Here is a 72,089-nt window from a genome sequence, read left to right as displayed (position 1 = left end):
ACCAAAAACACTACGCTTGCACGATACCCAGGCGCCGCGTCGCACCCACGCGCCGCACGTGCCGGCGTCTGCAGCAGTAACCATTCTAAAGCAAAGCTCTGAAACAAGTGGCATATTGCACGAGCGTTCGTAAACGATTTATTTTTGTTATTTACTTAGAATCCTTTATACGGGGAAGGCGTGCGCGTGCGGCGCGTGGAGCACAGTTCCCTGCATTCTCCTTGAAGCGTGGATGATTTACATCGTTGCTAATTTAGCGATTTCTGTGTCCGTGACCAAAAACACTACGCTTGCACGATACCCAGGCGCCGCGTCGCACCCACGCGCCGCACGTGCCGGCGTCTGCAGCAGTAACCATTCTAAAGCAAAGGTCTGAAACAAGTGGCATATTGCACGAGCGTTCGTAAACGATTTATTTTTGTTATTTACTTAGAATCCTTTATACGGGGAAGGCGTGCGCGTGTGGCGCGTGGAGCACAGTTCCCTGCATTCTCCTTGAAGCGTGGATGATTTACATCGTTGGTAATTTAGCGATTTCTGTGTGCGTGACCAAAAACACTACGCTTGCACGATACCCAGGCGCCGCGTCGCACCCACGCGCCGCACGTGCCGGCGTCTGCAGCAGTAACCATTCTAAAGCAAAGGTCTGAAACAAGTGGCATATTGCACGAGCGTTCGTAAACGATTTATTTTTGTTATTTACTTAGAATCCTTTATACGGGGAAGGCGTGCGCGTGCGGCGCGTGGAGCACAGTTCCCTGCATTCTCCTTGAAGCGTGGATGATTTACATCGTTGCTAATTTAGCGATTTCTGTGTGCGTGACCAAAAACACTACGCTTGACGATACCCAGGCGCCGCGTCGCACCCACGCGCCGCACGTGCCGGCGTCTGCAGCAGTAACCTTTCTAAAGCAGAGGTCTAAAACAAGTGGCATATTGCACGAGCGTTCGTAAACGATTCATTTTTGTTATTTACTTAGAATCCTTTATACGGGGAAGGCGTGCGCGTGCGGCGCGTGGAGCACAGTTCCCTGCATTCTCCTTGAAGCGTGGATGATTTACATCGTTGCTAATTTAGCGATTTCTGTGTGCGTGACCAAAAACACTACGCTTGCACGATACCCAGGCGCCGCGTCGCACCCACGCGCCGCACGTGCCGGCGTCTGCAGCAGTAACCATTCTAAAGCAAAGGTCTGAAACAAGTGGCATATTGCACGAGCGTTCGTAAACGATTTATTTTTGTTATTTACTTAGAATCCTTTATACGGGGAAGGCGTGCGCGTGCGGCGCGTGGAACACAGTTCCCTGCGTTCTCCTTGAAGCGTGGGTAATGTAGCAATTTCAGTGTGCGTGACCGAAAACACTACGCTCGCACCGCTTTCGCTTTGTGGTCGTTCCAAGCGCTTGCGTGCTTAGTTTTCTTTCGTTCCACTCTCCGGGGTGGCGATCCCGTCGCGCGTGTCTAGTTTCCTCTGGCTCCTCGTGGCGGCGGTAGTCGTAAATATATATAGTAACCCAGAAAGACAAGTTGCCGTTCTCCATTTTCAATTCCACTTCTCTCGTCGTACCTGGTTTAGTTCGGGCTCCCGATGAGCAAAGGCCCACGAAGAGCAACGGCGGGAACGGCAAGGAGAAGGTCAGTGGTTGCGGCGGGTGGCACGTGGGTGTGCGTAGCTTTTGTCGTAATGACCACCGATCAAGACAGTAAATGGGTTCGTACCTTTGTTCAAAATTGAGTGTCACGTATGTGTCGTGCACTAAGCAGCTGCGCTGGTCATCCACCTTCATAGAGTGGAATGCCTACAAATTTTTCTTTCATTTTTTTGCGATTTTATTGGGTATGGCGGAAAACAAACGCGTGTATCATATGTCATTAACATAAGGAATTCGTTGTAAGCGGTATTTGCGCAAGATACAAAATTTGTGTCATCGCGCTTTTAAGTGTCTCATACAAGACCTCGGTCGCTTTGAAGCACGAAGGACCAAATAAATAAATAAATGATACCTTTCTGGCGGTCTGGATACCAGCTCAGAGCCAAGCATATGACCCTCCCGGCAAACTGATATTTTAAGAAGTCCATACAGGAGATGAAACAGGATGACTGGACCAGTACACTTCTTACATATGTGCCTTCGTAGTCCTGTTTTTGTTCGGGCTCTCTTCGCTTAGCCTAGGCAACCCCGAAAAGCGTGCCCCAGCATTTTATTTGTATTTTTCGGCAACACCTATATTCTAACGTAAATTTAAGGAATGTCGTATATTCGAACATCTACGCACTGTATTTGATTGTAACGGGATGTCGTGAAGTGATGGTGGCGAATTGAACCCGAAACTGTATGTGTGAGTGCATGCTGTTTTTTTTTTGTTGTTTTTTTTTTGGAGGGGGGGGGGGGGAGGTGGCCCCAAGATGCTTTTCACTGCAGTACGGCGCTAACATCGCCTTGATCTTGCAAACGGTTTATTTAACACGACCGCCATGATACTAATTGCTAGTGTTGCCGTCGAAATCGAGCGGGTATATTCGATTTCGCCGTGGAGCCAAGAAAGAAATCTTTGACACAAAATAAATAAAAATAACCCACGCTGGGAAAAGAAAAACAAAACAACAAAGAACAATTGTGTCTAGACATACAGCAGCTCTGTGAAATTCGCTAAACTGAGAAAAAGCGCGAGAGAATGCAACGGAAAAGCAGAAGAAAAAAAAATACAGACGCTCCGTTAGAATCGCCTCCCTTTGCCGCAACGGTAGCGAAGAGTTGACATAACAGTGTGTTGAGGTACGATCGTGTGCTCTGCGACGAGCTGGCACAAGAGCTCTGAACGGCACTGCCGCGTTAGAATTGCTCTGTTTTTCGCGCTCTATGTTTACTGCGTCTCACACACCACGAGGCTTGGTACCCAGCTATCATTTAGGCCATCCAGTCCTCAAGTATGTGTGCAGTTTCTTGAGGCTATAACATCACATTCTGTGTTACTTCAAATACAGTGCTTGCATGTTCGAATTTATGACATTCCTTAAATTTACATTAAAATTTAGGTTTTGCCGAAAAATACGAATAAAATTAATTTCCAACTCTACTATGAAAAAGGAGTGACTTCTTATACTTCGTTCATCAACTAATTCAACGTGTAAACTTTGCTTCTGAGCGCGACATTGGAGCGAAAGCAAGAATACAGGCCTTAATTTTACTTTGGAAGGGGGGAGGGGGAGGGGCAAGATTTAAAAAAAAGGAAAGATTTAACGTTAAGTCTATTATTTTTTTTACTTCTGGGCTGTGTTAGAGATATGAGGGTCACTACAAAAAAGGCGAAATTTGTTTATTCCCTTATTAAAAAAAAGTTTTATTTACTTTTTCATCTTCATATTGCAGCTGGATGACAGACACTTGACCTTATCATAGTGTAGCCGTGGTGCACAATGTTCATAAAAGTAATCGTGCTGAGCGTTATGGGGCAAAAAAGGTTCCTTTTAATGTACCTTATTTCATACCAAAACTAGCGCGGTGAAGATTGCCCGTTACGATAATTTCTCAATTCTGCGCTTGAGCAGCACTCATCAATGTCACCTGCGATGTTGGCATGTGGGTTCCAGAGCTTGCAAAGTACGAAGCAGTCATCTACATGTTCATGCAAACAAGAAAGCTAGCAAATACCGCTACTCCCTATTCGCTCTAAAGTAACTAATAACTTAATTGATTACTGGGTTAAATATAAAACTGGTCATTACTTTGCATTAAAAGGAACGCATTATTAATTTTTTGTTACTCTATATCTCTTGTCTTTCTGAAATTGTATTTACCTTCAGTTTTTTTTTTCGTTGATAATTCCTCGTTTTAGACCCACTCATAGACATGTTGAATTCCCACATCAGGGTTCTGTTGATTAAAAGAATTATCTGTTTATTAGTGTTGCCGAGATTTCAAGAATATATCACACATGTGCGCAGGAACATAAACCTAACAAACAACGTGTGTATTCTCTTTCACACAGTACAGGGTGTCTCAAATAGCGGTCAGGCTCCTTAAATCTACGGCAAAAATCGTTTATTTTAACCTATCGCGCTACAATTTTGTGCAGCGTTGCCCGCAGGTGCTGCATCTACTTTGAAAAGCGACCTTACCCGAGCAAAAAGTAAAAAAAAAAATAAAAAATGCAGCAAATCCACCGGTCTTAAAACAATAAGGCGTCGTTTGGCACGGGAGACAAGAGATGGCGCTAAGGGTCGCGACGCCAACTGTCGATAAAGAACGAGCATACGCCGCCGAGAGCCGCCGTCATTACCACACGATCTTTTCGACTCAAAAGCGGCGCGCCTTCCTCAAGCAGCGACAGTCGCAGAACCAAAAAACAGGCGCGGTAACAAGGAACTGCTATAAATTGTAAAGCAGACGACATAGGTATCGCGAAAAGAAGTCAAAATAATCCTACAAACCGTTTTTTAAAACGATTGTATATCCATTCAATGTTTTTTTTTTTATTAGCAAGGATGATAAAATCATGCATTGGCAACCGACCTCGAAAAACCCCGCGCCACTTTTGAGTAAAAAATATCTTCTACTATTTGACGCCGGTTCTCGGCGCCGTATGCTCGATCGTTCGCGGCAGTTGGCGCCGCGAGCGCTTATGCCATCACTTTTCTCCCATGCCAAACGGCGCCCTATTGTGTGAAGACCGGTGTCTTCGCTGCGTTTCTATAGAAGCTAAGCCTTTTTATTTTATTACTTTTTTCTCAGGTAAGTTCGCTCTTTGCAAATTTTAAAGACAAGATGCACCACCTGTGGGCAACGCCGCACAAGATCGTAGCACGATAGGATAAGAAACCCATTTTCGCGGTCGATCTAAAGAGCTTGCACGCTATTTGAGACACCCTGTAGGTGGTTGTTTTTGTAGTTTTTGGTTCCGTATTGAAACTTCCTTAGATCTAACGTTGCGACTTACTCAGATATCGCGGGTACAGCTAAAGCAACAGAGACTTAAGGTAGGTATCACTTGTGTGCTAAACCATATCTCACCGTGCTCTCTAAGCTTTTTTATTTTCTGCTTTTATAATTAAGAAGAGGAGGTTCTTTCTTGGTGAGATCGTATTCAATGCAAATTCTTCAAGCTTTTTTGGGAGAGCTTGACTTTCAGGCCCTTCACCCGTTTACATATGACATCATAGCAATTAACGAAACGTGGTTGATGGTAGAGGAGCGTTGATATCCTGGGGTGTATAATGGAGTATCTTCAAAGAACCGGTATGTATAAAGGGAACGTTGTAGCATTTTTTGCTAGAGAAGGATTAAACTTTTGAGAGATCGCTCGGTTTTCTCGGTCTGTTGAATGCGTCGAAGCTTTATTTCTGAAACTGAATCGTTGTAAAGTGGTTGGTACAGCGTACAGTCCACCATACATGTTCTGTCAATATGATGTAAGTATATCCATAACAGTATATACTTACATCAACGACCATCAAAAATAACAATCTATTATATAAAGATATTTGAATATGAATCGGAACATATATGCGCATAAAATATATTCAAGTGGTAAACTCGTTAAACTTTACAAATATTATTAGTGAATCAACTAGAGTAACATCGGTTTCATAAATCATAATTCATCCCATTTTGTCTAATATTAAAACACATATTCCTGGAGTCTGCAAATTCAATATCGCAGATTACTTTTCGATATTTACACTAGTCACATTGATAAATGCCGCTTGTGATAAACGCCTTCGTCAGTTAAAACGGCAAATTAATTATAAAATGTTGCGTGACATATAAGCATTGAATTTTAAAACTTTATATAATCCTTACGAGAATCAACAATTTATCAGTTTGGTGAGGTGCTAACAAATAACCGGCACCTGTATGACACCTTGCATTATTTGCTCTCTGAAGGATAAAACAACTTGCCATTATCAGTTGAAAGAGCATAAACACAGGAAATTTGATTATCTCCAATATAAACGGTATCGTAAGCTGTCTGTACAATTTATAAGGAAATTTAAAAAAAGAAATATCATTCTAATCGTATCACTAGTAAGTGCAAGACTTCAAACATGGGGATTGTCATGAAAACCGGCATTCATTCAGAACGGAAGAAACAAATCCCGACAAACTTTATCATATCACTGTTGAAACATTGAAGCGGTTTTTACTTACATTGGCCCACAGCTTGCGAGTTAGAATATCTTAAGTAATACCCGTGACACACGGGCGACTCGAATGCCATTTACAACGAACGACATTTGAACGATCGGCCAATCAGCGTGCGACACTTCGAGCGTGGGGCGTTCCACGTGCGGAAGATCGCGAGCCGATTCGTCGATCACACGAATGTTATTCGTTGTAAATGGCATTTGAGTTGCCCGTGTGCACAGGTATTACTCGCCGATGCTTTCCCAGTTCGAGTTTGGCCCACAAACATGCGTTTTCGTTAGATATTAACAAACACTTACATAAAAGGAATACACAATATCTTCAATGCCTACTAGTAAATCAGCAGGGTCTGCTGGAATCCTTAAAAAATTACAAAACTTATATATGGGTCTACTGAGCGTTCTATTGCAGAATATGCTTAATATACTGCAAATAAATCATTGTTAGTAGGTATTAAGTAAACTTGGACATGTCGGGAATATTCTGATAAACACGGTACAGTTCATAAGCTTGGAGTGTGTGCAGTGCTTCTGAAACCAGCAAATCATTTCATAACCAAGCCTAAGAAATCACAGCTCACGCATAATGCGTACGCGACACACGTGCCCCCAGGGCTTATCATAATCATGAAAACAAGTTTAATTATTTTTATATTAATAAATTTGACTTACGATTATCTCCACCGCTCAGGCTAGAACAGGAGGCCAACACTGTGAGAAGCACTAGCCTACACTCGGCATCCATGACTTGAACCCCGAGAGGGCTGGATTATTTTACTTTACTTTGTTTTGCGGAAAGTTCCGACTGAGGGGCAGAGATAAAGGCTTGGTGCCTGACAGGGCCTCTGCCCCCCCCCCCCCCCCGTACAGTTCAGCAGTGCAGTACAAAAACACAGTGGAAAATACATCAGAGAACAAAATGCGCCATTTACCAAACCGATCTGTTAGTAGAAAATAGACCGAAACATTTGTGAAACATTCTAAGAACATATAATCAAAATTAGACTTTTATATACCATGAAAAATAAAAATAAAATAAAAATAAATTATAAAGACACTGATCACTGAAAACGACCAGGAACAGAGACATGCTTCCGTTGTGGACTGCAAGAATTACAAGCATACAATACATCACATTAAAATCAGCCACAACACAGTGGTATTAATAAAAAAACTAAAAAAGGTTTTTCTCTCGCAGCTAAACATCAAGAAACAAGGAATAGAAACATGCACAAAAATCAGACATATTATACCACTCATGAAGTTTACGGCACAAACAATGATGAAAAAGCAATTTCACTTGTCACGAGCATCCTTCTACAAGCACATTTAAAGCTATTAAACGGTTGATGGAAATCTACGGACATATTTTTCCTATTCATAATTTTATTTATCTGGAAATTTAGCCTTTTTTGGCCTTAGTTAGTTCTTATTGCCGGCATCTTCCTTATTGGGTTCCGAATATATCACGTGCTAAGATTGTATGTTGGTGTGCGTGGAGCTTGTTTCTGTGTATCAATTGTAATAATTTGAAATAAAATACTTGATCTGCTTTATCATATTATATTTATTAAAAAGTGGCATCGTGCTTAAATTTATTCTGTCTCCCCTATACTTTTCATATATATGCAAGATTGTTTTCTGCAAGATAATTAGTTTATTGTAATTAGTCACGCGGACACCATAAATTTAACAGTTGTGACGTCTGTTTGTCCACTCAAGGTAATACAGCTCCGACTTCAACTGCTGAACTTTTCTCACCATTTCTGCGCCTTCGATTGCCTGAAACCGCCGCTTAAGGTCCTTGTAGTCGTTATTCTGACCTTCAAGACGCACTATAACGCTGTCGCGTTGTTCAGAGAGCATCAGTATTGTGTGTTTAATGTTTTCTACCGTTTCGTCCAGTGACTGCAAGATGTCAAACTTTTTGTTTGTTTCTATGAACAATGCTGACATATCCTGATTTGCTTCTTTTATTTCCACCCTCACTTCATGTCCTTTCCTTAGTTGTCTCGCAGTTTAAGCATTTCCAGTTATTTTTCACTCGCCCCATTTTTTCTTAAGCGCCGATGCCGTGATTCCTGAGCACTCATCAAAGTGAGAGAAAAGAATGCCTACATTCTTTTTTCTCAAGCAACAAGCGATTCTTCAAAGAAGTCAGGAATTCTTGCGGTTTGGCTGGGTTCGGCAAATGACGGGATACGGTCCATTCGTCACATGCGCACTCGTCACAGGACGATTGGTCAGAGGACGATTCGTCACACAGGAACATTCGTCATAGGATGACTCGTCACGCGGCCAACCGGTCCTACAATAGTTCGTCCACCCTCCCCGAAAATGGTTCCCGGACATTTCATCGAACGCCGTTTCGTCGAACGCCGTTTCACAAAAAAAATGGACGTTTCATCGAACGCTGTTTCATCGAACGCCGTTTCATCGAACGCCGTTTCATCGAACGCCGTTTCATCGAACGCCGTTTCATCGAATCGCTAACGGCCGTTTCATCGAATGTCGTTTAAATAAAAAGTGTGAAAGATGTTCTTTTATACACGGATCGAGCGCATTTTCGTGTCATTCACCCATTTCATTTTCAGGTTTTTTAATGTCCAAACTTGTAGCTTTTACAATTTATTTTGATGCAAGTAACCCAAGAGGATATCTGAACCGATCGTTATGCTTGTTTCGCACATTGTGCTTATCCGTTCACCCCCCTGTACTACCTGATGGGCCTTGAGGGTATTGTAACAAATAAATAAAAAGTCGCACTCCCGGTAAGAGCGCACTCCAACTCATGGAGGCCAGAAGGCGACTTAGGTTTTGCGGAGGCGCAACAACTTTAGCCATATGAGCCTCCTAGCCTCTCATGTCTTTCTATTGACACTTTTTTACTGCCCGAAGCTTGCAGTAGCTAAAGGTGACGTGCTATTTATGAAACTACAACGAAACATTTTTTTTTTTAGTTTTAAGACTCAATGAAGTCAAAAGTAAGTACTTCACTTCAAATTTTATTTGAAAACTTTCGGGGGTTCATGTGTTCGTGTGACAGCCATTCACCGTTTCAAATGATGAGCAAATGCTCTCAAAAAGTACCCCACAGCCATGGTCCGTCGGTTCTCATAAAAAAGGCGGACCTTCTCATTCCTTGCCGCTATGGCCATCTTCTGGCGAGGAGGCTCTTGGGAACTCAGCATCGCCTCCAGCTTGTCTTCCGTCAGCTGATGTTCTGTGGCGATGCAAGTAAAAAACTTCCAGAACTTGGGATGCGCACCTCCGACCAGCTTCAGGAAGCGGGAATGCCACCCTGGCGTTCGATAAGACGGCGTTCGATGAAACGGCTTCGATGAAACGGTGTTCGATAAAACGGCGTTCGATGAAACGGCGTTCGATGAAACGGCATTCGATGAAACGGCTTCGATGAAACGGCTTCGATGAAACGGTGTTCGACGAAACGGCGTTCGATGAAATGTCCGGTCCCACCCGAAAATGTATTGTTCAATTTGGTTCGGGCGGACAAAGTTTGTCACCTCATATCTTAGTATGTCTTTGGCTTCTGAAAGGCGAAGAATTTGTAACAAACGTTTTAGCCTCTGGTTCGGTTCCGAAAATTGAATGTTGGTTCGGCCTGACAAAGTGGGTCACCTCTTCTCTTAGCATGTCTTTCGCTTCTCAAGGTCGAAAAATTAGTTACAGACGTTTTAGCTTCTGGGTCCGTTTCGAACGGTGAATGCGGAGGCCATATAAAAGCTACTAATTTTGAACTCGGACTACATTCAAAAGGACGGAGGTGATCGCAACAGAGAGAGGTGGAGCCATGCAGCTGCACGAGCGGTACTCGTACACATGCAGCAGAAAGAATTCCGATACTTATTGGTTTTCTCGAAGAGGTGTATGCAAGGCAAAACTAAAAACTGATTTGGCTGCCAGTCGGATTATTGCTCGTTCAAGCCAGCAACTGAGATCAACCTGCTGAGGAGTCGTAATGTGATGAAAGGAAAAGCGGATGAGTATTGCAAGATTAGTTTTTCTAACCATTGGTTTATGTCACAGTGGGAAGTCGTGAAACTCCTCATCAGGGAATGTGGGCAGTTGTTGAAATTTACAATTTACTATCGTTCCCTGCCCGATCGATGTGACCAGTTTCCCGCATGACGAGTCATCCTGTGACGAATGTTCCTATGTGACGAATCGTCCTGTGACCAATTGTTCTGTGACGAGTGCGCGTGTGACGAATCGTCCTCATCCCACGAAAGACAACACTTTTCAGCACCGTTTTATGAATGTCGGTTGGCCAGAGAAACAAATGGAGATGCAAGATGACAGCGGAATACATTATAAACATGCTTTATGCGAGGATGGCGACATAGGTGCAACACAGCACAAACAAGCCAGAGCTGTTTTTTCCTGTTTGTATCTAAAGTTGTGAGGTTGTCATTAAAACGACTATAGTATGGCGGAGAATGATCATTCAGGCTATCAATTGAAGCGGTAAATGTTTTATGCTTGCCAGTACCCTGTTAGAGCAAAATGTGAGTTAGCACAGATGTCCTGCATGCACCAACCGTGTAGAACTGCAGAAGTGGTAGAACATAAATTTTAGACAGGAGTATAGGATGTCGAACGCTATGCAGAATACTGATAAAATGAGAGATTGTTTCTGTTATCTACAGTCTGAAGACATGTTATATTTTTTATGGAAATGAGCTTGCAGTCAGTGAGTTTAGTAAAACAAGCTAAAAGATGGGGATCGGTGCCCGAGTGGACTAGTGCACACCAGCTCGGAGCACGTGTAGCGAAACCTCGCGTTGCAGAACCCAGGGATCCTGGGCTCAATCGCCACCCCTGCTCGTTTCGATCTGGATGAGCATTGCACCGGTGTGCGGTCGTATGAGAGCACTGCACGGGTCCGGGCCAGCCCAAAGGCCCAGGCCCGGACCGGCCCGCGGGCCGAGCACGGGGCGGGTAGCACGCATTTTTTCGGGCCCGGGCCGGGTTTGGGCTTGAACAAAATATGTTTCGGGCCGTTCTGGCCCGGGCCGGCATTCCTTCAGGATGGTGAAAACTTTAGCCGGACTCACCTTAAAGCGTCTGTGTTTTTTTCAAAAGCCTTTGAACTACTTTCTTCGTTATATATTGCTCTGATTTTCTCAGGTTGTACTACTCCGTGGGTTAATAAATTTCTTCGACTACTCCTCTTTTCCAGATTATAATTTATAAACTTTCGTTTCAAGCTTGACCACTGTGAATTTTAAATGCGATAATTTACGTTGTGCATCGATGATTGTTGCAGTGAGGTCATTATTTTAGAAGGGGATGCTTCAATAGCACCCAATCTTTTATTAAAGCATTCGTTAGCTTCAGATATATGTGACATGTCAGCAGCCACTGTTTCTGGAATTCAAATATATCGTATAATTTGGTCGGATCTGAATTTCTTTTCACTTCCCAGCCCCTTATCAATACACGTAAATATCAACGGCAACAGCTCTAGCAACAATTGTTTGAGAGGTAAATATAATCATCCAAAGTTTCACATGCCTGCCTCTAAGCAAAGAGAGATATCTTAAACACGCCTTCTTCGCTCTCGCATTGCATCCTGACTGGTGATCCGCGCATTTGCTATTTTAAAAACCTGAAGGTTGACCTTGATGTGCCGTCAGGACTGCTGATTGGGCGATGAAACAAGTGGTTTAAGTTCTTGTCACTGGACACTTGCGGCAGCTGAGTTCTTGTTATCTAGATGACAAGCACTTTGTTTACAGCGTGTTTTTTAGGGTTGTTCGTTGCAGCGTCACAGCCCTGTGCGTTCTTTTCAGCAATAAGCTTTTGTGCGACAGCAGCAGCAGCAGTGAAAAGTGCATGTAAGGAAAGAGCAGTTTGTAAACCATGTCTCCTGGGCTGTGTCTTTGCTCACTCATAGGTAGATGTTGGTTCACGTTTAGAATATAATCTCTTACTCCACACCTTGAAGAATATTACCTAGACTATATTTTGGGCCAACACAAATATTAAAATAGATTAAATTGCATGTGTTATAATTAGGACATTGCTTTATTATCAGTGGCACTACACTGTAAACGAAAAGTAGCCCGGATGGGGGTTTTAAAGAATAAGATACCGATTAAACTCCCAAGCCTAAAGCATTCACTCCCGCACATGGGAGAATAAAAACTAGAAACCACCACTTTACTCTGGCCGCTAAGAGACGAGGTATAAAAGCGACAACACCTGATTTTACTCCCATTTTAAACTGGAGTTCTTGTATGACAACCCTCCGCAAGACGAAATGGGAGGTGAAAATACTCCCATCCGTCCACCCGTCTGCGGGAGATCGGCCGCCATTGACGCAGCCGTCGTTTCCCCCGTTCCGCTCAGTCCCGGCTCCGGCACCAACGGGTTTCCCGTCGTGGAAGAGTACGTTATAATGGGTCCAAGACGTCTTGGGGCTGGTTTTTGTCCAAAATCCCGACGCTCTCGAACAACAAATATTACACTAGTGAAAAACCAATCACAAAATACGAACTTTTCGCTCAATCTGGCGAATACTCAAAAGTTGAGGGTAGTATGGGGAAGCAGAAGGCAATCCAGCTCTTTTCGGGCAGACTCAAGTATAGTGCAACCATTGTGTGTTGTTTAAAGGCCCTTTCACACGATGCATTTTTCTGGCGCATCTTGACTCGCGAAACGAGTTTCGTGAAATGAATGCGCCGTCTGAAGTAGGACCGAAAAATGTGCGTCTGCATCTCCCTGGGTTTTCACGAAAAACACAGCCAACGGCCTCTGGAGAAAGCTTTCACGCGATCTCAAAAGGATAAGCGAGCCGTTAGCGGGGCCCAGTGGCGGATTAAGAGGGAGGGGGGGCGGTTTGTCCAGATGTTCTGACTTCCTCTTGATTTGTGCATATGTAAACATTTAGGGCGGGAAAGGGAAAGGGTGGGGGGGGGGGAGGGAGTTTCAAAAGACATCTGATACGCTACCCTCTCTCTCTGGAAATACCTGCGTCGGTACCTGGCGGGGCCAGATTTCTTCCCGATTCCAAGCCACAGCAGAAAAAAAGTAAATAAACACGGCGCGATCCACGGATGGATACGTAGGTTGCGTTTTCTTGGTCCACACGAGTTCGGGTGCGCACAGGTCGGTGGCGCGTGGCAGCTTTCTGGATTTTTGTGCACTCGTAGCGACGAGCGCGAACGTTGCACGCCGCCGCCAAGAATGCTCTATTCACGTCGTCAACGAGCCCGGAGAGCGCTGCCCGACGGCGGTGACTACCCAGAAGCCCACGCGCGAGCGCCCCATTCGGGAATTCGGGGCAGCTGGGGCCAGTGTGGTGCTCGAGGCGCTCACTTCTGCGATCTGAATCTGCCGTTCTTGCCGCGTGTCGTCTGCTGTACACGTTTTTCCGTGCTGGTGTGCATTTCTAACGTTCGTGCGCTCGACTGGGCGATTGTGCGCGTGGACGTGGACTGCTCCGAGGATGTGCTACCGCCGTTAGGCCTATCTGTCCAACGAGCCCGGGCCCATAGGCCTAACAGCCGGTGGTGGTGGTGGTGTGCCGGCGAAAGCGGAAAGCTCCATGACGCGTCAAAGGTAGAGTTAATTAGAATTAACGATGACCTCATGTGTGAGCTATATTTTATCATGTGCTAGTCGTACGTTAAGGCAGCCGTTCCCGGTCGAAACAAGCGCCATCGAATGTACGGGAACGGAATTCGGGGCAGCTGGGCCCAGTGTGGTGCTCGAGGCGCTCATTTCTGCGAACTGAACCTGCCGTTCTTGCCGCGTGTCGTCTTCTGTCCACGTTTTCCCGTGCTGGTGTGCATATTTAACGTTCGTGCGCTTACTGGGCGATTGTGGACGTGAACTGCTCCGAGGATGTGCTACCGCCATTAGGCCTATCTGTCTAGCGAGCTCGGGCCCATAGGCCTAACAGCCGGTGGTGGTGGTGGTGGGGTGCCGGCACAAGCGGGAATCTCCATGACGCGCCAAAGGTAGAGTTAATTAGAATTAAGGATGACCTCATGTGTGTGTGCTATATTTTATCATGTGCTAGTCGTACGTAATGGCAGCCGTTCCCGGTCGAAACAAGCGCCATCGAATGTACGGGAACGGTGGACCCAATGAAACATTTTAACCAAGCCGGCCAGAAATTTTCATCTGGAGTGTCTCGGCTAGGTAAACGATAGCAGCGGTCCGCGATGAAAGTGGGACTGAATTTTTGCATTGTTTGCAAAGGTTCTGTGAAATGCGCTACAATTTCAAACGCGTACGTTGTGTAATTAGGCTTCGTCCGCTTTCTTCGGTGTCAGTTTCATGACTCGGCGAACAGATTGGCCATCTGTCAGAAAGAGGTCGGTGTGGAATATCGATTTTATTGAAGTATTCCGGCGGAATCACCAAAGTCGCTTGACACCACTCCGGAAAATCCGCCAAGCAGCTAGTTTCGACAAACCCGATAGTGTGATTTGTGTTTTGTCACATTTGTGTGAGATTTTGGAGAAAATAAATGCTGGTCTGCATTCGTTATCCCCCAAGATTTGTTTGTTTTCGATCTGCTAACCACTACCCCGAATCGTTGTTTTGAAGCGGGTCCAAACCACGGGAACGAAAAGGTACCGACTGGGAATCGGACATACGGTACGTGTAAATACGACGCGGTTGCCGCGAAGACACGCATGCTCAAGGTGGCAGCTCGTCGGGATGCGCTGGCTGGCCGCGCTGATAAACCAGACATTGGCGTAGCCAGGTCGTGTTCAAGGGTCGAAGCACCTTCGAAACTGCATGGTTTTCCTCTTTCCCTTTTTCATTGTCAGCTTTTTTTTCTTTTTTTTTTTTTGTTTTTGTTTTGTGAAGGCATTAAAAGTCCTATGTGCTTCTCTTTCTGTTCGACAACCCACTACGGCGAGGGGCCGGAACATTCCAAAGCAAAACGAAGATGACAACACTGTCCGTGGACTGCGTGAGCGTGAGAAATAGAAGTCCGGCTCCGGCTTTCCGAAGAGCTCTCGCCAAACTCGACAGTGTTATTAGCAACCTAAGCCTTTCTTCGGGCTCGCAGGTGCGGATGACTCCGCTCCTGACGTCACATAAGCCGCGAAATCCTAACCTCGAAAGACGCTGGCCTCGCCTCGGAGAATGCAGGCGGCTTGAATAAAGTTCCCCTACTCTTTGAGCCTCAAGGACTCCACGCCACTATCAGGGCAGCGAAACAAAATTTCAAAATAGCAATACTTTGACTTTGCAAACCCTACAAACAGGACGACAAAATGACAAACAGCTTAGCTTTCTTTTTTTCTTTTCGTGCCGTCTTTTATTTGTTTTGGGGGCATACCAAAATGTAAAAAAGAAAAAAAAAAAGGAAAAAGCGGGAGAGAAATGCGGCAGCATATGCACCGTAGAAGCACTTTGGAATGCTCATAATTCATTTGGTTTCAAAGCGTACCGAGATTACTTCTTTAATCACTGCAGTGGGTAATGTTTATAATCTTGCGTTCAACACGTGAGTCGTGAAAGTTCCTTTACGTATATAGACTCTCAAAAATTAATTCAATAGCCAAAGCTGTCGCTTGACGCGTTTTTAAATAATGATTATTGACCTACAACTTCAAGCGTGCCATCAACGTCTCCAACAGAGTCGGCACATTCACGTCAGGCAGCATCGTCCGCCCTAGGCGAGAGCAATGTCATGGCCAACGACGTCGGTATCAATGTCGCAATCCTCGGGTTTGGCCAATCACCAGCCTGTGCGGAGCATTCGTTTCATTAAACAAACTGTCTGAGGAAGTTCTGGTTTGGACACAGATGTGAAGGGACCGCACCGCTTAGCGCGTGTCACCGGTAGAGACAATTTGCCTTGGTCCCCAGGTCTTGTATTCTAATGTCAACCGCCTGCTGCAAATCCTGGCCACCATGCCCGTTAGCGCCGCTGACGCGGAACGTTCGGTCTCGGGACTCCGAAGACGGGAGCCATACCTGAGAGCATCAACGTCCCCGGAGCGCTTGCTACTCCGTTCTTAGCTCGGACCAGAAGCTCCGCCTTCAGCGCGAGCTCGCTGGCTTCCGCTGTGCTTTGTTTGCGCGCGCCTGCGCGTTCAGACTTGTGCCAGAGAGGGCAGAAAGCTCGCGCTGAAGGCGGAGATTTTGAACATTCACGGGAACATCCAAGACAGCTCCGAAAGGGTCCTCTCGCTTCTTTCGATCGACCGACCCCGGCTTCCACTAAATGTTTAGACCCCACAAAACGATAGAAACTGGTACTTTTCTCTGCCACTTTCTCGGAAAACCACAACGAAGAACGGAAAAAACCAGAAACATGACCCCAACACAATCATTTCTGAAAAATGTGCGCAGGAACAATGAGCGTGACGTTTCACTTGCTCGTTGCCCCGGTCAGTGCGCATTGGAGTTTTTATGTGTAATCGTATTCTAAACTTCGCTATTCTTTGGCACTCTTACGTAGTTTTCATTCATTGGATACCCCAGTGTTCCACAGAGAAGGGAACGCACCGGAATATTTTGTGAGCCTGTCTAGACTTTTTTGTTCAAAGCGCATTATTATATTTTATGGTTGCGTGTTTTCGTTGTTCCACAGTAAAGTTCCCCTCTTTAAAGATCGGAGGGACAAAATAAAAAAGGTTGAATTCTTGTCTTCTGAGAAACAGAAAAATAGCAACTAAAATTGTGTTTCCGGGATTTCTTTTCCTCTTTCTTGATTTTTTTTTTTTTTCTACTTTTGAATGGTCTGGGCAAAGGAAAGCATCCCCTGAAAACATTTCCTGGCTACGGCACTGGCGGACTGCTTTCTAACTGTTCGCGTACCGGATCGCCGTGCAATGCTCGAAAAGGACAACGAGCTGGCGTGTTATCTCCGATGGGTGGAAAACGCACCAATCGACTGAAACGTCAAAGGTTTGACGAACTTCGAGCTTTTAGGGTAAAAGTTCGAAGTTCGTCGAACTTCAAAAAACCGGCGGGCGGTTTCATTTAGATTCAAGCAGTGAGGTACATTCGCAATTTTACATGCGTTGCCACATTCCTTGCGAAAGACAATGCCGTTTATTTCAATCATCTGGCATGCTTGGTTTTAAAGAAATAGATTCCCGAAGGAGCGAGGAAGGACGACGGGTTTTTGACAATTGTCGTTCGTGCCGTATTTGAAGCGCGGTATAGCCGAAGAGAGATGTTAAACTTTTTTTAAGAATGATCTATGTATAGCTTAGGTAAGTGTCGTCTTAAGATATGATTATTGTTGTTCAAGACGAGTTTCGAAGAAATATCAAAACATATACCTACGGGCAATTATGCCCTAAACTTGGTAATTTTTTTCGCCTACATTCTTTAGGTATCGCAGTTAAATTAACACCAGAGACAGTACATATCATTACCATCTACAGAATACAAAATGATGTATTTCTTTTTTTCCCCCCGTTGAGGAACAAATTAACTCATGGGGGAAGCTTTCTAATAGTGCTCAAGTTCAGCACGTCATAAAAAAAAAAAAACATTTTTTTTTCTCAATTTACGTTTTTGGGACGTGTTTCTTTTGGCCTGTACACATTTTGGTGGGAGAAACTTGTTTCATAGTTCTGGGCCTCTGAATATGCAAGAATACAACACTTCCGGCTGGTTCTTGATAGTTCTTTTTTCTCCCCAGCTTTTTATTTTTGCATTTATTGTTATGTTTATTAATTGATTATTTTTTACCAATGGCACAGTTATTTAGGGCGAAAAGACATAGCTTTGAACTTCCGAGCCACCGAGCATGTGACGAGTAGTGCCTTCTGACAACGAGTTTCTAACAATGACCATCTACGCGATCTTTTATGCAGTGAAGAGCGACAGTAGCTATACATATGCATAAATAATTTCAGATTAAAAGAAGCTAGACCATGCCCTCTTTCCCTGTCTTGTTTTCTTTAACAGTCCGAAATATCTGGGAGGGGGAGGGGGGGGGAGGGCGGGACTGGACTCGAGCCCCCCCCCCCCCCCCCCCCTCCGTTTTTCCGCTTCCGACGCCACTGGTATTGTAGAACGCTCCTCGACCTCAAGTTGCATCAACTTCTGTGCTTTTTGCTCGGCGTTTCTTCCGCCCCGGAAAATAAACCTCCAAAGCAATTACAATAAAAAAAAAATGTCAAGATGCAGGCAAGCTGGTGTATGTTGATCGTGATACAAAATACCCCGAGACTGGGAATGAAATTCGCAAGAAATAGTGTAAAAAGAAAGAAAAAAAGGAACAGGACAACGTCTCAAACTCAGCTGTGTTGAGTTTGAGACGTTTTCCTGAGCTGAGTTTGAGACGTTGTCCTGTCCCCTTTTTTTCTGTCTTCTTACAATTTTTCTTTAAAATTTCATTCCCAGAGCTGAGTTTGAGGCGTTGTCCTGTCCCTTTCTTTCTGCCTTCTTACACTTTTTCTTCAAAATTTCATTCCCAGTCTCAGGATTTTGCATCATGTACAAACTAAACTTACTATATGCCAGCGTCACTCCGGCGGCGTTTGATCGGATTACTACCAGCGTGCAAGGGGGTAGGGGGGCAGTTTGCCAGATCACTTCAAGGTTTCTCTGAGCCTCAACCACCTGCCTGCCCCCGGCCGTTTTGAACTGGATGAGTATCGTTAAACAGTGCGTTCGTAGAATCACTACTTCGTGATGCACGTTAATGACCACCCCGGGCTGGCGGTCACAATTACTGATCTATTGTCACAGGTCACTCTGCACTGGCAAATATTCCAGCACATCCCGGACACTCGTCGTCTGATTTAATTGCCTGACCAACTTCGCGCAGTCTAAATATCACACCCGAACTTTTCTAAACCTGATTTCGTGAAAACCAGTGTGGCGTGAAAACGTTATTTGAAACTGAAATTGGTGGCGGAACATGAAAACCCGACTTCGAACTTTGCGCACTTGGACATCAAAAAAATTTAAAACCTTAAAAGTTTTTTTTTTCTTTTTTTTTTTAATTTTGTTTTGAAAGAGAATCGAAACCTTCGACCTTTTCGAACTTTATGTAAAAAGAAAATCGAAATCTTGGAATTTATCGACCTTTGTCTTAAAAATTCGAAACGCTCGAATTTTAGATCTAAAGCAATTCGAAACGTTCAAATCTCTCGAATTTCAAATTAGGGAAGTTCGAAATCTTCAAATTTATCGAACCTCAAGTAAACAAAAATTCGAAATAATCGACCCCAACTTTTAGAAACCGTGAAAGCTTCGAACTTTTCGATTTCGAAACCCCGCGATTTAGGAAAGCTGCGAATTTTTCGATTTCAAACCTCCGTATGGTCGAAAATATAGAAGCCTTTCGAATTCGAGCATCAGTTCGGGTCGAAAATATCGAAACCTTTCGAAATCGACCCTAGGGTGGTTCGCGGCATCCCTAATCACGTGCAAAAATAAATATGTTCAAAAATTCATTTGTAACAACAACAAAAATAAATAAAGATTTTGTATCAAAGCGATAGGCAGCATTATCTTCAATCTACCTTTCAAATTCAGGTTCCGATAATTTTAGTGGTTTTAAGTACTATTTGTATCCGATAAAGCGATTTTATCTTTTTCGGTTTTGAAACCGAAACCGAAACAGGGTGCCTATGGCAGGTGGCGCTAGCTATCGCCCAAAATCTCCCCGCTCATATCTTGTTTTGAGTGGGCGTCCAAAACTTTGCTCTCAGAGGCAGCGTTGCCAATTTAGCGGTTTTCCCGCTAAACTTAGCGGTTTTTGGTTCTGTTTAGCGGGATAAATCATTGTTTTGCGGGCGGCGGGATTTTTAGCCGGTTTTATGAAACCTTGGCGGTTTTTTAGCGATATACAAGTTTTATCGATTTACTGTCAACTATGCGCCTTTCATATCCATAAAGACAAGGATAATAAGCCACAGTCGTCTTCGGTTACTCTCAGTAATGTTCTGGTTTGTGAGAGTAACGCCTGTGACGTCATCAAAACATTAAGGCGACGAATGTCGGAACATGCCTCCCTGTTTTGTGCGCGCACGTTTGAACAGCATGAATGTTCCAATTTTCCTTTGACGTTTTTGTCACTGTTTCGTGAAATGGGCGCGGTGAACTACACTCAAAAGTTTAGAAAAGACTGGCTATAAGACCCTAAACTTGAAGACTGGCTGCTGGAGGTTCCTGGTGATAGCAGACGAGCCAGGTGCCGCTATTTCAAAACAGAACTATCTGCGAAGAATGTGTATTTGGTCGCGCACGCTGCAACGAAGAATCATGTTTCGACCGCTGCACCTTTCTCCTCTGGTAGCAGACGACCCTACGAGTTGAACGGATCTGACTAGGGAGCCTCTAGATCTGAATAGTCACGCACTGCTGAAAGGTCCCTTGCCATGTTCGTATGCGCTCACTCTGCAATTTCGACTTCGGATCACCCGGGTGAACTGTGGCGTGGCGTGACAGATTTCTAGTCAAAACAAAAGGAAAGCTTCCTTTCAGATGGCATTGATATGATCTATACTGTTCTTATACCTTTGTCAAGAATTAAAGCCAAAAAAAAAGTGTCTAAAAAGTCGTTTTGTGCTGTGTTTTGGATTCAGCGGTTGTTTAGCGGTTTTCGGGATTCCGACTGCGGGTTTTTAATTTTTGAGTTGGCAACACTGCTCAGAGGCGAGTCGTCGGGTGTCGTCGTCTTGTGCCGGCGTTCGTCGCTTATTTTTTACTTTTAAGAACCTTAATAATGGGCGTTTCTTATTAGTACCTTGTTCAAGAGTGTCAAACGGTATCTCGGAGACGCCGCGTCTAGTCATAGACCGTTGGCTGGCAGCGAGAGGCTACGAAAACTTCAAACGGCCGGTGAGCGCAACTCTTTTCTTTGTTCAGAACGAAGTGTTACTTTTGCCGTAAGCTTGCTAAGCTACGCTCTAACCTTTAGCCCCTTTCCCTGGCAAATCGCGAGCGCTTGTTTCGCACTTGGACTCGTCTTCGTGGTTGTGCGACGGCACCGCGTTGTATCGGATCGCCTACTTCTGATGCTCGTAACTGGGCTTGTAACAGTACCGCATCCCTCAGATGTCCACGCAACTTTCTATTGCGAAGTGGCACTGGCACAATCAGTTTCGTGAGTGCCACAACATCGCCAACAGAAATATTGAAGCTGAAATGTTGCGAGTGATTTCCGAATAAACTGCTCCGAAAAAGGCAGAGAACTTCTGTGGCTCGCTCGACCCGCTCCGCCCCTTTCCCACGGATCGGTTGGAGCGAGACTTTTAGTAGATCGTTTTCAGAGGCTCTGTACTGCTACGGGCGCGCGCTTCAGAGCATGCATCGCGAAGTGGCAGCGCGAGCTCCCGCTACGAATAGCGTGGTCTGAAAACACGGCCGCTCGCCGAGCGCTCTACCGGCTCCAGATTTACCAGCGGCACAAGAATCCGCCCGGCGAGCGCGTGCTATTTGCCAAGGGAAGGGCTACTAGTATGCTTGTGACCTGGGCCGGTTTGCTGGATAGCGACGTTGTGTCTGTCCTTTACCTGTCTCGGCTTTCAGTATGTCGAATGCGCCAAGCGACTGAGAGAGAGGAAGAGACGAGTGCGCGAGGACGTCAGAACGCTGAGCTCTGGTCGGATTGATTAGTGGGTAGACCTAAAGCCAGGTACCTTGGTCTGCACTGCATGTGCCGAACACATTCTGATGCAAGAGCATAACGCCAGACGCATTCTAGCTCGTTCGACAAGTGCAATGAAGACAAAGGCAGCTAAATTTAGATCTACCCACTAATCATTCAAACGAAAGCTCGGCATTCTGATGTCCCCACGCTGTCTCATTTCCCCTTCTCTCTTAGTCTCCTGCCCAGTATTGTTACCTTCAATAACCGTTTATGTCGTCCAAGTTTACCACGTTTACATAAATCCGACTTGAGTGTGTAGACTTTAATTATTCTCAGAATTAAGCCGATACGCCAGCATTCACCTTAAAGGGGCCATGCAATCATATTTAAGCGTCAACCTTTTTTGCGGTTTCCACTTCTCTTCTGGTTCGGGCAGGCCAGCGGGTACGGAGAGAGTAACTAAATATCAGTGCGTCATATTTTAACCGGACGACGCGGAAATCTCCTCCACCTACGGGGGCGCCCCGCGGTACCGAAAGTGCACGAAATGTGACGTCTTTGGTCCTGGGCTTCCTACTGGTCAGAGCCGCTAAAAGCTTCTTTTAGTCGAAATACAAAATATAAGTGGCGAGAACCGTCTCAATTATTTATGCAAGTAGTTTTTGTTCAGTATTTTAGATCAGAAAAGAAACAAATGCAGTTTATAAAGTCCGGAAACCAGAAATGACCCGTCGACATACCCGCCACCAAGCGGTAAAAAAGGCGGCGCATATTAGAGTCGAATAGTATGATCAGGCTCCAACGAGTGGCGAGCGTAGAAAGGTCCCGGATGTATGCGGTGGCACTGCGGTCATTTACGGACTCGAGGATTTGACCGGTTCCGAGCGTTCGGCACAGGTTTGGCTTGCAGTTTGGCCGTTTCGCGGTATGACAGCGCGAAGTGGCTCCTGTTCTGAACTGATCTTTACCCCGTGTTTGCTGTCGTTTGTGGCCAATGAAGTGTCATGCCGAATTAGTGTTTAATCGTGCAGCAAATGCAATGCGAGCCGCCCTGGCTGCCTGCTCCTACAGCCTATCCAGAACATGCTTTTGTGGCATCCTCTCGAGCTGTCGACGCAGAGTGCGGGAGCCATGAGCGCTCGCTGCGCTCACTACCCCTCCTCTAGTTCACGGCCACTGAAGTGGCCAAAGACGTCACGAAGGAAGTTATTTTTTGCTTGTTTTTGTAATATTAATTTGCCTGTAACTTTTAAGATAAAGCGAAATTCGAGGGGAAAAAAAAGTTTCATTAAGTTACTATGTTTAGTGCGCTTAAGTTCGGTGCAAATTAAAAACCAGTAAAAAAGTCATTGCAAGGCCCCTTTAATGCTCAAGTCCTATGCTAAGATGGCACCATGTTGTGTCACATCTCAAAGTTAAACCAGCATTTCCAACTCAAGCCAAACATTGTAGTCACATTTTCTGTCTGGTGTTCCGCATGCGGTGGCCTTTCTGATAGCATAAAGATCTTAACCACTATCTTTGATGCTCTGCAAGAAGTTACAGGATGCAAGAAAGCGCTGATAGTTCTGGGCCTTGCCACTCTAGAACCGAGGGAACAATACTGCACACGACATGGCGAGCAAGATCGTTTCCAACGGCTTTCAAGACACTACAGCTACTTCGATCATGGTTGGACCACAAGGACGAGAGGTTCCAGTGCAAGCAGGAGCAGCACTGAGGTAGGAACTACTTTTTCTGCAGTACCAGCACTTTGAGCTCGCGACGCCATTCCTGCTTACAACTTACTCTAGGGGCTCCCTCCGATGCGCAAGGCCAGAGTGGGTGGCGCCCTCGCCGAGCAGCTCAGCTATTTGCGACTCCAGCGAACTATAGGGGCGCGCCGGTCAGGCAGTATGGCGGGCGAAAGGAGGTTGCTTTCGTCGTTCAGCACGCTGACCACCATAAATTCTTTCACTGCAGCGTAAGATCGGTGTTACATGTGAAAGCAAAGCGATTTTTCGACGGTAGAAACCTTCTAGTCAGTGCGTAGGAATGAAACGGCGGAAGCATAACAATAATTACTGGAAGCAATGTTTGTTTCTATGCTGCCTACGTGAACCAAGCAGCGATAACAGACGACAGAGTGGAAACGACCTCTTCTCCTGAGCTTCTCGGTGTTGCCGCTACGCAGCGTTGATTTCGCTGGAGTCTCCAATATTCAGCTCATTTACAATGGCAAGAAAGGTTTTCGTTTCTTCTCGAGAGAAACTTACGGAGGGACACCCACGATTGTGCCCACTTTTTTTCTGCTGCCAACAAGACAAGACTCACCGCCTCCATGTTCTCAGCTAGGCACATAGCCAGGATTTTGATTCGGGGGGGGGAGGGAGGGAGGGAGGGAGGGAGGGAGGGAGGGAGGGAGGGAGGGAGGGAGGAGATGTGCCCGGTTTTTGCTACCAAGTCTGCCAATACTGAGTTGGCGGCAAAAGGAAAAGGAATGCTATACTCTAGCTCTGCAATGCCTATACAGTTACTCTATATCTGGACTAAGCGCAGCGCTCGCGTTAAACCACAAAACTAAAAAAAAAAAGATCGCAAGAGTGCGAAGACAGGAAAGGACCTTGAGACAAGTTGAAAAATGTGTCATCTCGGGATCATCCTTTTGTTAATTTCATTTCTTACGTTTTGTAACAAGTCGTCGCAGATTGTCACCGCGAAGCGGCTTGAATGGGTGGACCAGGTAGGTTAAAGGGATACTGAACCGAAATTTGGATTTCCCAAAGTAAGGCTGCAGAAGTGTTGAACCAGATGCTACGAACTCCAAAACATCCCTCGTATATCGATATCTCCAACGGATGGCCATACTTTTGCAAAAAGAAGGGCGCGATCAAGCGAGTTCTTTGACGTAACTGTCCTCCGGGAGAATTTGAGAATGAGGAGAAGCGGCCTCGCTTCTCTCCTCCTAGCTTCGGTTCACCAGCTTGGCGGGACGTAGCGAGGAGAGAGAATGGGAATCGTGACGTGCCTTATCTCGTCGGCCGGGTTCAATTGCGCACTTCTTTCCCAAAAAAAATACGGCGATCCGTTAGATATATCGCCGTATGTGTGGTATTTTTTGGTTTTGCAACTTCCCACCTATCCGCCCGGCCTTGTTTAGTTAGCTCGAAATCTCGGTTCAGTATCCCTTTAACACGCGCCTTAGTGTTACGTGTGCGACATAGTGGTCGTCCCCCACTGCAGTGCCGTGGACAGGGAGGAGGCTCATGGGGCTTCAGCCCTCCCTCCCCTGGTGATAAAGATCCCAGCCTCCTCAGCCAGCCCCCCCCCCCCCCCCTCCCTCCTAAAAAAATCTACGCATGGCACCGTGAAAGTGGCAAGTTATTTTCTTCGACAAGGAAGGGCACATGGGGGTAAATTACCTTGCTGCAATTTTAGGGATTTCTATGGTGCAGTATTTGCTTTAAAATGTCAGGGAAAAAAGTATATTTTGGCTTTTAAAAAGCTGCATCCAGTTAACATCTGCAACGATTTTTCGTGCAGCGAATTGCCCTATGACGAATCGGCCTATTCGACGAATGAACCGCCGACGAGTTGACCGTCGACAATTTGTCCTAGACCCTCACCACATCATCTCAGCTGCGATCTACAACGCAGGACGACATTGCATAACTATAGGACAGGGGTCTCAAGCACGAGGCCTGCGACTCGCTGGGACGCGGCCCGCAGGCAACCGGCTACGCGTTCCGGTTCCTGTGCGCTGGAAATGGCATGCGCCATAGTGATCTCATCACGCCGATTCATTTCCGCTCGAAAAGTAGCTCTGCTATTTTAACGTATTCACATAGTTTATACTTATCTGTGCTCATTTGCCCTTTGTTTCGCTTTATTTTTTTGCTTCCCGGCTTTTTGTAATGTACAACAATTACACTACTGCTGCAAGCGCAAACTATTCGTTTCAGGATACACCTCGGCTGCGCGAACTCTCTATCAGCAGGAGTAGCTGCCAAAGATAAAGCTACGAGGTCGGGAGTAGATCCATCACAGTATTTTCTCAGTGTGTTGTAATAAAAATCGTCAGGAAAGCAAGGACTGTCAGATTAACTGATTGATTTTTTAGAGACAAGTTGGGCTTGGTGAATTGCCGAGCAAATTAAGCAACGAAAACGACAGTGCAATTTCTCTCTTGTTCCATTAAAAATGCTAGCATGCTGGCGGGGCGGTGTCATTTTAATTATTGATATCACATGACGTGAGGCCCCAAAGTAGTCATATAAACCAATCAAATCTACACATGTCACTGGCAAAACTGTGAGTTACAAAGAGCATAGAGGACGAGGTCTTTTCATTTTTAAAATCGTCTAACTCCCCCTCCCATTGCTTTGGCCCTCGACCTTTCCGGTATGGGATATCTGGCCCTCAGACTCAAATGAGTTTGAGACCACTGCTATAGGAGGTGCGCGTCAGAAACGTTTAATAGGACCCAACAAGGTGGGCAACAATTGCCGGCAACTTGCGACGCGCAAACGTTTCTCGGTGAAGTTATGGAGTGCGAAGGTCAGTACACGAGACCTCTCTTGCTTAGGCGACGCAGGTGGACATTACCAGTCGACTGCTTCTGTTGCATTCTCATATTTAAACAAATCTAAAATTATTACTGTGAACCAAGAAACTTTTTTTCTTCTCAAGTTACAGTATTTTGTGTGCAAAATAAAAAGTGTTACTGTATCTTTGTGGCGTTGCAAGCACGAGGTGCTTAGGCCTTTCTGTTGCGGTGTAGAAACGTTATTCTAAAACACCCTGGCAGAGCGCGCGCTAACGCATGCGCTAAATTTAGTGCTAGCATGCGCTCGGTCGCTCCGGCGAAAAGTAAATCCGGTAGAATAAACACAAATTCGGGACACAAACAGACGCATGCAACTCTTTCAACTCTCAACGAGATTTATTTCGTCTCCGTTCAAACGACGGCCATCGAGCAGGTTCAGGGGAGGGAGCAGAGAAGGAAAAAAAACGGGGGGGTGGGTTGAAAGAAGAAGAGGGGGAAAAACAGGTTATTCGCGGCCTTCCCTCAAGGCCCCTGGTCCCTTCCGCCCAGTTCAGGATGGAGGAATTTCATCTCCCTGTCTGAAAGGGCTAGAGAAGCCGAAGCAACGTTAGTGACCGAGCTGTTAATGGCGTACGATTCGGTGACTTCCCTGCCAAATCTCTGCCGGTGTCCTCCCAATACGTGCGTACCTTCGTATCTGGGCGAACAACCGTCGCACTTCATACGGTGTACGACTATTGGATACATGGAGTCGTCGGGGGGTTTTCTCACCTCTCGCGAGTGTTCCCTCAGGCGCTCATTTAGGCGCCTGCCGGTCTGCCCTATATACCCCCCCACACACACACGAAAAAAGGATGGTATAAACCACCTCCTTCCTGCACTTAACAAACTGCTGTCCGTGCTTTTGGTTGCATTGGGTCACGGAGGGTGGGGTATTCACCATTCTGCACATTTGTTGAAGCTTTTGCTTGCAGCTAAACACTACCCCTATCTCGAAGTGATAGGCAAGTCCCTTAAGGCGATGTGCGGTGTTGTGCGAGTAGGGGATAACTGCGAAATGTTTTTTTACGAGGAACAGGAGCGGCTGGCGGTGCCCGGGAGGCAGTGATCAGCCTCTTTAGTGTCTTTGCCACTAAGTCTTCAGGTTACCCTGCCCTCTTTAGCGTCTCTGTCTGTAGAAGCACGCTGTGCGTGGTGAGATGGGGGCACGACCTGGTTCCAGAGGATTTTAGGAGTGAGTTCACGAGACCCCGTTTTACTGCTTTGGAGTGGGCACTCGTGAAGGGCGGACCGGCTTTTGTGTGCGCTATCTGAACTCCCAGCATATCCCATCGGGGTGCATCTTCAGGTGCAGGTCCAAGTATTGAAGACAGTCTTCAGACGGGTCTTTTCTCTTGAAGGAGAGTCCGGTGGGTCTCGAAGCGAAGGCCTGAATGACAGACTCGGGAGGGGTCTGCTTTGGGTGCACGATCAGATAATCGTCTACATACTGGAACACCCGGCTCTCCGGTGCGGTCTCCTCCATTCAGCTCCTATGCACAGCATGCACAGCGTGCTTCTACAAACAGAGAGGCTAAAGAGGGCAGGGTATCCTGAAGACTTAGTGGCAAATACACTAAAGAGGCTGATCACCGCCTCCTGGGCACCGCCAGCCGCTCCTGTTCCTCGCAAAAAGCGTTTTACAGTTATCCCCTACTTGCACAACACCGCACATGGCCTTAAGGGACTCGCCTATCACAGCGAACCCCCGACGACTCCAGCGACGGTTGTTCGCCCAGTTGCGAAGGTATGCGCGTATTTGGAGGACACCAGCAGAGATTTGGCAGGGAAGTCGCCGAATCGTACGCCATTAAGAGCTTGGTCACTGACGTCGCTTCGGCTTCTCTATCTAGCCCTTTCCGACAGGTAGGTGAAATTCCTCCGTCCTGAACTGGGCGGAAGGGACCAGAGGCCTTGAGGGAAGGCCGCGAATAACCCGTTTTTCCCCCTCCTTCTCTTTCAACCCCCCCTCCTTTTTCCTTCTCTACTCCCTCCCCTGAACCTGCTCGATGGCCGTCGTTTGAACGGAGACGAAATAAATGTTGGTGAGAGTTGAAAGAGATGTAAGCGTCTGCTTTCCTCCCAAATTTTGTTTATTCTTTCAGATTGTTTAAGTATAATTACCAACACGCTCGTTCTTAATGTTAAATCCGGTCGCTGTAGCTATTTTACTATACGAAGTTGGTACTGGTGTGGGCCTTTAGCGACAATGAGTGGAAGTCTGGAATAATAAATAAAAACATGCTCTCCTGGCGCAATAGACGCAGTGGTTGAGTTGCCAGCTGACTCCACTGCTATTGAAGTAATAGGGCAAAGATACGCTAGTTGATCATTTACTGAGATAAAAGAACAGAGCGCTAAAGGCTGATTTTGGAGTAGCCATAAATATTCTAAGAATGCGAACCACTTCATAACGGCAGCCACGAGCAAGAGTTCGATGTTTGGTACAGCCCGTCGGTACAGCCCAGAGATGGAGAACGGCAACCTCCCTGTTTGCCGTCTGCTAGCAGAGTCGGGCGCGTGCCCTCTCTCGTTTTACCTCGCCGACCCTGCTGAACTTTCCGGATGTGTGGAGTGGGTGCTGTGGTCTAACAAAATGGCGCCGCCCTGAGAGAACTAAATGGAATGGTCTATAAGCTCCCTACGGAAGCCAGAGTTGCGCATCTGTTTTCCACGTGCCGCCGCGCCGCTATTCGCCGAGATCCGATCACGTGAGGAGCAGACTCAAATGCCGTGCAGGAAAGTAGACATTGCGTGCGCCCCGGCGTACGTTCCCCTGCTTCAGTCAGATCCTCATCTGAATTCAATCAGATGAGGAGCAGGATCAACGTGCCGTGCAGGAAGGACGGCGCTACGGGGATAAACACGCAACTCTGGCTCCCATAGGGAGCCTATACAGGAACTCTGCAAGCACTGGTACCACAGATCGAGCAGCACCTACCTCTCCATGCTTATGCCGCAAACTCTCAGCCTTGGGGTTCGGCCGTGGTTAGCGCCAGGCATGTTGCAAGTGAAGGGGCCCATGGGGCTTGCCCCCCCGCCCCCTTCCCCCCGAAATCTTCCATTTTGCTGGGACCTCCTGTCCCCCCTCCCCCTCATACAGCATTTTGTCATAGGCGGCCCCAACCCCCCCCCCCCCCCCCCTTGCCCGAAACAAAATCCTGGCTACGTGCCTGGTTGGCGCGGTCTCGCGCGGCGAGATGCAGCAGTGTCCTGTGAGCAGTTAGAAACAATCTCGCTCACCAGGGCATGCACAACTACATCCTCTCTTTTCCAGAGTGAGGGTAAAAACCGGATTTTAAGCCTTTTTCAACTTCTTACTAACTGTGCAGCGATATTACCAATTTACGAATGTTCTCAAATCCCCCCAGCTCGTGGGGAGCCGAGGGGAATTTGTGACCGCCCGACAGAATATCTGTTGTTTCGTCAGAGCGACCAGGCCTCCCCTTTGTCCCCCTGCTTTTAGGAAGGTACAGCAGTTAACAACATTTAGGTGGGCGCCTTTTTTAAAAAAAAAAAATTAATATGCTTTTTGCTTGACGAGTTTCCGAAGGTCGCCAGCACATTCGAAAAAGGAAAGACTCCGTCAACTCCGACTCGGTTGTGCAAATGCTTGCTTGATATTTCTGCACTGCCTCCTCCTTCTCGTTTTTTCCTTCTCGCAGCTCTACGGCATACTCAATTTTCTCCAGCATTAATGATTTCTCATGAGATACCCCGTCACCATTATGCACATTTACAAGGCTATCAAAAGCCTTTTAGCTGCACGAGCAGTTTCTTTGAAGCTCACTACCCATACAGGCATTGTATTCGATCGACTTGTCTTCCTTTTTTCTTAAAGGGGCACTAAACCAATGTCTGTGAAAGTCTATTTACGGTCATAAATGTGGACGTGTCTGCAATAGTTCCCGAGGAATCGATTTCTGATGCCGATTTAAGTAGCAATAGCTACTTAAATTGGTTAAGTGCTTCTTTAATTTTTTAACAGACAATTGCTAACCAACAGATTAAAGCAGGCTCCTCTGTTCCGTGCAATTTGCTCCGTAATCAGTCGGTCAACTTGACCGTCAAACTATATCTTCAATCTGATATGTTTGGTATACTATCCCCATCACGTGAGCGGATAGTTGAAATAGCTGCAAGGCTATGTCCTTTTTATCAAAGTAGACCATCTTCTGTGGTGAAGCTAAGGTTCTTGAGAGGCAGGTGCTTTCTTGTTGCCCTTGTGGGTTGCTCTTCACACATCCGTTTGTAGAGCAAGGTTTAGCATGGTGACGGGGTATCTTTTTGGTGGTAGTCTTTATCCGTGCCACAGTTTTCAAGGGCATAAGAGCATTATTTGGTTGACTGACACTTAACTTGGTATTGTGAGTCAAGTAGATTGTCACGGCTGTGCTCATCTTCTTTGTCAATGCTTTCAAAATATTGAGAGGTTATTGTCTGATTGGCCACTAATTGTAAGTTGGCTTTGTTACAATTTTTGTCCTCTGATTCCGAGTTATCAGGTTGTAAACCAGACCGAGGTGCCTGCAATTTGACAGGCTTACTGTTCTGCAAGGTCCATCAATCTTAACAATACCTAGGTGGTTGAGATGAATCTTCAAAGCTCTACTCTAATTATTTTTATGATTTTATTATTTTTGTTCTAAGTGATTGCTTCTTTTATGCTTTGTATTTTCAGAAGTGGGCCTTCAACTCCTTCAGCTGGTGCTGCAAGCCTGCTGGCACAACTTGTGGCCCAGGTACCAGAATGAAGAGCTGAAAGCACTGTTCGAGCGAGAGGACCAGTGGCCCTTGCGCAGCTCGAAAACCGGATAGGGCAGTCATCAGAGCTATTTATGTTCCACTTCCATTAGCTCCAAGATGTTTCGTTGGCACCCTTTAATGGTTTCCGTCCGTGACGTCACAAACAGAATTTCCCTTGTCCTGATTGGCAATATTTGCCTCTACCTCCCTGTAATTGGCAGGATTTCCCTCCCCGTTAGCCGGCATTTGGGTAAGCATTATCAGTATACAGGAAGCTATGGTTCGGCGGATCGCAAACCTAACTACAGCGATGCTTTTTGTCGTGCACGTTGCTAATAGTCTGCGTCACTAGTTGTGTGCAGTGCAAGCGAAGCAACTCCAGGCAAAAAAAAAAAAGGGCAAGCACTAGGAAGGCTGGACAGAAGAAGAGGGCGAGGCGAGAAAGAGAGAGCACTAGGAACGTTAGAGAGGAGGGTAGGTTTCTCCCCTCCCCAACCTTTCTAGTGCTTGGCCTTTCTCCCCTCGTCTGGCGTTGTCTTTGTCTGTCCTTCACGTAATTATAGTCTGTTACAACTCAAGAATGTAAGGAAAGAGAAAGGAAGGCCGGGGAGGAGGAAGCAGACGAATTGCTGGAGAAGAGAGGAGGAAGTTTTTCCCTCTTCTATCTAGCATTCCGTCTGCTTCCTCCTCCCCGACCTTCCTTTCCCTCGCCCCATCTTCTTGAGCTGTAACTTACTATAATGAAACAGGGTATACGGGACATGTTGCTTTTTGAAACAATCAAGACTCATGAAAGATTGATAAGAGCCTGTTGGTATGGTTATTTTAATCTTTAGTGGAATAGACCGATCTCACTTAGCGTTCAGCGCATGTGTGAAGCCGCCATAACTTTAGTTCACAAGAGGCAGGTGGCAGTGCTTGAGATACCTCGTGCCGTCTCGCGCTTTGCACGCGCAGAGCTCCAGCGAGGTTGGGGCACATGCAGAAAGAGGAAAGTTCCCTTGATGCATTGCAGCAGCAGGGGCTTAGCCAAACTGGCCTGTGAAATCAGTCTATTACAACTAAAAAAATTTAAATTATTTGTATAAGTTATAGCGGGTTCGTTTCACGGCACTCGTGCCCACGCGTGCCCACTCGCAGCGTGGAACGGGTTCGTTTCGGCCGGAACTCCACGAGTGGTTGCACTCTCCGAGTTCGTTTCAGCGCTGACACCCCGCGCGTGCATGCACTCGCTGCACCGAGAAAATCGGGAGTGCGCCAAAATGCAATCCCGTCATGCCTCGCTCCGGTCGAGCCGGCGAGGAGCGGGAGCAGACGACAAGGGTTCGTCTGCTACGATGTGTTGCGGAACCGAACGGGAAAAAAAGTAGATTTTCTCATAGATATCGCGTCCCGCGGGCCATGAAATCAAACGCGAGCTTGAATTGTGAGCGTCTGCTATTTCCCGAAGGAAGCAATTGACAACCCGTGATTTATTTGCAGGTTTTAAATCGCTCTGTTGCCGCACAAACGCTGAAATATACCAGTGTGTAAAGAAACATGCTCAGAACAAACGCAACAGCGGCCCCCGAGATGTCTATCACCATCCGTGTGCGGGTGAAAAATTTAACATTGTTCGACAAAACTCCCCCAGCAGAAACCTCTGACTGCCCAATGAGCATCAGAGAAAGCTAAAGATGGAGACTTTATCCGAGGATTGGGCAACATCATCATGTTTAATATTTACCTATGTCAGCTAACTTACCCCGTCGTATTTTGTTCGAGAAAGCTCTCATTCTCGACGCCCTCGCCAAGGCTAATATCTAATCCTGACGATCCAAATCGAAAGTCCCAGTTTTGCTGGATATTCCAACAGGATAATCTTAAGCCGTACCCTTTCAGTGGTTCACGAATAATACCATGCTCAAACGGATCAAGCTTCTGCTCGGACAGCATCATCAGTTTTCTTCAGTGTAAACGGTTATAAGAATTGAAAGATCGCAACCAGCTGCTTTGTAGACAGCTGGTTGCGGAAATTTACGCCGTCTGTAATTATGTCTACAGCAGCCTAGCTGCTTGAAGTCATTGCAACTATAAACTACAGGTTGCAGCGACCAACGTTTGTAGATAAACGTTGGTAGCCGACTGCATTCTCGCATTCCCACGCATCACTCCGAACAGAAAGGCGCTGGTTTCGGTTTGAAGTCGGTACCTTTTCTACAACATAGATGGCGGCAGCGTCAGTCTTCTGCACTCGGTGCATTTGGCGAGTTCGTTTGAGTCCAGTTTTCCGTGCAACACTCTGTGAGTGCGATGCATTCTGGGAGAGAACTCGAACGGTGCCAGTGCGTGTGAAACGAACTCGCTATTAGGCAATTCCTTGTTATGTATTTGCCAAATATAATTGTTAGGTGTACATCCTTTAGAGGAATGCTGTAGCGAAATTTTGATTTCGGGAAACAACGCAGAAGCGCTAGGCGGGACGCTACAAACCTGAAAGCATCACGCATAAATCAATATTTCTAACGGATGGTTGTATTTTTGTGAAAGAAGAGCATGCTTGAACAATGGCCAAAAAGGCCCGTGACGTCGCGATTCTGGTTTCCTCCTTTTCTCACTTTGACTCCGCGAGGACGCGAAAAGGGAAAGAAGCAAAGCCATTTCCCCCCTCCTCAACTATTCTGCAGGAAACACGATGTTGCGATTCTCACTTATCGCATCCTTATTTTACAAAAATATGGCCATCCGTTCGAGATATCGCTTTATGAGTGGTGTTTAGGGGTTGGTGGCGCCCCGTTGAACACTCCTGCTACCTTATTTTGGGAAATCTAAATTTCTGTTCTTTTCCTTTAAGACCTGTTCACATTAGCACTACACCTGTTCTGCCAAGTTATTAATCTTGATGAAGCTTTTAAAGTACTGCATTAAGTCGGTTTGGGGATGCATCACGCTACGATTTACGACAGAGGTGCCCGAAGGTATTGGAATCACTGCATCAAAAGCTCAAAGAACAAACTTACCTGAGTAAAAGGTAAAAAAATGACTATTTTTTTCTGCCTACGGCGCCCGTCTGCTAACTGTGCACCCTTTGACTGGCTCAATAATTGACAGATGGCGACATCAACCCTAGCGGCTTGTAGCTGCTCAGCAGCCGCCCAGTCACACCAAAATCGGACAACCTTTTTGAGTCATAAATGGTGCACACTTTTTCGGTGCTATAATTGTCAGAACATTATTTTATTTTCACCCTCAATAAATCACATTAAATGGACACAAAAATAAACCAATGGTTCGTTGAATAATTTCAGCTACATGTGGTGTGCTTTTGGCGTGACCGTGGAGCTACTGAACTGCCATAAGGCGTCGGTGCCGTTGCCGCCATCTGTCAGTTGTTGTGCCAGTCGGAGGATGCGCATATGCTAGCACACTGGTGTCATAGGTAGCGAAACCAGTTTTTTTACTTTTTACTCGGGTAAGTTCATTCTTTGAAATTTTTTTCTGCGATGCTTTCACCACCTTCAGGCACCTCTCTGGTAAATCGTAGTGCAATACATTGTGAAGCCAATTTATGCGGTGATTTGAAAGGCTTCACCCAGATTCGGGACATTACAATAGTGCAGTACTATTAGTAAGTGCTGGGAATAGTGCTGATTTTGCTCTTTGTTAATGATCTGATGCTCATACACTGCTGTATCAGTACTAAGTTAAGTTCAACTCAGCACTGTTTTACTGTTGATTTAGCTCTGTGCCGTATATGTGAGCTATCCCTTATAGTTGTTTCTCAAAAAGTTGATAACTCTTGTATGTTTGCAGTGCACACGATTATGATAATGGGAGGGCTTTTGCTTCTTCTGCCTAGTGATTGTGCGTGAGTGAAGAAAATTATAGTTTGTAGGAGTAAATCGCTAGAAATGTATACTAATTTCAATTTCTTAAGCTTACATGCAGCAAGACAGGTATCCTACAGTTTTTGCAATAGGTCGTTTTGTTTAGTTTGACTTTTTAAAAGCTTGCAATAAGCGGTCAATTTTTCCGGCTTTCAAAATTTTTACATGCTTGATGACATTTTTGCAGGACTGTCACTCACTCTTAAAGTTACTGAGACTATGAAACGATGGAAAAGGAAACTAGCACAGAAAGGTAGATAGTTATAAACATGTTTAATGTGAACTGTTGAAAATAAGGGTGTACCTTGGTCTTTCTTTTCTTTTTTTTAAAGGTTATTACAACAAAATTTTAGCACTAATTGTACTGTCTAAATGTTAACCATGTTCTGCCCTCACCATGGAGACACCGAATTTTTTGCTAAAAAAAGGCACCGAAACATTATTTAAATAAACCAAATACTGTCACGTCACAGCACATAAAAGCAGCACCGCTACACGGGAACATGGTGGCAGGCTGTGTGCGCCCGAGCCCTGTCTAACTTGGCTGAACCGGTTTTCTTTTTTCTCCCGTGCTTATTCAACTCCTGCGGAGAGCGAGAAGGGACAACTCAAGCGGCCAGCTTGTAGTGCATTGACATCATCAAGTGGCGAAGCTCACAGCCACGCCAGCCCCCATATAGCCTTGATTGAAGGAGAACCAGACGTCACGAACGTGTAAGCTCACAACCAGGCCAGCCCCCACGTAGCTATGACTGAAGGAGAACCAGACGTCGCAAACGTGATGCATATCGGGAGATCTTCTGAGACACTAGTTTTAGATGTTTTGTGTCTTTTTGAGCAAAAAATTGGTGTCTCCACTGTATGGTCAAAACATGGTTGACATTTAGTCAATAAAATAGGCACTACGATTTCGTTGCTATATCACTTTAAAACGATTCTGCCCTTTTACCATATTTTCAGTATCAGTAGTATTGATATTGCTTTGAAGAAACCGTCTTCAATTCACTTCTTGAGAAAAGTCTACTCCCCACCTGGTTTGCAAGGTTGATACGATAACGTCGGAAACATCTGTTGTGTTGATTGTGAGTACATTTTAACTTAAATGCTTGTGCTTTTTTGGTTACAGGTCCCTTCCAGCACTACGCAGGAAAGAGAATGGCAAACAGCGGACTGATTGCAGGAAGAGTAATTGCATCTGCCGCTACTACATATAACGAGCAAGCTGCGACGTCTAAGAAGGAGCAGTCAGAGTGTTTAACATAAATAAGCTGAGGTAAAAAATCTGACTCTCATATTATGTTTTATCAAATTCTGTTAAGTTTGAGGTAATTTATTTCAATATTTTAGGACTGATTAAGGAAGAACTTCGAACTTATGGTATGGCACCGTCAGGATGTGGCGTACCTCATTGCCGTCTACTGGATTTTCCACATCCACTACGTAAAGAAGGCACATAAGATGCTGACTTTCATTGAACGTGGTTTTGCCGACTGCTACATGAAGCTACGGGTGAAGGCACTGGAATTGATAAATTTCTACAGAGCGATCGTGGCTTGTGTACCCCAGTTAGCCTAGCGTACCCTACATTGTAATAAATACCCCTGTCAGTCGGGCATTTAAATGGCCTTCGGAATGAATTCCTTCAAAGAATCGGCAAATCAGTTCACAATCTCGGCTTTGCCTGTGCCCTTGGGTGTTCGCAGACATTTTTTGAGGAGTTTGCTCTGAAGGCCATTCAAATGGCCGTCTGACGGGGTATCAGCCAGTTTGCGCCCAAGGCAAAATGAGCTCTTGTTACACGACATGTGCAAAAAATATTCATAGTGCAATAAATTTATTTCGTGCATTGTGCTACCTGCTTATGCCTTTCCTTCCACACTTCCTGGCTTTGAAGAAACTCCTAGATGGATGCGAAGGAATACTCCCGTAGGTATACGACTCCTAGGAGGATGTGAAAGAAGACTCCCGTGGGTCCACGTACTAACTCCCAAATGGATGTGAAAGAAGACTCCCGTGGGTCCACGTACTAACTCCCAAATGGATGTGAAAGAATACTCCCTTAGGTCCCGGCTGTAACTCCCAGGTGGATGTGAGAGAATAGTCCCATAAGTGCACGTAAAAACTCCCATATGGATGTGAAAAATAGTCCCATAAATGCACGTAAAAACTCCCATATGGATGTGAAAAAATAGTCCCATAAATGCACGTAAAAACTCCCATATGGATGTGAAAAAATAGTCCCATAAATGCACGTACAAACTCCCATATGGATGTGAAAAAATAATCCCATAAATGCACGTAAAAACTCCCATATGAATGTAAAAAAATAGTCCCATAAATGCACGTAAAAACTCCCATATGGATGTGAAAAAATAGTCCCATAAGTGCACGTACAAACTCCCATATGGATGTGAAAGAATAGTCCGATAAATGCACGTAAAAACTCCCATATGGATGTGAAAGAATACTCCCGTGGATCCACGTAAGCACTCCCAGGTGGATGTAAAGGAACATTCCCGTGAGTCCACGTAAAAACTCTCATAAGGATGTGAAAGAATATTCCCTTGGATCCACCTAGGAACACTCTGATGGAAGTAAATAAATACTCCCATTGATCCATGAACAGACTCCCGTACTGATGGGAGTTCTGTACATACTCCCTTGCATCCCCCAAAAAACTCTGGCCTGCGTGGGAGTTCATTCTGAGCTCCCATCCTGCAGAGTATAAAAACCTCCCATAAGGGAATGCGCTAGAGGACAAGCGATGTACTCCCATCTGGGTATATTTTCGTTTAGTGTGTAGATTTGTTTTCTTCAAAGAGAAGACCTTGCACAGACAGGGAAAATTGAGGAAAACACTCACAATACTGAACATGTCAATCTTTTTTGCATATGGGTTATTATTTAAAAAAATTATGCTGGTCACGGGGCACGAATTTCCCAGCCTCCAATAGATAACTGTTAGGCAACCGAGATTGCTGAACCCGATGCAAGCCAGACAATGGGTATTCGACATGCCGTTGCCCAGGTAAACACCTTGTTTTTCTCACGAAGCGGCCAGAACCTATATATCGTCAGCGGGATAAAGCGATGCCATCTGTAATCTCACCACTTAGGGCCGGTCAGATAAAAGTGAATACAATTTATTGTTTTTGTCGGCGTCGTGGTGCAAAGGTTCCAGGATGCCAGAAAGCTTGTCGCATATTTTCCTCGGAACTGGTGGTAGAATTGGACGCGATCGTTTTAGACGGCGGAGAATAACTTATAAGTTAGATTGGAGTTTGAGCTGCATGAAAGAGGAAAACCTCGTCGCATCGACGAAGACAATCTTTAAAAAAATCTGCTGTCCAGTGTGAACAGATTCTTGACGTTGGTTGCAGGATGGGGAACTTCATGAGGGATGTGCTACGGCCCAGTCATCATTCATGTTGCAGGATTGTAGCCGTTGAGGCAACATCAAGCATGCAAAACTACGCGAGTAGAAATCACGGACATTCGCGAACCTCCCACGAGGTCCTTGACGTAACCCCGAAGGACGTTTCCCTGCTTCTGAACAAACAAGAAAAGTTTCACCGGATTTACTCCTTCTTTTGTTTGGACTGGATCAGAAACCAGCAGGCGCCTTTCAAAGTGTCGGTGCGCTTTTGAAACAGGATGGCGAATGTCTGCTTTTGTTCTCCGCATCGTTTCTTTTGTACGACGCATGGTTCGAGATGGCCAGAATGTAAGGCTGGAAGGGCATTCTTGGTCTGGGTATGAAATTCAGGTTAAAAAAAGTATCGAAATCGCTAAGTGAACATCATATATAGAAGGAGCACATAGAGCTCCTCTTTGAATTGTACGCATACCTCCCTTCAAACGCTGCTAGTTAGTGCTTTGTACCGTTTTTATTTCATTTTTAAACATGTTAAACCAAATATTTTATGTTAAATGATGTGCCCGTGAATCCAAACTAAGCTGAATGTGTTTTTTTTTGTTTTTTTTTTTCGGAACAGGATCCTAAAGACCTCTTTCCAGACATCTGGCATCGCGATCCATTGCAGGACCTGAGCGACCTTGAGAATTCTCTGCGGAAACTGATTCCAAACTCAAGAATTCCAACCCTCGCATGCGAGGTTTGCTCGACTGAAGCTTACTTCTGTGCCCAAGCAGAAGCTCTCGGAAAGTAATATCTGTTCATAATTAAAAAGGTTAAAAAATGCGCACAGAGGACATTTTTTTTCTTTATTTGTTTTGCGGATATTTTTCGCATAGGAGGCAGAGATAAAGACACAAGTGCCTGACGGAGCCTCTACCCCCAACAGTTCAGTCGCGGCAGTAAATATAAGAGTGTCATATGCAAGAACAATGCAACAAAGCAGAAAATACGCACTCTGGAAGCCGCAATCACGGGATCGCACAAGCCAGGCAAAGCGCACCATTAATGACGACGAAATGACAAGGCAACAAAGCAGAATGAAGATTAGATTATACACAGGCAATCAGCTGAAATTGTAAAACCACTTGCGTGACACTTCACATTACAAACATATTAACGTTGGGCATCAGCAAAGTAATGCATGCTGTACTAAAAAAAATTAAACTACCAAAAAAAGTACATTCAGGTGGGTCACTAATATAAACCTCTGACCAAGAGAAAATAGTGGTCTAAATTGAAACTCATACATATCACGAATCAGATAAGTTGAGAAACTAGAAAGGGAAAAAGAAAGCTTCACAATGAAAATGTAATATCACCACCAACCAGAAGTGTTCTTCATTTACTTTTGAATTTACAGAAAGTTGTGTTATAGTTTATGTTTATATCTGTATGGTTTAGAATTTTAATTATTTGAAAAGGTAGTTTGTCTGCCGTAATTTGCTATTATGGTTGGCATTTTTATCTTTGGATCTCGAAGCGTATATGCGCTCACGCTATTTGTTAGGGTGGTGTGCTGTTCGTTCTTACGTATCCATTCTAACAGTTTAAAGTAGTAAACCTGATCAGCCTTGAGCATATTACATTCTACAGAAAGTGGCAATGTGCTTAAGTTTCTTTTATCACCTCTATAGTTTTCATGTATACGTAGTATTCTCTTTTGTACTATAATTATTTTAATGTAGTTCGTAGCTGTTGTTGTTCCAAAGACTAATATACCGTAAAGGATTTTAGAGTAAAATAGGTAATAGAATAACATAGGTTTTAATCAGCTAGGTACTAAGTTTTGAATTTTATATGAGTTTCCAGTAACTCGAGATAATTCAGTTTTAAGTTTATTGACATGAATATTCCACGATAAATCCTCGGAAAACCATACGCCCAAAAATTTTTGATCTCTTACTTGCTCTAATAAGGTGCCATGAAACGTTATATTGATAGAACTGCAATTTCATTTATGTACTGGTTTAAAAATTACACACTTAGTTTTACTTGTATTCAAACTTAAACAATTGATTTGTAGCCAACTTGATAGGTTCACAAGGTAGGCATTTGCAGAATTTTCTAAACCCTTTTTTGTAAAGCCAGAGAAAGATACATTTGTATCGTCTGCATACATTATTAACTGAGGAGAGCCTGGTATATTTGTTATATCATTAATATATACAAGGAACAACAGAGGTCCCACGATAGAACCCTGAGGAATGCCGCTTTGTAGTTTCAATTTATTAGATGATTGTTTATTGATATAAACGTATTGATAGCAATTTGTAAGATAGGATTTGATTAGTTTTAATGCGACAGCACGAACTCCGCAAGTTTGAAGCTTTTCTAGTAGAATATCGTGTTGCATAGTATCAAAAGCTTTTCGTAAGTCTAGGAATAGGTCAAGTGTATACAACTTATTTTCAATATTTTCAACAATTTTATCTTTTATTTCAATCAGTGCTAGTTCTGCAAACTTTTGTTTTTGAAATCCATATTGAGCCTGTGTTATTATTTGATGCTTCTGAAAAAAAAAAAGCTTGCTAGCCTTTCATGATAACTCTTTCAAAGATCTTCGAAAAAAACTCGTAGGACTGAAATTGGTCTATAATTGTTTATGGTGGTCACACCGCCTCCTTTGTACACGGGAATAACTTTGGCTATTCTTAACCCTTCGTGAAATTAGCCAGACGCAAGTGTGATATTTATTAGATGGGATGATATACGGCTAATAATGCTCACGGTGTGCTTGATTGGTAAGACTTTTATTTCGTCATCCCGGCGGCAACATCATTATCTGAATTTCTTATGATTTTGTCGATTTCCAACGGCGTCGTTGGTAAAAACATGATTGATTCCAGTTGATTTTTTCCGAGTACGCATTTCTCCACATCTACATTTTCCTCTGTATGGGAAAATGCAGATATGGAGAATGGGCACGGCAGCTTTACCAGCATGAACACCTTCAAACCATGTATCTTTTTTGTGCAGATCCTGCTGGGCCTTCTGCATTCCCGAACAGTTGTTTGAAGGAACGATAGTACCATGTTAAAACCAAGTGCACAGTCACTGTCCCCCACTGACGCCCACGTGCCGACGCCGCTGCCAGTAATATCAGCGTACCTCGGCAGTCTGCACAGCCAGGCAGCGACACCGCCGGATTGGTTGACACCTGGGACATCAACGGCGCCACCTAACAGCTACCCTATAAAAGCGGACGATTCCCGGGACGGCGACAATGGGCACGGCAGCGTTACCAGCATGAACACCTCCAAACCATGCATCTTTTTTGTGCAGGTGAGAAGAAACTACGGCAAGTATCTACGTAGCGACCATCTCTTCCTGTTTCTGCTGTCGGGCCCACGGTCATTGTGCTTTTTGGTGGGATGCCTGTTTGTTTAATATGGATTTGTTATTGCTGGGAGAAGATGTTGAAGCAAACCCCGGTCCTGACATGAAAAAGATTCTAGAACAGCTAAAGGAAATTTTAGGTGACCTTCAGGAAATCGAAACAGAGAAGATTAAAACGAACGTAAGGCTCCTGGCGATCGAGCAGAAAATGTAATCTATAACAGCTCTTGACGGTAGAATCACTGCCTGTGAGGAACAAATGTCCGTAGCCGCTGGGACTATAAGAACACTCTCTGCTAAGATCGACGATCTTGAAAATTGTAGTCGAAGGTCAAACCTGATTGTTTATGGAATACCAGAAATCGTAAACGAAAGTAATGAATCACTTGATAGTTTTGTTACCGAAAATATTTTCAAAGAAATTCTCGAGGTTCAATCAGCAGGTTTTGAAATGATACATAGACTCGGCAAAAAAAATAGAAAACAAAACTAGGCCGGTCATTTTTAAGCTGTTCGACATCAGAGACAAGGCAAAAATACTCAAAAACTGCTACAAGTTGAAAGGGACGATCTATGCAATCGGCGGAGTCTTTTCACGCCCCGTACAGGAAATTAGAAAAAAAAAACTCTGGAATAGCGCCAAGGAAAATAGAGATAGAAGAGAAAAAGTGCAACTAGTATTTGACAAAATCAAAATGAATGGCACTCTATTTGTTTGGGACGATATTAAGAAGGATAAGATTCCTCTTGAAAAAAACGACCAAGCCAGCGCAAGCAAAGTCTACCGCGGAACTAAGCTGCAAAACTAAAACTAATCGATCTAAACGCAAAACGCTTGTTGAATAAAACTGTCGCTTTTGAATGTGTACTTCTTGATCACAAACCTGACATTGTCACTGTCACAGAAACTTGGCTATCACCGTTTGTGCTTGATCATGCAGTTGTACCACCGAACTGTGTTATCATAAGAAAAGACAGGCAATCGCGTGGCGGTGGCGTAGCTTTTATCATTAAAAAAGTAATCGTTTTTACACGTTTGCCGGACGTACCTGACGTTGAGGCCGTTTTTTGCAAAGTCATATTCGAAAAGCATGTGATATTTGTTGGTGCAGTTTATAGGAAACCTGGCACTGAGCTTGAAAGCATTGCATGATTACATGTCTAGTCATCTTACAGATTGCAAACTTATTTTGTCAGGCGCTTTCAGCCTACCTGATATCAATTGGTCCACTCTTCAGTATTACACAACCTGTTCTGACGCACTTTTTGACATTATATTAAGTTTCAATCTCACACAAATGGTTCACCAGCCTACAGGTGTCGACGGAACAACTAGTAACGTTCTTGATCTGGTATTTTTAGCGACCATCTCCCAGAAAGTGAAGTACAAGTTGATGTTATAGACGGCATATCTCACCATAAAATTGTTGTCTGTTCTTTCCCAATTCGCGACACCATCCGCTTTTCTTCGCCATCCTCTGTGCTGAAATTCAATAACACCGACGACGCGAGCATACTATCTCATCTTTCCCATGAATTTTCTTTTTTACGGAGTATGCCTCTAGCGATAACGTAAGCGTTCACGATTTATGGAATAAGTTCAGAGATATAGTTGATTAGTGTTACTAGATAGATACCTACAAGAAAAAAGTTAACATAAAAAGCACAATCCATGGATCAACAGCGATATCATCTATGCTAACCCTACTGAAAGAAACCATTTGAAATTCAAACTGGTCAACCCGTTTGAATCAAACCTGTCGATCCGTTTGAAGCAAACGTGATTATGGGATACGGGTACCCGTTTGAAACAGTACCTGTTCGAAACGGTACCCATTTGATACGGATGCCCGTTTGATACAGGTGCCCGTTTGATACGCGTGCCCGTTCGACCTGGCACGTGACCACACGTTTGAACGTACCATTCGGATTCGCTAGCCCTAAATGGGTATCGTCTGGGAGGTTGATTATTTTAAACTTATTTAAGACGTCCCGAAACTCATAAACATATTCATAACATGGAGAAAACACGTAGAACAAATGCGCTCGCGTAGGTGCTTGCAAATGGACAAGAAAACAGACACAAAGGATAGTTTTCAATTCTCCTCGATGTTTATTACTTCTTCTGACGACAAGTACAAACGTGCAAGCGATCTGTGAAATGTGCGAGGCACTTTAAGCTTTTATACAACTGAGAAGATTGCAAAGCAAACACACTATAATATGACCAATCGTCCTGTGACGAGTGCGCATGTGACGAATGGACCGTATCCCGTCATTTGCCGAACCCAGCCGAACCGCAAGAATTCCTGACTTCTGTGAAGAATCGCGTGTTGCTGATATACGCGTAGGACTTTTCGAACATTTGGTGCACATCCCATAGGTTGTGGAGAGACATTCTTTAAGACCGTAGGGAAAGGCGGCAGATCGAAGCAGGCAGAACAAACGAAGTTGCAACGGAAAACAAGCAAAGAAACAAGCGACTTTCAACGCGCGCGTAGCCGGATCTGGCTATGCTTATCAGCGTGGAGCGTGCCCTACCCTTTCTCTGGTCACGTGACAGAGCCGACCACAGAGAAGGAAGGGGGCGACGACGAGGTCAAGGAGCAAGACACCGGGACACCCCACCCCCCTCCCCTCCCTCGCAACCCTCTCCTCATGCATTCTATAAAAAAAAGAAAAAAAACTTGCGGTTGGCTTTTTGTGGCAATGCAGGCAATGCCAGGGGTGAGGGTGCACGGACCGCTGTACACGCGCTTTTCTTCTCTCTTGGAGTTGCCACTGCACGTCGCGTTTGCAGCCTTGGAAAGCAGGCGAAACGCGCGCATTTCAGCACGCACGCTGGAAATGGCGTCGGCCATGAGCTCGGGTTGCGCCCGAGCCAAAAAGCACCCAGAACGAGCTCGTAATTTGACTGCTGCAACGGCGGGCGTGCTCTCGCAATGCTCGATGTTCTTGCAGGCACGAGTTCGCGCTACCTTCGCCGCGTCTTGAAATGAAGTGAAACGGACTCTAGAAGTACATTCTTTCATGCGGTCGCGTCTTCTGCGAGAGAGATTCGAGCTGAATAAGAAAACTGAGGCAAAAAAAGATGGACAAAGTTTTAAAGTTCGGTCAAGAATAGTGGCTCACAAACGTCGCGCGTTTACGTAAAAAAAGGAAAAAAAAAGTTTTAGTTGCAGTATAAGCGCACATCAGCGCACTTAAAATATAAATACAATTACTTGCATTACGCGGACGATCTGAAATCAATGAACCGGCGCTCCCAGCCTTCCGGAAACATTGGCTGCCACGGCTCAAACAGCTAGGCGTGCCCAGGCCGCCGATCTGTACGTTCAATATCAAGCGGGCTCCCGAGAGCCGTTCGATTAAACCGGTACAGTTTGACGGTCACAAATCACCCGCTTGTGCAACATGTTCACCGGTTTGAGCAAACGTGCGGCAACTTTGCCCAATCGAGTCGCCCATTTGCCCCGACGAGTGACCCGTTTGCCAAAGAAGTGACCTGTTTACCCAAATAGGTGACCGTTATGGCTCATACGGTGGACCCCCTTGAGCCATACGGTCGACCCTTTGGCAAACTGGTGACCGGTATGGCTAAACTGTTACCGGTATGGACCCGTTTATTTTCATACAGGCGCCAAATGGTTTTTTTTCAGTAGGGAAGCGAAAGATTAAAAGAAAACGAACGTCACTGAAAACAAAGCATGCCTGAGGGTAGACTTGCCCTTGCTGAATTTGTAAAAGTGCTAAAAAATAAAGAAAAGCAAAAGGAAAGTATTACAACGTGACTCTTCATGAATTCTTAAAAAAACTTTCGAACTAAATTCTGGAACCATGTTAATTCCAAAAAAACGAACTCTCCCAGTCCAAACCCCGAAGAGAGGCGATGTGAAGCAAATGAGTATAATAGTTACTTTCAGTCCGTTTTTACAGAAGATAATGGTACTATCCGTAATATCGAACCTAACGCTATTGCTCTGGAGCCTCTAGTAATAACTGAACTAGGAATTTTAAACCTCTTACTCAACCTAGATACAAAAAAGGTAGCGGACCTGATAATATTCATAACGCGTTCTTAAAACAATACGCTGAATGGATGAGCAAATACTTGTACATAAATTTAGTCTCTAGGCACGTGTCAGCTACCCGTTGAATGGGAAAAAATGTAAGGTCATACCTATACACAAATCAGGTGACATCACCAATCCTTCGAACTTTAGACCGATTTCTCTCACCTGTACCTGTTGTAAACTACTTGAACACATCATCCTAAAGCACATTACATCATTTCTTGATGCACACCAATTTTTTTCTTCTGAACAACATGGATTTAGAAGTGGTCTTTGAACAGTCACCAAACTCATTGAAATTTTGCGTGACCTGAGCCTTAGCCTTAACAACAGAAAGCAAGTAGACATACTACTGCCCGATTTCTCGAAAGCATTTGATATAGTTTCACACCCCAAGCTAATCATCTGGCTAAAACATGCTATTGGCGAAGGACCTATAGTCAGTTGGATTGAAACCTACCTATCAAATCGTTCCCAGTTTTTGCAATATGGACAAGAGGCTTTGGAAACTGTGAAAGTCACCTCCGGCGTTGCACAAGGTACTGTCCTTCCGCCAGTTCTCTTCCTACTTTTCATAAATGATATTACAACTAACATTAATGCTAAAATTAGATTATTTGCAGGTGATTGTATCATATACAGGGAAATCAACACATCGGATGATCACCTTCGACTAAAAACCTCTCTTCAATTAATCAATAAATGGTGCACTGATTGGCAGATGTCTCTTAACGTAAGCAATACTGTTTGCATGTCTGTAACAAGAAATCTATTTCTGAATTTCAGTACGGCTTTGTTAATGTAACGATTTCGCGGATAACTCAGTGTAAATATTTAGGCTTATTTAATACTTCAGGTTGAAGGTGGGACCTACACGTGAATCATGTAACGTCAGAGGCATTAAAAAACCATGTACATAAAACGAACACTCAAGCTAGCCGGTACACCCACTAAACTCTTAGCATGCACTAGTCTTGTTAGACCAACGCTGGAATATGTAAATATCGTTTGGTTTCCTTACACGAAGAATAATATAGCTAAGGTTGAAAATCTACAGCGCAAACCAGTAAGAGTTGTTTTTAACAAATACGGGCGCACCGGCTCACCAACTGAACTTCTTAAAAAGTCTGGTCTCCGTACACTAGCTAACAGGGCTAAGCGACTTCGGCTTAAGTTTTTGTACTCTCTGCTGCATGATGCTTTCAAAATTGACAGACCCAAGTACGTCTCTTTTTCAAATACTAGACAGACCAGGCACAAACATGGTAAAACCTTGACTGAATTCTGCTTTAAAAATGACTGCTTCCGCTACTCCTTTGTTCCTTTAGCTACTAGAGAATGGAATCGACTAGATACTGTCATTACTAACACCACCACATAATTTCTATTTCGGTTGGATGTTTCGGTTGCACAGTGATGTGTAATTATGAATGACTTTTTTTGCATATTTTTTCACGTGTGATTGAACAGCGGTTGTTTAATTTTGCTTTGAAAATGTATGTATGTATTAATCTTAAACGTAATTATACTATTCTTTATATCCCAGTGTTTATTGTACAAATTACTTGCATTTTTATGTTGTAGATGTGATGAATTGTGAACGAGAGTGTACTTACTTTTGTGTGCTCCTTCCTGCGAAAATCCCTAAGGAATCGGCAGTATTTTCAAATAAAATAGATACAAATATGTTCTTATGCTAACGAAGTGCCGATTCATTTCATCTGCTAGTTCTTTCCCGGTGACGTTTACATTATCTATCATGATTTCTTTCACACTAGAATGGACTTGCTTACGATTCGTTCAGTTGTTTATCATGTTCATACTTTCTTATGATGATTGTGAATATGCAGAAATTTATTTTGATGGTTGACTTGATGACATTTCGCCTTTTTTAGGTAGAAGTTTAGTTTGTTTCTGTATTTTTTTAAATGTGCCGACAAATGGAGATCACGACACCGAATAAAAGCATCATATGTTTTCTTTTTTTCTTTTATCCTTTTATATAGGTCGTCCGTTATCCATGGCTTTCTCATTTTTTTATGTCCTGTTTTACTTCGCCTTAAAGGAAAAGCTGCATCATAGCAGTGCTTAAATTTAGCCAAGAAGCTTGTATAGGCATCTAAAGTGCTATGGTCTTCGTAAATGTCATTCCTGTTTTCTTGCTCCATAAGGGCGCGCAAATGACCTAGCGTTTCTTCATTTATAGTCCGATGCAGAAAGTTTTCTGTACAATTGTTTCTTTCCTTACCTAAAGACGATCCTATGCAGGACATAGGCAAATGGTCACTAATATCGTACAAAAGTGCACCTGCCGTAGTCTGACTGCTTTTAACGTTTGTAATACAGAAGTCAAGAGACGTTGCAGTGTCTGCGGTCACCCTGGTTGGTAGTGTTATTACATTGTACAGGCATACTTGTGTGTGATATCGCAGAATTCTCTCGCATGTAGATCGTCAGAAATTGTACCTATGTTTATATCTCCGAGAATAAAAATGGCATTGTTACTGTTACAAGATAACATAGTGCACTCACTATCAAGAAAAGCCATAAATTCGAACATATTGCCGGAAGGCGGTCTGTAGAAAACAGCCACTACTACATTCGATATGTTAACAAATAAACTCTCAACGTTTTCATATATTCTGGTTAAATTATCAATTACTTGGTACTCGAGTGGTTTTTCAAATAAAGGGCTATGCCGCAATCTCTCTTTTTTTCTCTGCTGAGGCTTTCACACGAGTACCCCTTAAGTTGTGGTGGTATGTCTTCTTTTGTCAACAATGTTTCCGTGAGTGCCCTATGGCGTCAAATTCCAAACTCGGAGAGTAAGATAATACTTGAAGGTCCTCTACTTTATTTTTAACACTCTTCGTGTTTAAATGCATACTCGAGAACTGTCCCTTGCTGTTTCTATACTTGTTATTGAATGCTTGACAATCAAAATAATACCAATCAGGTCGCACATCGTTGTCCATTTTCAGTTTCGTATGCACTCCGAAAGTGCTATAATTTTTTCTTAATTCGTTATTTGTTCAGCATCGAACATGTTAGTGATTCAGAGAATGGCTGCGTGCTCGTCTTTTCGCGCAAAAATCTTCCCACCCGCAGACCAGGCAAACTTCCATCCAACGCTTTTCTTTTTGGCAACCGCAGCGCCCAGCAGCTTTTTCTTTGAACTAGTTAGATGCTCATTTATGTACACAGCGTTGCAGTTCCCGCCATAACCAAGGTCTTTTGCGTTCAACCTTTGCTTTTTGCGTTTCTCCAGGATTGTGTCTCGTTTAGTACGTCGCACAAAGCGGACGATTACGTTTTTTCTCTCCAGGGCTGAAAGTGGGGACGCAGTGGCAGATGGGCAGGCCCTTGCTCTCAATGTTGTTGCTCCTCTCATACTGCTAGAGTTCTTCGATTTTTTCGCTCAACCTGCGATTTCCGGAGGTAAGCTCTCCGTTCTTTTTTTGTGTAAGTTCTTGTACTTCTTTTCGTAGTTCCTTCATTTGTTTTTGTTTTTTTATTTTGTTTACACAGTCACAAGTGTCATTGCAATAATTAACGCCAACTTCTATGGTCCTGAGCTCGGCCCTCAGTTCGCGTCTTAGATCTTCAAAGGAACTCCCAATATCCTTGCCCTCTTTACTCATTTCGGCGGAAAAGAAATTCACCCGTCAATACATTTCAATCAAAGAACAATCGACGCTGTGTTCGGCAGCAGTGCAAGCGTTTCTGGGTTTATACAGCAAAGTAATTAACCCCTTTACCTGCGGAAAACACAGAGATGAGGCGATTTCCAATGTGCGAACTGCTGCCGAACTGAAGTTCTGTCGGTTGTGCTTGTTCGTTATGTAGTTGAGAGTGGCGCCCCGGTCTCGGCGTATCTCGTCACCTGGTTTGCTTGTGGCGAGCGTCGAAGGGGGCGATGTTTCGCGCAGTGCCAGTGACTGCGGAAAACGCAGAGATGATTAGGCGATTTCTAATGAGCGCACTGCTGCCGAACTCTTGCTGCGCTGGGTTAGGTCAGTTCAGGTGTTTAGATAATTAACTCTTCGTATCGCTAGAAGACATGGCGATGTGAAGTACGCCAAATCTCGAGTGAAGTAAGGGTTCATCGTAAAAGAAAGCTTTTATTCGACCAACATGCATATTTGTGGCAATCACAAGCAGAGAAGCAGCAGAGGCTCGAATTTCTAAACTCTTCGTAATTCGCTATCGCTGCTAATTCGCGAGTGTGAAGCGCTGAAACATAGCCAAGATTCTGAAAGCTCACGCAAGTTTAGTAGTTTTGTAATTTTGTGAGTTCTCATTATAGGAGAAATACATGTGATTTGATATAAGGGGAAAAATAAGTTGACCTGGATATGGAGTATCATCCTTCACTATCCCGGTCTTTCTTGGCTGAAGCGCTGATCAATGAGGTGCGAGCGATTATTAAAGGCGTCTACTGCATTAAAAAAAAATCATGTTGCTTGATGAGGCTAAGACAATTCACCTTCGGCGCTGGCTACTCCGCTCTGAACTTACTAGTCGTCTTCTGTTAAGGCGGCAATTTACAACTTTGACCAAACGGTCTTAGTGGAGGCATGGATCGCCGGGCTTGTCCATGTAGCTCGAGAACGCCTTTCGTGTAGCGAATTTCTCAGTCGATCTTCCTTTTCACTACTGATATCTGACACGGGTATATCAGGTCTCCGGAATTCTTTGAATAAGTCTGTGGCAGATGCAGAGACACCTGTGTTTGAGCGACTCATGTGGGACAATCATAAGCCGGGCCTCTAGCTAAATTGTTTCGAGAAAGTTCGCGACAGGTTTATGGCTCTGTCATGCGTAAGGTTTAACAGTTCGGAAAAGGCTATTGGGTCACAATTAACTATTGGGCTAGTTGGCTGTACATTGTTAAAAATGAAAAGTGCAAACACCAAGGAAAAAAAAAAAGGGGACAGGACATGGCGCTCTGTCCTGTCCGCTCTTCTTTTCCTTTCTGTTTGCGCTTTTTTATTTGTCACAAGACTACCGGAAGTCGGATCAACTAAAGACGGGAGTGCAGTGTGTCGCCTGGAGCGTCGGAGGGGAATCGCACAACCTTGCAACACATTTTGCAGAAAAATTTGTTAGGCGGCTCTGAAGCGTTTCAGCTCATTTGGGCCGCGATAGTACAGGGTGTTTTTCCAAACGCAAGTCGAATCATTTCTGCGAAAAGTACGGATCGTAGTGAAAAAGTTAAAGGTTGTATTGGTCTCTGCACAAAGACAAATTTTTGAAAAATTATTAACATTCGGTATAATTTGGTTATTAACTAATTTCGGTTAATTAAAATTTTAATTACAATATTTCAACATATATTTGCAATTACAAACTTTACAAGTGCCAACACAAATGGCACTAAATCGTCCTTGTTTGTTTTAGATATTTTATATTGTTGTTGTAGTAGACGCAGTTTTTGACATCTCTGGCAGTGGGAACTAGAAATATGCCGACGATTGTGCATGTCAGGCACTCAGTTTACTGATTAACATCGAATAATGCCGGAACACAGTTAACCAGAGTGCATTCATTTGGTATCGAATACTGCGGGACTTTGAAATTAGGGACCAGACGTGTTATTCAGAAGGATAGTGCTTCCTTTTTTTTGTGTCCCCTGGTCTCTTCTACAATAATACAATAGATATGTGAAGGAATCTTTAATTGTCTTAGAGCGCACCCACTTTTTCTTAGATAAGTTTCATTTCGGTAAATATGATAAATTATTACGATCGTCTGACAAAGCTTATTGTGACTCTATACAGTACCATTGCCTGTGTATTTTATTTTTAACTTGTCATAAAGCAAGATTGAAGAGCGAAGAAACCGTGGAAAAGCAGTGCAATAATGTTAAAAAATGACTAAATATGCGAAGCCAAAGTGAGATGAATCTTCCCTTTTAAGTAAAGGATGTAGAATGCTTCACCGCTTCCAGTGCACAAGATAAATAGCTAGATTTGTTACTGTAACACTGGCTGCGATGTTGAAACAAATTGATCGTAGTGCTTCGTATACCTGGTAAAAGTAATAAAATATACAGCTTTAATTTGGAAAAAAAACACGCAACCGAGAAGGTCTCAAATTAGTGCACCTCAAAGGAGGGTAGTCGGCGGGAACAAAGTCGTTACTACCAAGCACATGCATGTATTGTGCGGGTTGAATGATGAAAGCAAGAACAAATATTCTTGCTGTACTGATATCGACCAAGTGTTTTAGAACCGCAGTTCGCATTTTATGCAGCCGTGGTTGTTCCAATCGTTTCGGTGAAGGCGGGCACAACAGGGAAGGATAGGTCGACCATGAGAAGCGAGCTGTCGTCGAGCCTGATGGAGAGCTTCAAAATGACGCCCACGGGTTGTAGCGTCCCATTCAATCTCTTTCATTTTCACACTTCGAAGTTAAATCGGGACACCTATGCGGACCTGTTAATTATTGTGAAATGTTATAATGTAGCTTTGGACACTTTAGAGAACCCGGTTCGGAGGAGTACTGTCACCGAAAGGCCCGTTAGGTGAAGTCCGAGCAGTTACTTATCTTCGCATCTAGAGCACGTTCTTTAGCAAAGCCACGAATCAGGCTGTTCATTTTACGTGCTAAATTGCGTCTCTAAAAACGTTTGTTTTCACCAAGCTTTATTTCATGATGATTCTCATTGTAATATTGTTAAGTGTTGCCAAGCCAGCAGAGGCACAGTTTGATGACGGATACCGTCTCCGATGTATCCATGCTATAGAAGCCTCGCAACGCTCAAGGCGGCAATGATTGTATCCAGCCCACATGGAAAGGAAAAAAAAAGAGGACCGTTCTCCCATCAGGCTAAACGACTGCGAGCCAAGTTGTGATCTGGCCTTAGGGACACGTGCGCGACGTCTGAAGCTTTCTGGCCTGCGACCGGAGCGTGCTTTATGATAGTCAGGAGAGGCAGCCATTTCGGTTGTCTACTATCACCGCTCCTCCCCCCCCCCCCCCCCCCCCCATGTTCGAGGTGGACGTAGGGAACTTTCCTCTGGCAGGATCGCATCTCCGGGTGCGAGGCTGGAGCCGCCTGCGAATGAGAGAGCGTGTCCTCTGACCGCTGTCAGGGGACTGTTCGGCAGGACTTGAAACTGTGCGCATGTGCGGCCACGTACTCTGCTCACCCACCTCGATCAGGCGAAACTAGAAGGCAAGGATCCTCTCACACTTGCCCTTACTAAAGCAGCTGTGTCTGTATCTAGCTGGAGTCAAGAGACCTCCGGGTGTTCGTCTATTTCGCGTGTTCTCCGTGCACTCTTTCCGTGGGTTCCGGCTAGCGGGTGCAGCCAGCAGTAGAAACCGCCGTAGCCGTGACTTCGGTTCTCTACGGGGTGGTGGTTTCGCGGTCGGCCCCCTATCCGGGCACCTCGCACCCTTTTGAGAACTCCACGATCTCTAATTCAAAGATAATGCCAAGAAAACCAGAACAATTTGCTTGTTTCGTGCGCTCATGTTCCCATGTTAAAAGATGAAGAAAAAGTGAATTTTGAAAGGGTCGGTCCTTTACGTATCTGACGTTTGAAAGTTTGTCTTATCCAATTGTCTTGGAAAGCTGTCTTTTTTTCCCACTTTACTACATCAATTAAAACAAAAAAACGTGTGTATACGACCGTTTACGTTCTGAAAGCTTCAGTCAAGCGATAATTTGTTCTGGAACACTTGCAACACATTAAACTATCAATACCACATAATTGCGTGTCAGAAAGAATATGTATAATAAAATGTAGAGCGTGGCATCGCAAAACAACGGGCATAATTGCCGTCAATCTAGACTTTAAGTATTCATCCACGTGGTTCTTCTAGCATCGGAATGCCTACGTTTACATGAATCCGATTGTAGTGCCTCGAATCGCAAAGGGACCAATATTACGCAGCCTTGCTTCGTACTTCTTCCCCTTCTACCCATCTCCTACCAATCATAATTGTCAAATCTCGATTCGAAGCGCAGGGTCGATTCTATGTAAATGCAGCTCATCTGTATGCAGCCCGTGATTAATCGTCGGTTCTATGTGCTCTGGTGTCTTCGTGCTTGTTTTTGCTTGTGACCCTGCACGTGCGCGCCCATGTAAATGACCATGTGAGCATGGCTGTGTGTTTGTGCGTACGGGCATGCTTCTGTGCGTTGACGTGACCGTGCACGTACTCGTGCGTTCGCGCACATATGTGTATGTGAGCGTGTGCACGTGCGCGCGTGAATGTAGCTGTATGTCTACGTTTGCGTAAACGTGCATATACGCATCCCATACACAAATGTTGTATGGACGTATGTAGAAAATCCTATGGTGGGCTATCACCGTTTATGATCCTCTATGATCACCCTTAATAAACCATAAAACAGGCCATAACCATCTACAGAATAATCTATGCCTTCAAGGATATGGAATCTTGACGTTTCAGATAGTTATAGCAGGTAATAGAGAATTATGCGTCTAGAAAGCTATAGAACTACGACCATTAAATTTTTTTTAGGTAGCTATAGAAAGATGTTTGTCACTAACGGCCACTGAGATTTTTGTTCTCCGACTCAATGGCGTTTTTTGTCACCACGTCTATACGTCGCCGACCTTTCAACGTGATTTAGCCGACTATATAGGACTGCAAGTGTCTATATTTTTAGACACACAACCATTTAATTTTTATTAGCTGGCTTAATGGTGTTTTATGTCGCCTATGCTATAGACACGCTACCTTCTTCGCATTGTACAGGTAGGAAAGTGTAAGAGCGTAATTCGTGCGTTCGCTCGGGGCGAGCGAGCGCATCCCATTCAATTTTTTGACCGGGTATAGAGCCACTGCTGTGAACATTCGACAATTAAACTTTCTTTAGACAGATGGCCGCGGGTCTGTAGCCGGTTCTATAGATCCTTGAGCACAAAAGCGTTCTTAGCTGTCTATAGACCTATATACATTTGGTCCAAGTACCGCAATGTGCAACCGTAGAATATTTGGGACGAAGTTCTGCATAATGGTTGTTCTCCATTTGTATTGCCTTACCTCGGCGTTGATGTCATCTCATTATTGCGTTTTCTAGCTACATTTATAACTTTTTTTTTATTCTTCGAGTGTACTTTTATTCTTTGCAAGCATATATATTTTGTTCTGCGTGCAGTGTTTTTTATATTTAAGATTTTTGTGTATTTTTAGTTGTTCTGGATGCGGGCTTGAACGAACCTGAAGCCGCTGCTTGCGCCGCTACCGAGGTGAGTACTACTCATGCCACGATATTTTATCGCGATACAAACTCGTCCGTTGGACATGCATGCAGTCTCGGGAGGGGTGTTTGGAATGTAAGTGCCCATGGCGCCAGTGTAGGAAGAGCAATGACGTAGCAATCGCGACGCGAGGACCGACCGCACCTCATTCAGGCCGACCGCGCTCGCTCTGCTAAAATGATAGAGTGGGTTTCTCCTGCATGGTTAGCGTGCTGAAGACGCAAGACGCCGCTTTGTTTTCACGATTGCTTTCCTCTCTGACGTCTGCGAAGCCGTTCGAGCGTTCGGCCTACGCTACGCAGCGCTTTTCAGCAATCGCTCGCGCAGCATCGCAACCGTCCGTATTCGAGCGCCGGCGATTCATCTTTGCGGGCTTTATTTTCACGAGGGTTCATAAAGTACTCGCATTCAAGCTGCGACGATGAGCCGCCGGGGCTCGCAGACTGCCAACAAGCGCAAGGTAGGTTTCCATACTGCGGGGGCGGTTGTCGAAAAGCGCTGCGTAGGGTACGCCGAGCACTGAAACGGCTTCGCAGGCATTCGAAGGGCGAACTTTTCGCGTCGACAAAGCACCATCTTGCATCTTCAGCAGTCTAACAGGGCTCGAGAGTCCCACGCTCACATTTCAGCAGAGCGAGCGTGGTCGGCCAAGTTTCGGTGATGGCCACTACAGTGGAGTTATGGTGCACCAAAATATGTTGTAGTTCTAGCGTTTTGTTCATAATATTTCGTGCTTTCAGGGAAATTATTTAGAAGTTTTTTTTTTTTTTTTTTTGACGATATAGGTTCTTATCAATCCTCATGCCCAGGAGCAGGCACATTTTGAGCAAAATGTTAAACTCATTGATTCATTTCATGCTTAGGGGAGTAAATTGGAAGCAAAAAGTTCAACCTTCTGATCCATTTCAACATCCCGACCGCACGCCCTTCCATTAAAAAGCAACTCCGCTCAATTAAAAAAAAATATATATATATATATATATTGGCTTATTTGCGATTCCATTTCCCAAAGCGCTACTAAACAGCTCTACGCATTCAGATCCGCGAAATGTGGAATATTATTTGTGTATCTTAATTTAAACATCAGCAGATACCGAAACCGAAACTTCTGTTGCGTCAGGCAACATTGGTCTCGTGTTGTCAGAGTCATGGCCACGTCACGTGAAACCACGCGGTCTTGTGACGTTCGTGGGGACAAGTGACGCGGACAGGCCGCTTCGGATGGCGGAAAAAGTGACGTCCCGGGGGAGGGGGAGAAGGGGAGAAGACGAAAGAGGAGAGGGGGAGCGAAGAAACCGGACATGGGGCAACAAGTCGGGACACGTCGGGGGAAGCGAGTCCGAGCGGAAAGACGCACCGAGAAAAGTGCCAGGGAGCCCGGATCGCCTCAACCGCAAGGTCATTCGCTTGCGTCAGAGCTTCAAGCCCCAGAACCCTGTCAACCCGACCAGAAAAACATAACGGTCACCCGCTGGCGTCAGCGCCCCAGACCCCCGAACCCTCTGAGCCCGGTGAAGCCTGGATCACTTCAAACGCAAGGCCACCTGCTGGTGTCTGCGCTCCAAGCCCCTGAACCCTGTGAGCCCCGGAGTAAATTCGCCCACGAATAAAAAAAGTGAAAGCCGTTTACAACTCCCTGTAACGCCGAATTGGAGCGCAGCTCTTGAGGAGGAGGAGGGAAGGGTACTGAGGGGAGGGTAGACCCCTCCTTCTCCTCCTCCCCTCATTCTTTAATATGCTGCGGGGGTCACCTGACCTTGGGGGGGGGTGTGGAGGGGGGGTCAGGTGACCTCGGGAAGGGGGCCACGTGACCTGGGGGGTCACGTGACCTTGGGAGGTCACGGGGGGTCACCTTGAGGGTCGCGTGACCTTGGGAGGGGGATCACGTGACATTAAGAGGGGTCACGTGACCTGAGGGGTCACGTGACCTTGGGGGTCGCGTGACCTTGGGAGGGGTCACGTGACCTTGGGGTGACCGGGGGGTCACGGGACCTTGGGAGGGGTCACGTGACCTTGGGGTGACCTTGATTGCACCGACGGCGACGGCGACGCCAACGACGACGGCGACGCCGCTGAAGCCGGAAACGGGCGCCTAAGAGCTGCGCTCTAAAACAGGCTGCTCCCAGCACTCAGCTCCGAGAAGCGCGCAGGGCAGAGCAAACTAGCGCATCCGCGTTACGGTTGTAGCGACACTCAAAGCCAGCCTTCGCCATGAACGACGACGACGAGGTTCAGCTGCCTCTGCAGCGCGAGCGATTAATACAGTTCGAATCCAAACGCTGTCCGAGCTGGTTCCTTTCGTCCCAGCTCCCAACAGATTTGGTGACCCGGAATCGAACTCGCTCCTTCAAGGTCTGCTGCTTCATGGCTCATTCCGGCGCGTCCAACGCTCCTGACGGCGACGCCCTCCAGTCTACCTTGGCAGCGGTCCAGAATTTTCGGCTACCACCATTTTGGCCGAAAAATCCGATCGTATGGCTCATGCAAGTTGAGGCCCAGTTCCGTCTCCGGCACATCACCAGCCAGGAGACGCAGTACCTTCACATCGTGTCCTCCTTGCCAGCCGACGTCGCCGAGGAGCTAGCCGACATTCTCGCCGCTCCGGATCCGGTCAACCCCTTCGACCAACTGAAGGCCGCCATCCTTGACCGCAAGACCGAGTCGGAGCGCAGCAGACTTCAACAACTCCTCAACACCGAGGAGCTCGGTGACAGACGCCCATCCCAGCTTCTCCATCGCATGCGTCAGCTGCTGGGAACCCAGAACCAAGACCCTAACAACCACCTCCTGCGTGAGTTGTTTTTACAGCGGCTCCCATAGACCATGGTCCCGGTTCTGCCGGCCGCGGAAGACATGTCGCTCGACAAGCTCGCTGAGCTTGCCGACCGTGTCGCCGACTACTCGCGGGCCGCTGGCATCAGCGCTGTCGCCAATAGAACGCCCGCAACAACATCAGAAGACTCTAGTCTGTCGCGTCTTGAGGACCATGTCGAAACCATGAGTCGTCAGCTTGCCACCCCCGCACCCTTGTCACGACGTCGTCAACAACGGTCACACTCCCGCCGAAGCCTGCGCTCTGACTGAAACTCAGTAGAGCGCTCCGCCTTCTCGAACAGCAGTCAAGTTGGCTCGGGCTCGGGCGTGTGTTGGTACCACCGTACCTTCGGCAACGATGCCCGCAAGTGCAGCCAACCCTGCTCTTCGGTGGGAAACTACGAGGACCGGGCACTGACGGCGGCAAGTGATACCAGTCGACAGGAAAGCCGTCTCTTTTATGTAGTTGACAAGGTGGCTGGCCATCGCTTCCTTATCGACACAGGAGCCGAGGTCAGCGTTCTACCGGCCTCTCTTTGGGACCGACAACGCAATCAAAAGACCTCCCCGCTCCAAGCGATCAACAACTCACCTATCGCCACCTACGGTCAGCGGTCCCTCACAATCAACCTTGGACTGCGCCGCACATTCCGGTGGCTGTTCATCGTCGCCGACATCAAGCAGGCTATCCTGGGAGCGGACTTTCTCAACTTCTACAAACTGGCCGTCGACATTCATTCACGACGCCTCATCGACCTGACGACACACCTCTCCGTGAATGGCGTGCTCTCTACGACCACGGCAACAGGACTTAGAGCGTTTTCACCATCAACGGCCTATGACAGGGGACGGCAATTTCAGTCCGCGCTGTTTGCCGCCTTCACCACCGTCCTGGGCATCAGACACATCCACACCACCTCTTACCATCCGTCGGCTAACGGCATGGTGGAACGGCTGCACCGCCAGTTGAAGACAGCTCTTGCCACATACGAGCCGCGAGAACGTTGGGCCGACCACCTTCCTCTCGTTCTGCTGGGCCTTCGCTCGGCGCTTAAGGCAGATCTTGGCTGTTCTGCAGCCGAGTTGGTCTACGGCACGCCACTGCGCCTACCCGGCGAGTTCTTCTCTCCACCCTCATCTGAGTCAAGAGAAGACCCCAGTGGCTACATCGACGACCTTCGACAAACCTTTTGTCTTCTCCGTCCCGTTTTATCAGCTCAACGGAGCCATCGATACGTCTTCGTTAGCCAAGACCTCGAGACGTGCTCGCACGTTTTCTTACGTCGCGACCAGGTCCGTCGACCATTGGAACCGGCCTACGACGGCCCGTTCAGAGTGCTGGATCGGCAAGCCAAGACCTTTACACTAGACATAAACGGCCGTCGTGACGTAGTCACGACCGACCGTGTCAAGCCGGCCTACCTAGAAGCCTTATCTCCTACATCCCCACCAACCGCCCCTTCCCCGTCAGCACCTTCGGCGCTTGCAACAAGAACCAAGCACATCACATGGATCCTTCCAGGGCCCACGGCTCCACAGGGGGGAGCCTTGTAGCGACACTCAAAGCCAGCCTTCGCCATGAACGACGTCCCAGCTCCCAACACGGTGATTACGTGGGCGCCGTTGAGCCAACACCGGGAGGAGAAACTCATGGCGTCATCGTTCAATTTCGCTCCGAGAAGTAAAAACAAACAGAACGTGAGAATGACGTAGACATGGCTCTGACGTTGTGGCTCAATGTTGACTGGTCCGACTCCGTGACATTAACCGCGCTGATGATTGCGCCTCGCATCGCTCGCTAGAGTTGACATATTTCAGCGACTTAGATCATTTTAAAGTTTTCTAGCCAGTTTATTAAATATATAGACGGAATTAGATGGTAATATTTTACATGTGCTCTTCCTATATGTTACTGAAGAGGACTGCATAGTTTTCTAAATATCAAAAATGAAGCGGTGTTTCCCTTTAATCTTCAGCTTATCGTACGATAAATATACCTTGTTCCTCTTTTGTTTCCATTCACACTATCCAATAGCTACCACTCTATCACACTTACATTTTTCATAAAGTCTTCGGTAATAAAAATTCTCGTTACTTTTCTATTTTGAAGCGAAATATTATTGGTCTTGGTTTTGCACTAGACATTATTTCAAGAAGTTTAATTCTTTTCGTCAGATGCAACTTCAAGCCTAATTTCTTTCTTTTTGAAAATCTGTTGAACTTCTTTGTCCAGTACGTATGTATTGTTCTGATTCGCTTACCGATTTTGCTACAATTATGGATTACTAAATTATTTCATGTATCTGTTTTTTTTTTCCAACAATATAAATTTTATTTCCAAACTTCTTCACGGTCGTTCCTATAACGCGCTAGTTTCTGTTGTGCATCACTAACTGTTGGGGCGAGATTATTTTTCATTTCAACCCTTCAGTAGAGCCCAATCTTTTTATAAGGCCTTTTGTTTCAGTTTTAGCTATATGGGTTATGTTAACAGCCACGTGTTTTTGAAATTCAATATATTCTAGCATATAATCGGACCTTCATTCTTTTCGCTGTTCTCACCCCATTATCAACAAAAGCGCACCACAATGGAAAGAGGAGTAAGCAATGCTTGTTTGAACGGTAAAAATATTCAGAAAGATTCTCACATACCTGTATGTAAGAAAAGAGCGAACGGTAAAACAAGCCTACTGCGCTGTCTCTTTACCCCCTGACAGGTGATCGGTGTATTTTCTCATTTATATCCCTGAAGGTTGACATGGATGTGCGACGGGAACTGTTCATTTCCAGATGTAAACCTTGGTTTGAGTTCTCGTGAGTGGACCTATTCAGATTTTTTACAGTTACTCTCTGGATAACGAGCACGTCGTTGACTGCGTAGTTTTGAAATGTGTTGGCGTTAGCATGACGAGCGAGCGTGTATTTTGCAGCCGAAAATCATTGGCGCGACAGCAGCAGCAGCCGAAAACTGCGTGTAAGAAAAGAGCGATGTGTAATACATGTCTCCTCCGCTGACGACTTGCACTGATAGGTAGATGCGCGTTTGTGTGTTTAGATAATATTTCTTATTGTACACGAAGAGGAATGTGACCTAGAATAACTTTTTGGCGGACACAAATATTAAAAATTATCAAATTATTGTTTTATGATCTGGACCTGACTTTTTGTTTAGTGACGCTAGATGGGTTTACTTTTTAGGGGATACCTCGCACAGAAGATGAAGATTCGAAGGCAAATTTACAATCCTGAACATATCAGTGTTTATGCGTACCGGTTACTATACGGAAATAATGATGGTAGTCACGGGGCAAACATTCCCATATACGGGGAACGCCAGACGACGTGTATACGGTATGTCGTTGCCCAAAAAACATTTTTTTTTTTAGAGAAGCGGACTATACACTTTAAACTATACCCGATTTCACCTCATGAGACATAGTAAAAAAACGGCGCATAGCCGACCGTTACTAATTTTTGCCTTTATGGCAATAATTAAGAAATATGAAGGTGTATGCTTGATTAGATATCTGTTATCTTATCAAAACATACACGTTTAAAAAAAAAGCACTCTTCTTTTCCTTCGAAAACCCAATCTCATCAGAACTATACCTCGCGCCACGCATGAACAATGACCAAAACTTGCTTTGTTTTTTTTTTATTGAGGTGAAAACGGGTTTACGCGTTTCTTTCTCTTGAACAGAATAACGCGATACCCTCTGTACTCTCGCCACTCAGCCGTATCAGACTTGGGAGTCTAAATTTTGTTGTAATCAACGTCTTGGCTGAAAGGCTTCAAAAACGCTTTTGATTTGAGAAAGCTTGTTACATATTTTACTCGCAACTAATGATAGAATTGGACTGGACGGTCCTAGACGGCGAAAGAGTATTTAGAAGCCGAACTGGAGTCTGAACAAACTACCATGATAGCAAACATTTATCCGGACGCTTACGTACGAGGAAATGGCTAGATAAAGCAGGCAAACCTCGTGGCATTGATAAAGACAACATATCAGAAACCTTCTATTCAGGGTTGACAGATCCTTGACGTCGGTTGCGATATGGGGAAGTTCACAAGAGATGTTCTACTGCCCAGGCATCATTGTTAGAGACTACGCATGATAAAACCCGACAAGCGCCTACACGCACTTCCCCGACTTTCTGATAAATCAACCTCGTGAATCGCAGGGGCAATGGACGGAGCGCTTCGATACATGTCCGCGCCATAGCAAGCAATAAAAATAGGCCCGTCAATTTTCCTGGCAGACTTGTTTCTGTACAGCTCTAAAATCTTAATGTTATCATTTAGCGACAAAATATACGTCTATCATAACTGACCGAAATGTGGCCAGACTGGGAGGAGCGCAATGAGAGAGTGTTCTCGCGCCCCCAAAATAATGCACCTCTCCGTCTGTTCAACGTACACTTTTCCACAAGACAAGGGGATCAGATACACCAGACCCTATGCACAGGCGCCATACCGGTTGTGCTGGTTAACCTTGAATTCTGTTCCCGGGCTTCCACTTCGATTGACAGCTGCACACAGACGCGACAGCTTGGATGGTGCCGACAACATTACTGGTACGATATTCATACTAGCAACTTTCTTAAGTCTTTTCGTAAACGTGGCCACATGCCATCTATCACCGGTGATCGATGGTTTCCAGCAGAGAGGGCAGTAATGACATTACAGTAATGGAATTACAGTAATTAAATTACTTTTTGGAGTAATGAGTAATGTAATGAATTACTTTCAGGCAGTAATTTCGAAAGAATTACTCATTACTTTTGAAATTACTTTTGTCCTAAATGATGCGGTTATTTGTCAATCTTTAAAGAGAAGAGAAAACTTATTTTGCATGGGGAAATGTTACCAAAGAACATCAGACGAAATGAATGACGGTCACTTGAGCGCAAAGCCTTATACGAAGAGTTGGACAGACGCACAAACGAGGGCTGGAAAGTCGAAGGAGAAAAGCTTACGTGTAGACATCGCTGGAAAGCATTTCTTAACAGAGAGGATTGGGCGAGTTGGTAGCTCATGATGTACAGGGGTGTGTATGTTGACTCGAGTGATTGTTTTCCGGGTGCGCTGTTCCCCCTGTACAGCTGGAAAGCAACGGCTTACGAACTCCAGGCACGACAGATTCACGGCGTCGCGTCATTATTACGATACTATACTTCGTTCATCCCTAAGCTTACAGTGCGGTGGGCGCTGCAAGCTCACCAGAACCAATCAAACACCTTTCTTTAATCATGTGTCCAGTCCATTTCTCTGCGCGTGGCTATGAACAAGAGCGTGGTTACGTGGCGAACGATGGACGTGTGACTGCTCCAACGAACACGTAGCTTCCACCGTTCAGCCCTAGGCTGACAGTGCGACAGTTTAGGGATGAACGGCTCGTAGGCTATAAGGCGATGGTCACATAATTGGAGAGGTAAACATAATTTAAAACCTGAGAGGACAGGACAAACAGATCCCCAGCCGTGTTCATTCGTCAAGCAAGGTTAAACTGTAAGCTTCAATCAATCAACCAATCATTTCTTATTTGCGTCTGTACACTAATACAGGCACTGGAGGCATGAACAAAAAACCGACAGATGTCGGTTTGACGAGGGTCACACCCCCTTTTTTAGCTAACGGCAAGAAATCAAGAGAAAAAAAGTCAAATACCTAAAAAACATATTCACTGTAGCAACAGTAAAAATACATGTTTAAAAGTGGACCATAGTCTACAGTGTCAAGGAGAAAATACACGCTAGATTCTAAAATACAATTGTATGACATAAATATTCACAGAAACATCAGTTTTAAAGAATGCGATGTTAAATATTCGATGATAATGTTATTTTCAATTAAATGCTTTAGTAAAAAAGGAAGACGATGTTTTAGCATTTGAGTTCCATAGGTAGTTCGACTCGATGGTATCATCCATACTACTTCGTGACATACGTTACGTTATAAGGTATAATATTAATTCTTAATTATGTTACTAATGTCAGGCGTCTCTTGTTTAATACTTGCTATATATCGAATAAGTAAAGTGTACTCTTACAGTTTGCTGAAGCATAGGACGTTCAATGATTTAAGCAATGGTTTCGTTCGGGTTAATTGTTGTACGTCGATTATAGCTCGGATTGCCTTCTTTTGAAGGATCGTTAATTTGTCCAAGTTAGTTCTAGTTGATGTGCCCCAGACCAAGTAAGAATAATTCATTGTGACATGAATAAATAATTGTATATGAGAAGCTTAAAGGTGCCCTCCGGAGCTTTCTGCGATCGTCTGTTTATGTTGTTATATTGCGTAGTAGGTGCAAGTTAATATGTATACAAAGTTTTAGAGTACAAAACCGTTTATTAAGTAAATGGCAGTAGAAATATATCGTTACTATTTTCTCTTGAAAGACAATCGCCCATTCCCTGGCCATCGCTAAAACTTGACCAATGGAAATGCTGCATCTCGCGGTGAATGCGAACGTTATTATTGCAATACTTTTTAAGCTTGTTGTAAATTAGAGTTTGAGAAAAACGTAAACTGATTGTGGTGCGGGAAACATAGTTTGCAATTATCGTTCTAAAGCCAGCGAACTATGTTTTCTCCCCGCAAGCTTGTTGCTAGGGGGTGATGCGTCGGCGCGTCGGGTCGTCTGCTTCCCGGGGCGTGTGCAAGCGTGCGTTTGCGACACACGTGTTCGTTCTTCCCGTGGATCCCGACTCCGAAGCCAGCTTTGCGATCCTTCCACGTGAATGAGTCAAACGTTTCCTTGTCATCTGTGGAATGCGACTGCGTATTGCAGTAGTTTCTTTTATCCTTTGAGTGAGCGATTTCCCTGAAATGCCGAACGTTTGTTTCGTCAAGACGTGCCGCCATCAAACTGGGAAGAACGTTCGCAAGGGCTTGCGATTCTTCTCTTTGCCGGAGAAAGAACCACGAAGGACTGCGTGGTTACGCTGCGCGGGGCGAGGGCACGACATCGAGAACCTGCCTCTCATTCCCCGTTTTTGTGCCGAACATTTCGAGCCGACTGCTTTCCGAAAGGACGACCTGCGTCGTTCCCGTCTTCGATCAGATGCTGTGCCGACGCTTCTGCTTCCCGTCGCCGATGAGACCGACGATCCTCCCCCAAAGCGCCAAAAAGTCGTGGTGAGTTTTTCGATGGCTCAAATATTTTTGGGAGTGTCACGAACATGGCATTCTGCGTTGCGCAGTGCGGCTGCTTCTGGTATCTATATTCTGAACTAAGAACTGAGGAGGCATTTGTGTAACATGGGAGTCCACATGGCATTAGTCAAGTCGATCAGTGGTGCCTAATGTTCCGGACTAGCGGTTCGAGAGCTTATCGCGCGAATGGTGCGGTGCATGGGGTTTTCATTTTCGGGTTTTATATTTTTCAAAAATCGGGGGGGTAAAAATCGGGCGCTATTTTTCCGGGCGATAATCGGGAAGAAATCGGGTTTTTCCAGAAACCATTCCGAAATTCGGATTTTTTTTCGGGATTTCTTTATCAATTACGAATACGTGCAATGTGTTATTTACATGAACAAAAGTGAACAAAAGTAAACAAAATATATTATATAGGCATAGGATATGTTTCTACCTTCTGATCGGCTCTGAAGTGAATCTTTGCGGAGGTCACGCAAATCGAAGAAAATTGTAACCATCAACTGATGACCAAGGAAACACCGTTTAAACAGATCCAGAATGGTTCATATTTTCTATCAAGTCCTGTGATTTCAACACTGCTTTTCGGGGAGAAATCGGGTTTAAACCGATTTTCATCAGAACTATTCGGGGGAGAAAAATTAGGTATTATCGGGTTTTACCCGAAAACGAAGAACCCTATCAGCATGCACCATCTGCAGGATCGAACTCATTTGTAAAAAGAAAACACGAACAAATAAGATAAAAGGACAGAGTCATAAATCGCCTCTAATGGTACCACCATCACCACCCCCCTCTGCTATTGACCCACCCGAAGTCAATACATGTTTTCCCAGCTTGTTTACAGACAGGAACCCTTTCGTGTCAGCTTAGCAAAGTTCCAAGTGTCCGTGACTACTAACAAGCAGGTTTTCTTTTATATCTACTCTTGTGAGCAAACTCAGTTTTTTTTTTCTTCTCACAATCCTGCACCCACGATTGCGTGCAAACCCGCGTTTGCAAATTTGTATGCACATAGCAAATGCACGCCATGATTTTGTTGCTTGGTGGCACTTCTGGACACTGAGAACTCATGGCAGTTGCTGTATGTTTCCCACTTGCGGCTATAAATGCTCGTTGGTTGCATTTCCTTCAGTGGTTGGTAAATACATGTCAAGCTGCAGCTTTACGTATGTATGTAATGTGACATCATATCGCGACATAAACATTTATTGTTGCTGAGCTAGAGACGGAAAATATAGATGGTAATGTAAGTTATAAAAACAAATATAAAGAGTGAGGCATCCCTTAGATTTGTATTACAGTGAGAGCTTTGGTTGAGTGCATGAAATTCTAAGCTATGGAAAGGCTACAAAACAATTCATGGATGTTTGCCATCAGCTAAAAAACTAGGCATCATGGATGTTTGCCGCGGTGACGGCATTGTGTGGAGTGCTCGAGTTGCACCCTTCAACCTTAAAAATATGAAATGTGTAATAAACAGTGCCCTTTGCAGACTCAGGCCTCGGCAACTGGACTGCCTGCACCCTGCGAGGCAGAAATGACCCTCAGGGACTGTACTGCTGAAACAAACATCCCTGCAGTGGTGCCACCTGTCCCTGTCGCAGACGTGCCTGCACAGTCGCATCCACCCGAGTCTGCCTTCTCCACTAGTAGCAGTGGGGTGCCATATGAATGCACATCTCCTGTTCCCAGCAACATGCCAGACTCTGACGCAACCTACTCTCCGTCTCACAGCGAGGATTACGAGAGGTAAGTTGTGCATATAAACACATAGAATCTGTAAAGAATGCTTCACATGATCCCATTTCAGAATCGAGCATGGTGCATCAGCTCCACCACCACCACCAGAAGAAGAGCGCCAGTTTCTGGTGTTCGAGAGCTGCCTAAGGGAGCTTTTCAAGACGTGCCAAGAGTGCTCAAGACTGTGCCAAACAACGATCGAAACTACCGGCACACTGATCACAGTCTACAGCATCTGCCCTGTGGAGCACGTGCGCACATGGAAAAGCCAGCGCATCGTCAACGGCAGACCAGCAGGGAACATAATGCTGACCAGCCACCTGGTCTTCTCTGGAGTGAAGATTGCCCCTACGCTGCGGATGCTACGCCATATGAACGTGCAGGACATCTCCGACTCGAGCTTCTACGAGCATCGGAAGGCCTTCGCTCTACCTGCAATCCACAAGGTGAGCAATATTCCGGGACACTGCAGCTGCATTTTTTTCCCATATACCCAATTTTCCAATGAGGTACAAAACTGGAGCCCCAGTCACACTTCGGTTGAATGAATAAATATCTTCTTGTAGTATGCCACTTCAATGGTATAGTGCTAAGAGATAAAATTTTATACATCATGTTACATATGTGCCATGGGCTACTAAATCCACGATACTTTAATTTATTTCTGCTATGTGTAGTATCCTGGGGCAGTTCCCTGTCTGGCATTGGGTTGAGTGAGTCAGGTTCGCCGTGAGAGTCAAGAGACAGAGGGTGGTTGTTAGAATGGAAAAGGGTAGGGCAGCTTCGAGGTAACGGGCGGCCTGCTGCCTCTTTTATGAAATACACAAACATAAAAACACAAATCACAACCTAGCACAATCTAAGTCACATTCAAACTCGCTGCAGTGTGCTTTCCTTTTTCTTTCACTCAGTCATTCATTCTACAACACTACACTATGCATACATAAACAGATGGGACTATTGTAGTATGCTCCATGCCTTTCTAAAGCAATATTTATCTGCATGAACAGGTCTGGTTACAAGAGCAACAAGAACTTCTCAACGAGTTGCAGAACAAAGAGGTGGACATCTCTGCTGACGGGAGATTTGACTCCCCTGGGTTCTGTGCCAAGTACCTGACGTACACAGTCCATGTCGAGCAAATCAACAAGATTCTACACTCTGTCCAGGTCCAGCTAAAAGAGGCAAGTAGTCGGATTTACGTGAACCAGTTGCAACAATCTCATAATCTTTCTCTTGTGTTATGTCATCAGTTACTTCACTGCTATGCACTATTTTGGTAAAATATTCATTTCACACCTTTCTTTAGTCTGAACAGGCCATGGCCAGTGTCAACATGGAGAAGGAGGGCCTCCTCAAGCAGCTGCAATTCTTCAAGGAGAAAGGTATGTTCATGCTTAGTTCATGTTTATCACTACTCGGCGGCCTTTCAGGCACTCTGTTTAAATTGTCATAATCACTTATTCTTTTGCTACCATCGGAAACCTAATGGTGCAGGTATCAAGATCCGATCGTTGGTGACTGACCGTCACCCTGCCACACGAAAGCACATGAAGACGCATGAACCCGGGATTGACCACTTCTTTGACATATGGCACATCTCCAAAAGTAAGCAATCCTAACAGGCCATTCGTGTAGCTTTTATTTTCCAGCGATCACGCTGCAGGTTTCCCTGACACGACTCTGAATTTTAGGTGTGAAAAAGAAGCTGACAGCAGCAAGCAAACGGGCTGGATGCCAAGACCTGCAAATCTGGATCCAGACAGCTACAAACCATATGTACTGGTCAGCAAGGGCTGCAGGAGGCGACGAGAAACTGCTCATCGACATCTGGCTCAGCATGCACAACCATGTCATCAACAAACACCAGGGGCACGAAGGAACCTATAGAAGGTGCCTCCATGGTGACATGCCAGAGCCAACACGACCATGGATGGATCCCAGTATGTTTTTGTTCTTCCAAATGAAGGTGGTTTTTCTAAAACTTGTATCATCCTCAGACTCGCAGGCCTACAACCAATTCAAGAGCATCACTGGCAACAAACTGCTCCTGAAGGACCTTGCACAGATGTCTCCACATGGCCAGACATATGCTTTGGAGGCGTTCCACAGCGTCCTGATAGACTTCGCCCCGAAGTCCCAGGCTTTCAGCCCAGAAGGCATGCTTGCAAAGTAAGTCAACCAATTTACAATCACATTTCCTTTGTTTGGACACTTTCATCCAGTCCATTGGTTACAATGCGACAAACCTGACAGTCTCTTCCTAATGATCAGATAATGGAATTGGATTGATGCCAGAATAACCACTCTGTGTAAGTGGCACACTTTACCATCACTGAAATGTAACCATCTTGCAGGACTCGACTTGCAATCCTCCATTTCAACGAAAACTCAAACCGCTGCCAAGCCGTCACACGAGAGGGCAAGCCACGTTGGTCGGTCGTAACATCAAAAGCACGAAAGGGCCACCACACAGCACGACCAGAGATTACGGATCCCACTTACAGTGAGTATAACACTAACTGCAGTGTGAATGCCTTGTCCAGAGAGCATAGGAATATTATCATGCAAAGGTTTGAATTCTGGAGTATGTTGGAAAGCTCATCAAGGAGGCAATGGAGAGCAGCAAACAGTGGCGGTCCCTGGCTGCTGCATCGAGGGCCAACACCGTCGTCTTCCCGGCACCGATGACTGCAGCCTACACAAGGCCTCCAAAAGAGGAACTCGTGGCAGCACGAATGTCCAGGTTCGGCCACAGTCCCCAGTAACGGCATCAAATCCCTGGTCGGGACTTCCATGCTGCCGCAGGTAAGCACACAGGACCTTGGTCCTAATCAGGGTGCAGGATAAGCAGGTGGGGAAACGGCCCATAGAAGCCTACCGCAGCGCCGTGACCGGATTGTGTACTCGTCTGCTTGCGGGTACCCCCGATTTGCAACAGATGGCGCTGCGGCGAGAGGAAAAAAATCGGAATCGGATTTGCATGGAACTTTATGGGAGAGTGCGCAAAATAAACAGAGAGCACGACAGTCTTTATTGAAAATCCACGAGAAACCATCTCCGTCAGTTTAGCCAGTCGCCACCGGTCGCCCACCTGGAGTGAGAGTTTGCGGTGCTCCACATCGATGGCGCCACAGAAAAAGAGAAAACCGAGGGGTACACAATCCGGTCGCTCATTTGGCTCTCGTTTCCCCACCTGTCTATCTTACACCCTGGTCCTAATACAGCCTTGCATGGTAAGCAACCGCTTTGTTTTGCAGGACGTACGGCGAATGCAAGCAGACAGACCCAAGAGAAAACAGCCGAGCTGCAAAATGGTTCACCATTTTCCAATAGGACACCCTGACCGACAGTAAGGAGGAAGTTAGATCTGTCTGCAATCATTTTTCACAGAAATGCAGATCTCTCCTCATGAGAATGTTCCATTTTAGGGCCTAATCAAGCTGGTCATGGCATGCCTATCTCAAAAGAGGGCAAGGAAATTTAGCCGGTGGCAATGTCGGAGTCACAGAAAAGTCACCAAACAGCGAGACTCAAGGCTACAGCTCAACTTGCGGTGAGGACGACACTAACTTCAGTGTGAACGCCCATCTAGCCCAACTTGGAATGTCTAGGAATGTAATTATGCAACCGTCTGAATTGTCACTGTAGGTTGGAAAGTCTGTCAACGAGGCGGACAGCAGCAGGCAGCAAAGACCTGGTTGGATCTTTCATGCTGCCAGTGGTAAGCACACAGGAGCCTCGTCCTAATGAAAACTACCATGGTAGGCAATAACCGCTTTGTTTTGCAGAACGTACGGCGAATGCAAGCAGACAGACCCAAGAGAAAACAGCCGAGCTGCAAAATGGATCATCGTTTTCCGTTAGGACACCCTGACCGACAGTAAGGAGGACATTAGATCTGTCCGCAATCATTTTTCACAGAAATACAGATCTCTCCTCATGAGAATGTTCCATTTTAGGGCCTAATCAAGCTGGTCATGGCATGCCTATCTCAAAAGAGGGCAAGGAACTTCAGCCGGTGGCAATGTCGAAGTCACAGAAAAGTCACAAAACAGCGAGATTCAAGGCTACAGCTCAACTTGCGGTGAGGACGACACTAACTTCAGTGTGAACGCCCATCGAGCCCAACTTGGAATGTCTAGGAATGTAATTATGCAACAGTCTGAATTTTCACTGTAGGTTGGAAAGTCTGTCAACGAGGCGGACAGCAGCAGGTAGCAAAGACCTGGTTGGATCTTTCATGCTGCCAGTGGTAAGCACACAGGAGCCTCGTCCTAATGAAAACTACCATGGTAGGCAATAACCGCTTTGTTTTGCAGAACGTACGGCGAATGCAAGCAGACAGACCCAAGAGAAAACAGCCGAGCTGCAAAATGGATCATCGTTTTCCGTTAGGACACCCTGACCGACAGTAAGGAGGACATTAGATCTGTCCGCAATCATTTTTCACAGAAATACAGATCTCTCCTCATGAGAATGTTCCATTTTAGGGCCTAATCAAGCTGGTCATGGCATGCCTATCTCAAAAGAGGGCAAGTAACTTTAGCCGGTGGCAACGTCGAAGTCACAGAAAAGTCACAGAACAGCGAGATTCAAGGCTACAGCTCAACTTGCGGTGAGGACGACACTAACTTCAGTGTGAAGGCCCATCTAGCCCAACTTGGAATGTCTAGGAATGTAATTATGCAACAGTCTGAATTTTCACTGTAGGTTGGAAAGTCTGTCAACGAGGCGGACAGCAGCAGGGAGCAAAGACCTTGTTGGATCTTTCATGCTGCCAGTGGTAAGTACACAGGAGCTTCGTCCTAATGAAAACTACCATGGTAGGCAATAACCGCTTTGTTTTGCAGAACGTACGGCGAATGCAAGCAGACAGACCCAAGAGAAAACAGCCGAGCTGCAAAATGAATCATCGTTTTCCGTTAGGACACCCTGACCGACAGTAAGGAGGACATTAGATCTGTCCGCAATCATTTTTTACAGAAATACAGATCTCTCCTCATGAGAATGTTCCATTTTAGGGCCTAATCAAGCTGGTCATGGCATGCCTATCTCAAAAGAGGGCAAGGAACTTTAGCCGGTGGCAATGTCGGACTCACAGAAAAGTCACCAAACAGCGAGACTCATGGCTACAGCTCAACTTGCGGTGAGGACGACACTAACTTCAGTGTGAACGCCCATCTAGCCCAACTTGGAATGTCTAGGAATGTAATTATGCAAGTCTGAATTTTCACTGTTGGCTGGAAAGTCTGTCAACGAGGTGGACAGCAGCAGGAAGCAAAGACCTGGTTCTATCTTTCATGCTGCCAGTGGTAAGCACACAGGAGCCTCGTCCTAATGAAAACTACCATGGTAGGCAATAACCGCTTTGTTTTGCAGAACGTACGGCGAATGCAAGCAGACAGACCCAAGAGAAAACATCCGAG

At 45.3% G+C, this 72,089-nt stretch overlaps 1 protein-coding gene, 1 long non-coding RNA gene and 1 pseudogene across 2 annotated transcripts; all 3 read left to right on the top strand.

Moving 5' to 3' along the window:
- Positions 1-38,165: 38,165 nt before the first annotated feature.
- On the top strand, positions 38,166-52,232 carry LOC115320640 (annotated as a pseudogene).
- A 12,089-nt stretch (positions 52,233-64,321) lies between these two features.
- Positions 64,322-70,894, top strand: LOC120839582. The gene is made up of 13 exons (XM_040209899.3): positions 64,322-64,899; positions 66,413-66,669; positions 66,731-67,106; positions 67,671-67,844; positions 67,970-68,045; positions 68,158-68,268; positions 68,355-68,603; positions 68,661-68,832; positions 69,018-69,166; positions 69,247-69,468; positions 69,921-70,012; positions 70,623-70,747; positions 70,843-70,894. The coding sequence occupies exons 1-10, from the start codon at positions 64,591-64,593 to the stop codon at positions 69,426-69,428; spliced, it is 2,055 nt and encodes a 684-aa protein (XP_040065833.2). The 5' UTR covers positions 64,322-64,590; the 3' UTR covers positions 69,429-69,468; positions 69,921-70,012; positions 70,623-70,747; positions 70,843-70,894.
- Positions 70,895-71,815: 921 nt separating this feature from the next.
- On the top strand, positions 71,816-72,076 carry LOC120838919. The gene is made up of 2 exons (XR_005715199.2): positions 71,816-71,975; positions 72,043-72,076. It is a non-coding gene; the product is annotated as an uncharacterized LOC120838919 (long non-coding RNA).
- Positions 72,077-72,089: the final 13 nt, after the last annotated feature.

Source organism: Ixodes scapularis, unplaced genomic scaffold (genome assembly GCF_016920785.2).
Source record: "Ixodes scapularis isolate PalLabHiFi unplaced genomic scaffold, ASM1692078v2 PGA_scaffold5__190_contigs__length_132052651, whole genome shotgun sequence".
NCBI classification, from domain to species: domain Eukaryota; kingdom Metazoa; phylum Arthropoda; class Arachnida; order Ixodida; family Ixodidae; genus Ixodes; species Ixodes scapularis.
The sequence above is the reverse complement of the archived record's forward strand: the minus strand, read 5'-3'. Positions and strand labels throughout refer to the sequence as shown.

Coding starts and splice junctions, on each gene's coding strand:
- LOC120839582 (XM_040209899.3), top strand. CDS start 64,591: ATGCCGAACGTTTGTTTCGTCAAGACGTGCCGCCATCAAACTGGGAAG. Junction 67,845..67,969: donor TCCAGGTCCAGCTAAAAGAG/GCAAGTAGTCGG, acceptor ACCTTTCTTTAG/TCTGAACAGGCCATGGCCAG. Junction 68,604..68,660: donor ACGACCATGGATGGATCCCA/GTATGTTTTTGT, acceptor TATCATCCTCAG/ACTCGCAGGCCTACAACCAA.